General features: G+C 36.0%; 1 protein-coding gene across 1 annotated transcript; it reads left to right on the top strand.

Annotated features, from left to right (window-relative positions):
- Positions 1 to 43,446: 43,446 nt before the first annotated feature.
- LOC100810165 (ABC transporter G family member 21) lies at positions 43,447 to 49,766 on the top strand. The gene is made up of 5 exons (XM_006573220.4): positions 43,447 to 44,230; positions 44,673 to 45,477; positions 47,483 to 47,653; positions 47,773 to 47,951; positions 48,630 to 49,766. Exons 1-5 carry the CDS (start codon positions 44,000 to 44,002, stop codon positions 49,278 to 49,280), a joined length of 2,037 nt encoding a protein of 678 aa, XP_006573283.1. The 5' UTR covers positions 43,447 to 43,999; the 3' UTR covers positions 49,281 to 49,766.
- Positions 49,767 to 72,089: the final 22,323 nt, after the last annotated feature.

The raw sequence follows: 72,089 nt of genomic DNA on the forward strand, positions 1-72,089 counted from the left end.
GGTAATCGATTACCAAATTAGTGTAATCGATTACACAAAGCTTTTATGTGAAAGGATATGACTCTTCACATTTGAATTTGAATTTCAACGTTCAAAGGCACTGGTAATCGATTACCAAAACATTGTAATCGATTACAGATTTTTGAAATTAATTGAAACGTTGCAAATTCAATTTGAAAACTTTTTCAAAACAATTTTACTATTGGTAATCGATTACAACAATCTGGTAATCAATTACCAGAGAGTAAAAACTCTTTGGTAAACATGTTTTGAGAAAAATCATGTGCTACTCAATTTTTGAGAAAAACTTTTCAGACTTAGCTTGATTAAGCCTTCTCTTGATTCTTGAGTCTTGAATCTTGATCTTAATTCTTGAGATCTTGAACCTTGAATCTTGATTCTTGACTCTAAACTTTCTTCTTGAGTCTTGAATTCTTCTTGATTCTTATCTTGATCTCTTGAATTGTTCTTTATTCACTTGAGTTGTTCTTTGATTGATCTTTGATTCACTTGAGTTGTTCTTTGATTGATCTTTGAGCTTTTTGTCATCATCTTTTGTTATCATCAAAACATCTTTGAATCACTCTTGATTCACCATGAAGCTTTGCTTCTACAGCTACAATCAGCTAAGGAATCTTGGAAGCCTCTTGAAAGTGCAAAGACTAAGTTAGAAGCAGTTGAGATTGGGAGCAGGCTTTGAAGGTCAAGATGACCATGATCGAGGACTCTACCAAACCTCTCCAAGAAGAGGTCGAATGCCTTAATAAGGAGTCTACTCTCTTTAAGCCAAATGCGAAGAAGGTTGAGGAGAAATTAAAGAGTGATCTCAACAAGATTGAGGCCGAGATCCTTAAGACTCATGAAGTTGAGTAACTTTGTTTCTTTGGCATGTGTTTAGCCAAATAACTTAGTTATCTTTAGTCTATACTTAGTCAAGTAACTTAGCTTCTTTGGTCTTTCTTTAGCCAAATAGTTAAGTTATCTATGGTCTATACTTAGCCGACTATGGTAGTCGGTCAATAGTAAGCCAAATGTGATTTGGTCTTGTCTATGCCCCAAATTGGATCTTTAGTCGGAGAAATCTATCGATCTACTCAGATCTATTAAACAAATAGTATAATGATAAAGAAACTTTTGTTTAATGTAAAATTCGAGTGTGCCTCATTAAAACCTCTCTAACAAAAAATCTCATGGGAAAAAAAATTCAAGAGTATGAAAAAGAGTACATCACCACTTATAGGATCAACTGTAATAGAATTTGAGGTGAGAGGCGTTTCAAGTTCTTGGAATCGCTTTGTCGGATAAGTGCTCTAGTTGATAGGATTTGTTTCTAAGTCTTTCCATAACTCTGAAAGGGCATTCCTGGTCTGCAGCAAGTTTGTCTTCCTTAGCATCTTTTCGGGCTTCCCCACACTTTCTCCACACCAAGTCACTTGCTTGGATGTTTCTTGGTTTCACCCGACTGTTGTATCTTTTCTAAAATTCTCTTTGGTATGTCTCAGCTCATAAGTGTACCTCTTTAATAGTTTCTTCAGCCAAGTCGAGTGCTTGATTGAGGATTGATAAACATCAAATTTATCAAATTTTCATATTCATTTTGTGACATTTATTTGACATTTTAGTTATCTTTAGGCCTACTTTGAATCAAATTAGCTCTAAACTCAGTTTTACTTTGTCTTAGGTAGAATTTTATGTTCTAGTTGTTTTTAATGAACTTTTTTTATAGTGTTTTTTTTAGAAAAATAGGTTATATTCCCAGAAGCTCGCTCAAGTGTCAACAAATAGATAACAAAACTCAAAATTCGAATTGGCTCGCTTAAGCGAACAATCTCTCACTTAAGCACCAGAACTCCAAAGGCCAAAAATCAGCAGAAAGTTTTGGAAGGAGAAATTGTGAAAATTGAAAGTAAAAGTTAGGAAAATCAAGAGAGATATTTTTCAAGGATAAACCAGCTAAAGAAGAAGATAATTACTTGAATTAATTAGAGCTATTATTTGTTTGTAATTTCTTGCGATCATCTCCTTAACTAAACCTAGCTACAATTCTATAAATAGAAGGCTAGACATTCATTGTAATGTCATAAAAGTCTTGAACAGTTCTTAGAATTATATTATAGACTTCCACCTACTAGACCCCCCCCCCCCCCCCCCCCACTATTTCATTAAAAACTTTAGGTTTTATTGTATTATTTTTAGAGGTGCAATCCTTCTCCTAGGAGAGGAATGATGGACCTTGTTTCACTTTTATTCTATCAATTCAATATTTCATCTTGAGTTCTTTATTTGTTTCCATACTTAACGTTTTTATTTGATTGACCATCTTATAAATGAATTCAGAAATTGACTTACGCTTTGGCGAGCCTTGTTGAAACCCGACCATGAATCAAGTACTTAGTTGGGATTATCTTTAGGGATAGAATAATCTTAATTAAGCCTCGCTAATTCTCGACCATTAATGTTGATTGTTTGTGTATATATGTCCAAGGGATTAGGTATCAGACAAATAGTTTAGAATTTGCAACCATGTAGGAGATGAAGTAGAATACATTAGTGAATTAAGGATGAGTAGTGAATTGTGAAGTTATTGTGGATCGAGCGAATTCCAAGTCAAAACCTAGAGATTCATTTATCAAGATCAACGTCACCATCCAAGTCTAGTATTTCTATCTTTACTTAATTATTTTGTTGTCATTTAATTTTTGTTGCAATTTATTTTATATTATTTATTTTGTGACAATAACAAATAAAAAATACAAAAATCTAGTTCTTAGTTAAATAATTACATAAAATCTCTCTTTTATTTCTTTGGGAGATGACCTGGACGATAATTTAGTTACTACATCATGATTGAGTTACACTGAACCTATAAGTTGAATCTAACGTGAAATAAAACCTAACAAGTTTTTGGAGCCATTGTTGCGGAATAAATGAATTTTTATTTTTATTTGATTAAGAACTTGTAAATAGTTATAAATAATTATAGATAGATTTTATTAGGTGTAGATAGATTAGTAGATTATAATTAGAATTAATAGAGTATGTTATATATCTATTAGATTTAATTAGGTGTACATATCTTTTAAATTATATTTAGGTCGTTAGTTATAGATTAGATTTTATTAGATTGTAAATATCTCTTATCTAGTTAGTAAAAATTTTGAAATTGAAAATTTTAATTCAATTTTATCTTATAAATATATTATCTAATTGATTGTAATTTTCTGATTTTTTTGTATTTACTAAAATATCTTTTCTGATTATCTTGTAAATATTTTTAACATTTAATTTTTCCTCCCTAATTACTCATAATTTTTTAATAACATGCAAATATCTTTAATTTTAATATATTTCTTTTCCTTTTATTTTCAAATTCTCTTGTATATATATTAGATTCATATCTTTTATTTTTCTGTTTTTGATATGTATTTACCAACTAATATAATTTAGAATATTGGAGTAGCTATCTTTAATTTTGATTATTAGATTTTATAAAATTTCAAAAATAATATATATATATATATATATATATATATATATATATATATATATATATATCTTTCTGTTTTTATCTATAAGTATATATATTTTAGATTATCTAATTAGAGTAGTTTCATTTTCATATTTTATATATCTTCTATTTTTTGTTGTCTTTTTTCCTTAATTAAAATGCCAATTATTCCTTAAATAAATCTCTATAGAATTATCATTTTAATTTTCAGATTATATCTCTTATATAATTTTTTTTGAAAATTTTAATTAAAAATATATCTTTATTTTCTGAATTTTATTTTTTAGTACTTAGGATATTTATCTTTTATTTTCAGATTTTAATATTTTCCTTTTTTAGTTAATTTTTTTAAAATTTAATAATATTTTTATATCTTTTATTTTCTATTTAAACTAATTAAACTGGTCACTCTAGTCACACATATTCCAAATTCTTATTTTATGCTTACATGTTAGGTACAAGAAGCGAAACAACTGTTCTAATTGCTTTTGATCCCGAAATCAAAAACTTTTTTCAAAAACTAAAGACAGAAGCTTCGCGTCCTAAGAAACAACTGTTTGAAGAAGCATCCTCTTCAAGCTCATCAACCAAAGCAAGCAAAATAGACAATGAAGGAACGACAAAAGTAGAGCAAATCATGGCGGAATTAGCAATCAACCAAGGAACCAACCTGAGCTAACCCATTAGATCACCAAACTCCAGGGACAACTAAATCAATTTCCCATCATTGGTCCACAACAACCTCAACCACAACCAATTCATGGGAGCAATCACCAAGGACCCCATGCTCATCTCAAGATTTCTACAATTTTGCGTATTGGTAAGGTTGCCAGGTATTAATGATGAACATATTAAACTTACTCTTTCCCTTCTCTTTGGGGGCAAGTGCAGATGATTGGCCCAACTCGCACCCACATCATTCACTAACCACATGGGAGGAAGTCATAGACAAATTCCTCAATCACTTCTTCCTCGAGTCTAGAGTTGAAGCTATCAAGGAGCGCATCGTTAACTTCAAAGAAGCTCCAACCAAATCGTTATTTGACGCATGGGAGTGATACAAAGCCCTTCTAAGGAATTTCCCTTGTTATGGATACAACCAATTCATTCAAATTTCAAAGTTCATGAAAGGAATCAACAATGATTGTAGGAGGATGATGAATGCATCGGTCGGAGGAAACTACCTCAATAAAACCACCATTCAAGTGAAGACCATAATTGAAGATTTGACCCGCAACAACTCCAAGGGGCCATCTCAAAGAAACCCCAACAAGCATTCATATGTGAAGAATGCGAAGGAGGCCATCAAACATCAAAATGCATCGAGGTACCAATGAAGGAGGTTAACTACATGGGAGGATAACAACGGTTGTACAATAACTTCCAACAAAGAGGTTTCCAAAGCATACATGGAAACTACAACCAAGTAGGAGACAACAAACCACAACAAAGAACAAATTTATGGGACTGCACTGCAAAGTTGAACGAAGCCTTGACAAAACTCACCCAAGTGGTCATCACCAACCACAAAAACACCGAAGTCGTGAACAAAAGCCTCGAGACTCAAATAGGGAAATTGGCCATAAAATTGCAAACCTCTTCAATTGGCTTTTCCACAACCACTGAGGAGAACCCAAAGGGCCATTGTAAAGCTATTATCTCCACCATAGAGTTTGACATGAGAGGTGAAGAAGAAGAAGAGGTAGAAGATAGCACCATGCTAGAGGAAAAGATGAAAGCACAAGCCAACCTTTCAACCCAAGGTATGGAATCCTCACTTAATCCTCCATTGTTTGATTTTAGCAAGCTAAGTATCCATAAGCAAGGAGATGATGATAAGATGGTCAATTCGAGAAATACATGGACGTGCTAAGAAGGAAGAAGGAGGAACCACCTATTGAAAAACTCACATGGGACGTGCTACATCAAGTAAGACCCACAAGACATTCAGAGGACAAGGGATGTTTTACCATCCTCATCACATTGAGAAATCTCTCTATCGATGATTCACTAGTTGACTTAGGCACGAGTTGCAACCTGATGCTTCATTCTTTCTTAGAGAAGATTGGTCGCCTTAACCTAAAGCCCACCAATATGACTTTGTAATTTGCTGATGGTTCTAAAAAGAAAGCACTATGGAAAGCGATAAACGTGACGATAAAGGTAAATCATTTAACTTTATAACTAATTTTTTTGTCATGGATATAGAAGAGGGCCAGCAAGTTTCAATCATTCTAGGAAGATCCTTCATGAGAACCGCTCATGTAACCGCCGATGTTCGTAAAGGAGTCTACACACTTAGAGAGGGCAAGAAATAAATGTTCTACTACATTCAAGGAATTGATGATTTTCCAAACGAATCGGCTCACCCACAACACCATCATTAAACACCTTGACAACCCACATGCCATACGTCAAGCTATTCATATTGAAGAAGCACATACTAGGAGGTAACCAAACATTCTAACTTTAACTTTTTCCTTTTGCATTTTAAATTCTTAGGATAGTTTAAATTAAAATTTAATGCTTTTTAATTCTTATTATAGGTTTTAATTTTAAGTTTGGAGTGAAAAATAATAAAATAAAAAGTTTTCTTAAAAAATTAAATTAGAAAATTGAAAAGAAAAACAAAAAAAAAATAGCATGGGAGGTAGAATTCTGTGCCTCCTAGCACTTAAGCGCCCAAAATGGCGCTCAAGCATTGGCTATCTCACTTAAACAAGGCATAGCTCGCTTAAGCGAACCCTTGATAGAAAGGAACCTTAGTTCCAGGGGCTATCTCGCTTAAGCGAGCTATCTAGAGCTTAAGCAAGACAGACAGGGTCCAAACTCAAAAATCTTTAAATTAAAGCCCTCACACTCTCTCATTCTCACCCTAATTCGACCTTAAGCCCCAAATATTTAGTAGCCACACTCTTTACCACCTATGTCTCTATTATCTCTCAATTTCTAAACCCCCATTCTCATACTCCAAACTTCACATCTCATTACTTTTTTTTTCACTACACATTCATCATTATCAAGTAAGTTCTTCCTTTCATTCTTGTTTATTTACTGTATATCCTATTCTTCTTCTTGATTCTTTGAATTTTTTGTTGTTGTTTGAGAACCACCATTGAAGAAGGTTCATGAGCCAATCAAGGTTTTGCAAAACCCCAATTTTGATTGAAAACTTGTTTTAGAAAGGGGATAATGCGTGATTGGTCTCATAAACCCTTCATTTAAAGGTCTCATTGCTTAAGCTACCATATAAGAGAAGTTTCATTGGCATTCATTCCTTTTAAGATTGGAAAAAATTGTTCTAGAAAGTGATCCCCGCTCAAGTGAGGGAGGGCTTGTTTAAGTGACCCCAAGGTAGTGGCTCTATTTCAAATTCAATTGCCTTGCTTAAGCAAGAGATGCCCAATAATTGTCATATTGTGCCTTTTTAATTTCATTCTAATGATTTTCTGTCCTTTTTGGCTTCTTATTTTGATTATTATTTTTGGTGTGAATTCTATGCAAACACCTATCATGAGGTTGGGGATGGTGAAGAATTTCCAAGGTTTAGCACAATGCGAGGTATCTATGTCCCTTATGACGTCGATGCCATTGATGCATATCTACAAGCTGTCGTTCAACCCGAGGAAGATAAAGATGAGGAGTACCAAACTTGGCTCCTACACCACCATCATAAGATGAAGTAGAACTCGAGCTTTGCAAGCCGGATCGAGGGTTTGAGATAAGAACCCATAATGGTGTGGAGATCCCTCACCTTATCATTCGATCACATTTGAGGAGTCTCCCGAGGGTTTGGATGACATTTTACTTCACCAACATTAGCCCAACCCTCCATGTATCCGATCTTCATTTAGACAATTCCTACACCATCTTTTCTATTCTTGACGAAGTCCTTATCAATGTTGGAAAGATTATCTCTAAAAAGATGGAAGAATTTGTGCTCTCTCAAAACCCAAGGAACCCATAGAGGAAGGGAGTTCTAGGATTTCCTTCTTTGATCATAGGCCTCTGCCGAGCCCATGAAGTCAAGGTAGATCCATCCTTCACACCACCCTATAAGTCCATTTGTTCGCCTATCAGTTGGAACTACATTGTTACCAACTATGGAGTAGATCTTCATAACATTGACCCTAATGTGGAGGAAGTGGCAAGGCAAAAAGAAGAAATGAAACAACAATAACAACAGGCACAACAAGCCCCAATGACCTATGAAGCATAGATGCACAACATGAAGGCAGCCATAGCTGCCAACAACTTCACCATTGACATGGTGATGGATTCTCTCCACGACTTCTCCCTACGGATTCTCTTTTATTGCTTTTAATTTTGTTTTTTTGTTTTGATTTTTGATTGTTTGTTTGCTTTATTTTTGTTTTTTTAATTAGAATAGTTTAGGAAGTTTGTTTTAGGTTTTAGGAAACATGTGACTTAGGAACATCACCCTTTTCTTATCACAAACCCCACATGAGTTAAACAAAAAATATATTTAAATAAAAAATTTTGTGTGTTTAAATCATTCTTTGTGTGGATGAACTCATATGCTAATTGTAAAAACCATTGAATTGCTTGAACAAAAAGTGTAATGAGTTTGGCATGAAGAATTGAAATCAAAAGATGCAACTTGTAGACCTAGCCCGGTGAATGAATGGACCTTATATTGATACACATATTGAGGGCACTCTTATTTCACTCATAGTAGACTTTGACTGAATCTCTTGTATATTGACTTCAATTGTATGCATTGAAGTGATCAAGTCCATGTTTGCCTGTTTAGCATATATTGTAATCCCTTGCACCATACTTTGAGCATATATTGATTTATTCTTTTCTAATCCCTTAACCTTGAAAATATAAGTTATACCCGCTACTACCCTTAACTTAGAGGTAGGAGAGCAAAGGTCTAGGAATTGGAAAAGTCCTTAAGTTTGGAGTGGCAAAAATTACTACTCAAGGGAACAAAGTAAGGGTACCTATGAGCTACATGTGAACAAAGAAAAGTCCTCATTCTCTCTTGAAAATTTGAAAAAGAAAAATGTGAAAAAAATAGAAAAATAAAAAAGAGAAGCAAAGTAAAGAAAAAAAATCAAAAGTTGAGGACAAGTAAAGTATGAATCTAATTGAAAAATTAGGGGTAGCAAGGAATGGAAGCAAGTGAATGAAAATCCAATGAATAGACTAAATGATTTCCTTCCTTTGAGTTACCATTGAATATCTAGGAAAACCAATACCAATTTTCCTTGTTAGCTAGACCCCATTACAAGCCAAGACAATCCTTAGTGATCTTTGCTTGCATTTGATGTGTTGATTAACTTGAGATGAAAGTCAAAGTTGAATTGTGGCGTCTTAAGTTTTGAATTGAGTAAAACACTTACCGAAAGCTAAGTCAAAAGCTTAAGAGTGAAACACTTATTGTGAGGACAAGTTTTTATGCCATTAAATTTGATTGCCATTCTTGTTGCATATTTCTAACCTTGCACTTGATTTGGTGGAGCTAAAATGTTGAATGTGGGCACCATACTTAGTTGATTGAAGCACATGAACAAAAAAATATTGAATAAAGGGACAAGAAGAGTGTGTATGTAACTTGTCATTGTGTATCCTTAGTCTTTAGTTTTAATTTGTCTTTTGTTTTTGAGTCGTAGTTCAGTTTTGTTTTTGAGTCTTAGTTTAATTTTTTTTTAGTCCTTACTTTCTTTTAAGTAGTTTTTATTGTTTTAGTAGTTTTAGTTAGTCTTGCTTGAGGACAAACAAGGTTCTAAGTTTGCAGTGTTGATAAACGTCAAAATTACCGAATTTTCATATATATTTTGTGACGTTTATTTGGTATTTTAGTTAACTTTAGGTCTTGTTTTAAATCAAATTAGCTTTAAATTTGGTATTTACTTTGTCTTAGGTAGAATTTTATGTTTTAGTTATTTTTAATGAATTTTTGATAGTTTTCTAGCAAAAACAAGTCATTCTCCTAGAAGCTCACTCATGCACCAACAAACATAGAAAAAAACTCAAAATTTGAATTGGCTCGTTGAAGCGAGAAATATCTCGCTTAAGCGTCAGAGCTCCAAAGGTCCAAAATCAGCAGCAAGTTCTAGAAGGAGAAATTGCAAAAATTGAAGATAAAAGCTAGGAAAATCAAGAGTAAGATATCTTTCAAGTATAAATTAGTTGAAGAAGAAGATAATTACTTGAATTAATTAGAGATATTATTTGTTAGTAATTTCTTGTGATTATCTCCTTAACTAGACCTGGCTATAATTTTATAAATATGAGGTTAGGCATTCATTGAAACGACATAGAAGTCCTGAGCAGTTCTTAGAATTATAGTTCAATTACTATATCATTTTCTTTCTCTACAAAGTCCACTCTTCGAAAAGAGGGATTTCTAACTTCTACTTGTATCATTGCATTTGATATATACGAGAGTAAAAAGGGAGTCTCACCTAATGCTGATTGTGGAGTGCAATGCCAAGCGCATAAGATGACCAAAATCTCTTTGGTCTAGTTTTCCTTAGCCTTTTGACTCGCTTTTTGATTTCTTTGAGTATGACCTTGTTGGTAACTTCAGTTTGTCTATTACTCTGCAGATGTTCTATTGAAGTCACTCGGTGATTAATCTTGAGATTTCTAAGGAATTCCTCAACTCCCTTGTCAATGAACTATTTTCCATTGTTGGATATCAAAGTTTGGGGGATTTTGAATCTGAACACAATGTTACTAAAATAGTTGACACGGGCTCAACCTTGATCCATTTTGTGAAATGGTCTATGCCTACTAGGAGAAACTTTACTTGTCCTTTCACCAAAGAAAAGGTCCAAGAATATCTACTCCCCAAGTTTACAAAGGGCCATGGAGCCATTACATTGTGTAACCCCTCAGCTGGTAGGTGAGATATGTTATCGAATTTCTGGCACTCTTCATACTTTTTCATATATTTCATGCAATCTTTTCTTATTTTCAGCCAATAGTATCTGACTATGAGTACTCAAGTAGCCATTAATCGTGATCATGATTGCATTCCACATATTCCTCTATGCATCTTGTTTAACACATACTCAACCTGATCTCGAGTTAGACACTTTAGTAGAGGGGTTATGAAGCCTCTTCTATATAAGTTTTCGTCTTCTATATAAGATCAACAATAGTTACACTCATCACCATCTTGTTAAGGCTTGACTCTGAGATGGTTTCTTGGATAATTGTCCTATGCTGCCTATTATTCCTTGTGCTAGCCAGCCTCGATAGCAAGTTGTCTCTCTCATTATTTTCTTTTACAACATGTCTAAGCTCAAATTTAGTGAATGTCTTTTTAAGTTGGTTGGCTAAGTGAAAGTACCTTGTCATTTGGGAGTCCTTAGTCTAAAAGTTTCCATTCAACTGTCCATTGACGAGTTTGGAGTCACTCCAACACTTCACATGTTTGGCTCCCACTTCCTTTGCTAACCTCTAGTCAGCTAAGAGGGTCTCATACTCAGCTTGGTTATTTGTTGCTTCGACTAGAATTATTGTAACATCCCAATTTTTCGTAAATAAATTTAAAAAGCTTTTTAGTAATAAATAAATAAATAAATAAATATAGAGCAAATAATAGGCTGAGTACCCTAGGTATAAATAGTTATGTTAAGTCAGCTGCCTCCTTTTGGCCTCCTTTTCGTTTTTCCCCTTCTCCTCTCAAAACCCTTTCTTTTTTCCGCAGCCCACCAAACCAGTCTCAGAAAAACGATGATCTCAAATCCGTTCACCGTTGGATCGTCGTGAAATTTGAGTATCATGTTCGCAACACAATTCCGAGCATTCTCACCGTTGGGAATTTCGATATCATGTCTGAACTGAGAGAAAAACCCTTCGCATTGTAGCCTTTTTCTTTCCCGCAGAAACCCAGAGCTGTCTTGGTAAAACTATGATCCCGATTTCGTTAACCGTTGGATTATTGTGAAATTTGGATATTTTGTTCGAAATTCAATTCCGCACGCTTCCACCGTTGGGATTTGCGAGATAATATTCGTGGAGGGAGAAAAAGGAATCGTATGAAGACAGTACAAGTGGAGGTTTCAATCTCTTCTCCGTCTCTCTGACGTTTAGGAATTCTATCGGAGCAGTCGGATGAATAATTGAAAGAATTTCCGGGAACCGCTAGAGATGTTGCTATCGCTGGCTGAAGACACGTGAGCCCGCTTAGAGGTAAGGGATGAGTTATTCACAGTTGGGGACTAGTGAGAACATGTGTAGGGATCTTTAGAGGATTAAATTGGGATTTTATTTTGGGATGTTTGTTAAATTGCAATTTTTCCTTTATGATTATAAATAAAATATTGATGTCCTGATGAAAATTGCTTGATAAATTGTGCTCTTGATATTTGTATATTTGGACCTATGATTTGGATATAATTGTGTAATATTATTTGAGGGGTTTTAGTCCTCATGTTGTGATAGTCTTTTATATAAATTGTTATATTGAGGATATGAAATGATAATTCAAATTGTGAGTATGTGATGAATTGTAGAATAACATGTTGCTTTGAGATTATAATATTGTTATTGAGATTGAGTATAAGTGTAAAGTTGAACATGTGTTAATTTGTGAGATACATGTGAACATGTGATGGTGGATTGTGACACTATGAGATGTGAAATTGTGAATGAGTTCTAGCTGTGGATAAGTGTGTAGTTAACACTTGATGTGAAATTACTTGTGTTGTAAGCTATGAATTGTACAATACCCGACCAGCGTTATCTTGAGAAAAGCGTTGATGCGCAGTGTTAAAGAGAAAATGTAGGTTTCCTATTTAGGAACCAGTGTTAAATCGTAGCGCAATTGTGTTGAACGTGTTTAAAACACGAGTGTAAGGTCGTGGGTATTGTATAATTCATGAGCAGTGTCTGCATGTAAAAAAAAATTATTTTAGGGGTTGGACCTGAATCAGGAGGAAGAGGCCCTGACGGACTCTTCGGAGTGTAGGCCTTGGGGGTCACCGGGTTTGAGTGCTCCTTTAAGCCTATGCTGATCTCATATGGTTGGAGCATTCTCGCAAAACATCGTGACCCTGACTGGTCTCCCTATGATCTTACTTAGTGAGAGTGACCTGACAAACCCATTGTGTGGTGTGTCTTGTTATGTACTCCTAAGCGCCTCAGGGTGGTTTTTCACTGACATGGTACCACATTGCATATAGAATTGAGTCTTAGCATAACTATTGCATATGCTTGCTAATTGATGTGTTATTATATCTTGATCGAAGTGTGGGATTCTTGTGTAATGTGATTGATAATTGAAAAGTGAATTTTGAATGACGAAGTGGTGAAGTTACGTGAGCTATGTTTAAGCAAGTGGTATCTCATTTATATAATATGTATATTTAATTGTCTTGTTTCTCTATTAGCTAGGAATGTAATAACTCACTCCCTGTGTGTTGTTGTGTTTGGATCCTGTGATGATCTTGAACTTGTGTTCGGGGGAGCAGATGAATAGGTGGATGACTATGAAGAACCTCATGCTAGAGGACACGGGAACACCACGCTCTGATAGGATGTGACATTAGGATATAGGTTCTATATTAATTGTATGAGACTTATATGACTTTCTTTGAGTCGAGATGACTTTATTATTTATTTGGACAAGTTTGAATATGATGTAGAAGAAAGTGAATGTGAGCCTTTTACCCATTTGAAAAGCTTGTATTTAAAAATGTTTTAAAAATAATTTTAATTAATATTTGAATTTTTATTCCTTTATTAATATATATGTGAGGGGTAGAGGGTGTCACAATTATTCCATCTGGGCTTTCTAAAATGACTCCAGCCCTAATTCCTTTTGTGTTTGGTGATCCATCTACGTACAACTTCCACCATAATGACTATGCTTTTGTAGTGGTTGTCAACTCAACAACAAAGTATGATAGGCATTGAGTTTTCATTGGCCCCCTTGGTTTGTACTTGATTCCAAATTCCGACAGCTCGATCAGCCAAGCTATTATTTAGCCTACAAATTATAGTTTCTTACTTTTCGGATAGAGTGATCAGTTTGAACCACTATTTGGTGACTCGTGAAATATGGCCTTAGTCTTCAAGCAAAAGTGACAAAGCTAAGGCTAACTTCTCAATCATCGGATACCAAGTCTCTGCATCCTTGAGGACTCTGCTGACATAGTAAACAAGATTTTGACAATTTCCTTCCTCTACCATGATAACTCAGCTTATGGCATGTTTTGATACTGCTAAGTACAAAATCAGGTCTTTCCCTGGTTATGACCTAGTGAGGATAAGGGGTGAAGCGAGGAACTCTTTGAGCTTCTGAAAGTTAGCCTCACAATCCTCATTCCACTTTGTTCCCCCTTGCTTCTCCAATAGTTTGAAGATAGGCTTCGTCGTGTTAGCTCCTCTTGGCAAAAATCTGGAGAACACTGCTGATCGGTCAGCAAGTCTTTGTAATTTTTTTAGAGTGTTTGGACTTCTCATCTCAATTATGATCACACACTTCTCTGGGTTGGCCTTAATTCCTCTATGGTTAAGCATGAATCCAAGGAATTTTCCTCCTTAAACATCGAATGTGCATTTCTTAGGATTTAGTCTCATATTGTGCTTTCTTATCTCTGGAAAGATCTCTGCCAAGTCTTTTGCTTGAGAGGTGGTGTTCGTGCTTTTGAGCACCATGTCATCAACATAGACTTCTAGATTTCTCCCTAGTTGGTGGATGAATATGTTATCCATCAATCTTTGATATGTGATTTCGACATTCTTTAGCTCGAGCCCTACTCCTGGAATGTTAGTGAGAGAGGTTCATGCTATTAGTTGTACTTTAAGCTTTGCCACCTTCTCCCCCTTGGTAATCTTGAGACTTGTAGCATAGCATTTCTCTGTCATCGCTTGGTCGGATCTAACAATGATAATTGTAACGACCCGCCTCGTCGCTATGATATCACCACTCTAAAATCGCGAGAATTTCAATTTTTAAATGAAAACTCCGTTAATTTGCTTATGAAAAATTAAAGTAATTTTTTTTTCTCGATATACATTCACCAAACAATGCAACATCACTTAAGTAAATGAATATATATATATATATATATATATATATATATATATATATATATATATATATATATATATAGGTATAGTAACTCAGTACACATCATTCACATAATGGAAAGTAAATTTGTTCATACATATAATTAAATTTGTGATTTACATCCTTAATTCAACAAAAAGAATTATGGAACCAACTATGGAGGAGTTGATTAACAAAACACAACTCTCTCCCAAAATAATCCCAACTTCATCACGTCGGCTTGACAGCTCCACAAAAGAATCTCACTTCTCGTAATCTACTGTTGCCATTCTGCTCTGAAATTCTGATACCAGGGGACAGATGTCGTACAGGATGTCACGACATCACGCTTCAGAACATGGAGATCGTATGTGTCCGTATGAACAGATTTAAACAAGTAAATAACACAAGAGAATTGTTAACCCAGTTCGGTGCAACCTCACCTACATCTGGGGGCTACCAAGCCAGGGAGGAAATCCACTCTCAATAGTGTTAGTTCAAGGTCTAACAGCCCCTGTTTACAACCTTCTCACCTAACCACTACCCGTGCGATCTCTACCTAAGAGCCACTCTTAGATATGAGAACCTCTGCTCACTCCCTCTCACTCACACTCCCGTGTTTACAATTAAGTCAAAGACACACCAGAGATCAACTCTGAACAAAAGAGATCAACTCTACACACTAGAGATCAACTCTAGACACAAGAGATCAACTCTACACACATAGGTCCAACACTTGATGCTAGGGTACCATCAAGGTGGCTCACAAAAGACTCAAGTCCCAAAAACTCACAAACTAACTCTTCAATCCCGGACTTGGTACAGAACTCGTGCAGCCTCCATGATTATATAGCCGTGTACGATTCTGGGCTGCAACTCCTTGATGCTGGAGGAGATCTATCTTCTTCTGAAAAATCTGCAGTTAAAGAACTAAAAGATAACTTTTGATCTTTTAGTTTGAATCTTTAATCTTTAATCTTTAATCCCTGAACGAACTCTTCTACTTTGAAATTCGAACTTTAATGATCTTTTAATTCGTTCCTAAAGATAGATCTTCTAATCTCTTGCTAACTGCACAATAATCTGTTAAGGATATAACAGATTTATATGTCCAGTATTATCGGGCCGGATGTCAGGACATCGTATCCGACATCGTGGATCCTGCAGCTTCACTTCTGCACTTGACTTCTATCTTGCATTGTACAGCAACTCCAGTATTCTCGAGCAGGATGTCAGGACATTGTATCCGACATCGTGGATCCTGCAGCTTCACTTCTGCACTTGTCTTTTATCTTGCATTGTACAGCAACTCCAGTATTCTCGGGCAGGATGTCAGGACATTGTATCCGACATCGTGGATCCTGCAACTTCAATTCTTCATTTGACATTTTATCTTGCCTTGTGCATTGTGCAGCCCGATCTTATTCCTTGACATAACGTTGGACATCATGTGCAGCAACTCCAGCTTCCCTTCATTGTCTAAGTGCTTATGTTTTAACAAAATCTTAGCCAATCTTTTAAAGCTCAGTAGAGCTAAACACTAACAATCTCCCCCTTTGGCAAATTTTGTCTAAAACATACTTAGACACTTCCTGAGCAGGTACGAGCAGTTATGCAAGTGAGATCCGCAACTTCCATTATCAGAGTAATCAAGCACAGCGGAAATTCTTCAAGTTGCAAATCTACAAGTCTTCTCCAGGATGTCAAGACTTCTCACGTGACATCAGCTTTCTGCTACTGCTCCCCCTGTCTCCATGCTTACTGCAGCATCTTCTATCAGCTACTAGTCTTTTCCAGGATGTCGAGACATCTCATGTGACATCCGCTATCTGCTCCCCCTGTCTTCATGCTCTCACTGCAGCATCTTCTAGTAGCTTACAACATTCATCCTCAGCAGCAGTCTCCCCCTCAAAATCGTGTACATACAACTCCCCCTCAAGGTCATGAATCATGCATACATCGTATCCTACTGCCATACATCTACTATTGCATACATAGTATGCTATTACTCAAAATCATGCATAATAGCAAGCATAATACTATTACTCCCCCTTTTTAGACATAAATTTGGCAAAAGTAGGATGCATGAACTTAATGTGCGAATATTACAGACCAATAACAATCAATTGTTCAAAGGGACATGCCCCTTTAGCTAATAACAGTCAAAGCAAAAAAACATAAAGGTCTGATGATCATGGGGTGGCTTCAGAATCATCATCTGATTCTGTCTCTTCTGCTGCGTCTTCCTCTTCCTCAGCAGCTTCTTCTTCTTCTTCAGCTGCTTCTCCTTCTTCCTCAGCTGCTTCTTCATCATCAATGCCACTCTCTGAGAGCCTTTTGATCAGCAGTTCCAGCTCCATTTTCTTCTCTGTGGTGGCTTTGATGGTTGCTTCCAGCACCTTGCATGTGTCCTTGAGTTCAGCAATCAGAGCATCCTTGGACACAGCACCTGAAGCAGCAGCTTTCCCTGATGTCGAGACAATGTCTGGGACATGTGTCCCCTCAAACAATTTGTAATGCAGGGATAGAGGCGATTCTCTCTTCATCACAGAGTCAGTGTTGTTTAAAATATTTGGATGTTGACTCAACATAATGCCACACAACACAGTAGGAAAGGCAATGGGTAATTTGACAGCAAATGATTCTGAATGCTTAACAGTTTGATCAAAAATATAGTTTCCAAAATTAAATTTGGACTTGGTTCCAACAGCATACAGAAATTTACCCAAACCTGTGGCAACAGTGGAAGTATGATTGGTGGGAACCCAGTTTGCAGCTCCAATCCTGTGTAGAATTGCATACTTCACACTTAGCTTCCCTGCTGAAAGCTTCCCTTTCTTTGGCCAATGCTGGACTTGTTTGGCAGTGATTTCCTTGGCAATCTGATGCTCAGAAACATCAATATCTATCACTCCATCAGTAGGTCTGCCCAGATATTTGTTGATCACAGCAGGGGAGAATCTAACACACTTTCCTCTGACAAACACTCTTTGATAATCATCACTTTTTCTGTTTGATATGTCAGAGGGAATGTTGACAATGAATTCCCTGACTAGACTCTCATAGCAATCTCCCAACTTGCTGACAGTCTTCAGCAGTCCAGCAGCCTTGATGAGGTCCATGGTCTCCTTGCAATCCAAGGCATCTCTTCCCAGTTCTCTTTCAACCGCAAGTCTGCGTTGATACACATATTTCCACTTTTCAACATTGCCAATGGAGTGGAAAGAGATGTTGTCCAATGGTGCATCAGGAACATTTCCAGGCACCTTTCTTCCAGATTTCTTGGCCCTCTTAGATGTCGAGACATCTAGTTCGACATCATCATCAGAATCGGATGAGGAAATTTCTTTCCTTTTCTTGGAGGGGATAGCAACCTTGCTTCTTCTGGATGTGGCAGGAGTGATTGGAGTACTCTTCTTCTGTGCCATAGTCTTGATTCGTCCAGACCTCTTAAGGGGGGTTTTTCCCTTTCTGCCTTGTAACCTTTCTGCAATGCCAGGTGCCAACCTGTTGGCAATGGGTTCTTCATCAGATTCGACTTCTTCCAGGTCAATGAGGTCACCTGGAGCAGTTTCTGGTGCCCGTGGTGCAGGAGTCTCCTCTGAGGCTTGATCCTCTTCTTCTGTTGATTCCTCTTCACTGGGTGAAGGGAGGGCTTCAGTATTTGGCGCGGAGGATGTTGGAACATCTTTCTTGACATCAGGCACAGAAACATTTGGGTTGGACGATGTTGGAACATCTTTCTCAGCATCAGGCACAGAAGCATCTTTCAAAATGCTACTCACAATACTGCGGATTTTCTTGTCCATCTCCGTGTCTACTTCCCTAAGACTTGTTGCAAGGCTAGGGTTTTCAGCAATCTTCACTCCCTGTTGTCTTCTGGGAACCAGTTTCTCAGGGACAGAAGCTTGACCAGGAATTATTTGGATGGGTTGGATGTTGAATTCAGGTTGTTCCTGGTGCGGAGATGATGGTACTGCGGGTGAACCAGAAGCTGCAGTTTCTTTTGGTGAGGTAGCCATGGAAAAGCAGAGCGTTTGGAATGATTTCGTAAATCTCAGAAAACTATTGGGAAATGCTGGAGAAAACACGAATGCCAAGCAGATATAAATTTGAATGAAGAATGTAGAGGGGCGTGTGAGGCAACGGTCGAATTTGCTTTGTGGTGAACGTGCTATTAATGTTAAGTGATTCGTTTGGGCACGTTCAGATTGCAGTAGCTGCTATAATTCCTCTAGCAGACAAATGCCCAGCTTGCCCCTCAGTTTTTCAAACTGATTTGCATCCAAAGCCTTTGTGAAAATATCTGCTATTTGTTCCTCAGTGTCAACATGCTTTAGTGTGATCACTTTATCATCAACAAGATCTCTGATATAGTGATGTCTAATGTCAATGTGCTTGGTTCTGCTGTGTTGAACAGGATTTTTAGAAATATTAATAGCACTCATGTTGTCACAGTACAATGTCATGACATCTTGTTCGACATTGTACTCCTTCAGCATCTGCCTCATCCAAACTAGTTGTGAACAGCTGCTTCCTGCTGCAATATACTCGGCTTCTGCAGTAGATAGGGACACACAGTTCTGCTTCTTGCTGAACCATGAAATAAGGTTGTTGCCCAGATAGAAGCATCCACCAGAAGTGCTTTTTCTGTCATCTGCACTTCCAGCCCAATCAGCATCACAATACCCAACCAGCATTGAATCTGAACAATGACAGTACATAATCCCATAGTCACTGGTGCCATTTACATATTTCAGAATTCTCTTTACTTGAGTCAAGTGACTTATCTTGGGATTGGCTTGATATCTTGCACAAACACCTACTGCATAGGTGATGTCGGGTCTGCTAGCTGTTAAATATAGTAAGCTCCCAATCATGCTTCTGTACAGACTTTGATCAACACTGGTGCCTGCTTCATCCTTTGACAGCTTCAAGTGAGTAGGTGCAGGTGTCCTTTTATGACTGGCATTCTCCATCCCAAACTTCTTGACAATGTTCTTTGCATACTTGCTTTGAGAGAGGAATATGGAGTCTTCCATCTGCTTCACTTGGCGTCCCAGAAAATAAGTCAGCTCTCCAACAAGACTCATCTCAAATTCAGATTGCATCTGTTGGACAAAATGTCGAAGCATCTCATTCGACATCCCTCCAAACACAATGTCATCAACATATATCTGTGCAATCATCAAGTTTTCAGCATCTTGTTTGACAAAGAGAGTCTTGTCAATTCCTCCCTTCCTATACCCTTGCTGAGTAAGGAACTCTGTCAGCCTTTCATACCAAGCTCTTGGAGCTTGCTTCAATCCATAGAGAGCCTTCTTGAGCCTGTATACATGATCTGGATGAGTTGGGTCTACAAATCCCTTTGGCTGCTCCACATAGACTTCTTCATTCAGGTATCCATTCAGAAATGCGCTCTTCACATCCATCTGGTACAGCTTGAATTTGAGGATGCAAGCTACACCAAGTAATAATCTGATGGACTCAAGTCTAGCAACTGGGGCAAAAGTCTCATCAAAGTCTACACCTTCAATCTGAGTGTAGCCTTGAGCAACCAGTCTGGCCTTGTTTCTGGTTATGACACCTTCTTCATTGGTTTTGTTCTTGAAGATCCACTTGGTGCCAATCACATTAGTTCCCTCGGGCCTAGGAACTAGCTCCCAGACTTCATTCCTTTTGAATTGCTCCAATTCTTCTTGCATAGCATTGATCCAGAACTCATCTGTCAGTGCCTCTTTCACATTCTTGGGCTCAATTTTGGAGACAAAACATGAGTTTGAGACGATCTCAACCTCCCTTGATCTTGTAGTGACCCCTCTGTTTGGATCTCCTATAATCAGCTCCTTGGGGTGCATCTTCTGGATTCTAATGGAGGGTCTCTTGTCAGGTTGGTTGATGTTTGAATCATCTGTAGCAGAATCAGAGTTTTCTGCATTTTCTCCACTTTTGGCTGCATCTGCTACATTGTCTCCAGATGTTCTGACATCTTCTTCGACATCCTTCTTTCTTGCTGGAGATAGATCATCAACAACCACATTGATGGATTCCATCACAGTTCGGGTTCTGGAATTGAATACTCTATATGCTCTGCTGTTTGTAGAGTATCCCAAGAATATTCCTGCATCACTCTTGGGATCCATCTTTCTCCTTTGCTCTCTATCTGCCAAAATGTAACATGGACTTCCAAAGATGTGGAAGTGCTTGACAGTTGGCTTCCTCCCTTTCCAGATTTCATACAGTGTGGTTGGAGTGCCTCTTCTAAGTGTGACTCTGTTGTGGATGTAGCATGCTGTGTTCATGGCTTCAGCCCAGAGATTATAGGGAAGTTCTTTGGCATGAAGCATGACCCTAGCAGCCTCTTGCAAAGTCCTGTTTTTCCTCTCAACTATCCCATTCTGTTGTGGTGTAATGGCTGCAGAGAACTCATGAGTGATGCCTTCAGATGTGCAGAATTCAGTGAACCTGCTGTTTTCAAATTCTCTGCCATGGTCACTCCTGATTCTCTTGATGACACAGTCTTTTTCTCTTTGAAGTCTTAGACTCAACTCTTTGAATACTTCAAAGGTTTCTGATTTCTCTCTGATAAAGTTGACCCAGGTAAATCTGGAGAAATCATCCACAACAACATAGGCATACCTCTTTCCTCCAAGGCTTTCAACTTGCATAGGCCCCATCAAATCCATGTGGAGTAGTTCCAGCACCCTGGAAGTGGTCTGATGTTGAAACTTCTGGTGGGACATCTTGACTTGCTTTCCAATCTGACATTCACCACAGATTCTGCCTTCTTCTATTTTCAGATTGGGAATGCCTCTCACAGCACCTTTGTCAATGATTTTCTTCATGCCTCTTAAGTGCAGATGTCCAAATCTTTGATGCCATATTCTGACTTCATCTTCTTTGGAGGATGGACATGTGGAGGAGTAGCTTGTTTCTTGAGGTGTCCATAGGTAACAGTTGTCCTTTGATCTGCTGCCCTTCATTAGAACTTCACTCTTCTCATTTGTTACCAAGCATTCTGTCTTTGTGAAGTTTACATTGAATCCTTCATCACACAGCTGACTGATGCTGATCAAGTTTGCAGTCAGTCCCTTCACCAGCAGTACTTTGTCCAGACTAGGAAGTCCATCATGAACTAGCCTTCCCATTCCAATGATCTTTCCTTTAGAGCCATCTCCAAATGTCACATAGCTAGTGGAGCAGGGCTCAATGTTCACCAGGAATTCTTTAACTCCTGTCATGTGTCTGGAACAGCCGCTATCTAGGTACCAATCTTCCTTAGCTGATGCTCTAAGTGAAGTATGAACAACAAGACTGACAGCCTTGTGTTTTGGAACCCACATCATCTTCTTTCTGCTGTTGCTACTTTGAGTTCCATGATGTGGATGGCCATGTAGATGATAGCAAAAGGGCTTTATGTGACCATACCTGCCACAGTAGTGACACCTCCACTTCTTTCTTTTGTTCTTTTTCTGCTGCGTTCCATGATGTCGAGACCGATGTTGTGACATCGTGGCTCCAGTGCTGGTTTTGGCAGGAACAAATTCTGTCATGGTTTTTCTGCCAGCAGATTTACGATTAAGCCCAAGTCCTCTCTGGTCTCCAACATTCTTCCCAAGCTGTAGCACCTCATCAAGCATATCTGAGCCTTTATTCAACATCTTTATTGATTTGGTCATGTTTTCCAGTTTAGAGTTCAGAAAACCGACTTCTCCTTTGAGCTCAGAGATCTCCTTTTTATGTGCCTCCTTTTCAGCCTCCAGATCTGCAATGACCTTCTTCAGTTGTGCTTCTTGCTGAAGGATCTTCTCACTTCTGATGCATAGTTCTCTATAGGATGTAGCAAGCTCATCAAAAGTGATTTCACTGTCTGTATCACTTGAATCTTCAGCAGTTTCAAATCTCCCAGTGAGTTCATTCTCATCTCTGTCAGAGTCACTTTCTTGTTCACTCTCTGTATCAGATTGACATACAGAAAGTCCTTTCCTCTGCTTCTTGAGATGAGTGGGACATTCAGCTATGATGTGTCCATAGCCTTCACACCCATGGCATTGAATTCCTTTGCTGTGACTGGGCTTTACATCTGATCTTTTCTGGTATTTACTGCCTTTCCTGATGTCGAAAGGGATGTTCTGGACATGTGGTTTCTGCCTCTTGTCCATTCTGTTCTGCACTTTGTTGAACTGCTTTCCAAGGAGCACAACTGCCTTAGTCAGACCTTCATCGGTATCCAGGTCATACTCATCTTCTTCTCCTTCATCATTGGACACGAAAGCCAAGTTCTTACTCTTCTTTTCAGCCCTATCCGAGAGTCCTAGCTCAAAGGTTTGAAGGGAACCAATGAGTTCATCTACTCTCATGTTGCAAATGTCTTGGGCCTCCTCTATTGCAGTGACTTTCATGTCAAATCTCTTGGGCAAGGATCTGAGGATCTTTCTCACCAGCTTTTCATCTGTCATTCTCTCTCCCAAGGCAGTGCAAGCATTGGCAATTTCAAGAATGTTCATGTGGAAGTCATGAATGCATTCTTCCTCCTTCATCTTCAGATTTTCGAATTTTGTGGCCAATAGTTGCAATCTGGACATCTTCACTTTGGAGGTTCCTTCATGAGTGATTTTTAGGATCTCCCAAGCATCCTTGGCCACTGTACATGTGTTGATCAGTCTGAAGATATTCTTGTCAACTCCATTGAATAGAGCATTCAAAGCTTTGGAGTTTCCAAGTGCCAATTCGTCTTCTTCTTTAGTCCAGTCTTCTTCTGGCTTCAATTCATCAGTGGGCTTTCCTTCTGTGTCCAGCATCTTGGGATGTTCCCAGCCTTTGATGACAGCTTTCCAGGTTCTGCTATCCAGTGATTTGAGGAAGGCCACCATCCTTGCTTTCCAGTATTCATAGTTGGTTCCATCTAGGATTGGTGGTCTGTTCACTGGTCCTCCTTCTTTCTCCATGTTCATCAGAATTTATCTCCCTAGATCTCACTCTGTGATTTCGAGTGTTGGCTCTGATACCAATTGAAATTCTGATACCAGGGGACAGATGTCGTACAGGATGTCACGACATCACGCTTCAGAACATGGAGATCGTATGTGTCCGTATGAACAGATTTAAACAAGTAAATAACACAAGAGAATTGTTAACCCAGTTCGGTGCAACCTCACCTACATCTGGGGGCTACCAAGCCAGGGAGGAAATCCACTCTCAATAGTGTTAGTTCAAGGTCTAACAGCCCCTGTTTACAACCTTCTCACCTAACCACTACCCGTGCGATCTCTACCTAAGAGCCACTCTTAGATATGAGAACCTCTGCTCACTCCCTCTCACTCACACTCCCGTGTTTACAATTAAGTCAAAGACACACCAGAGATCAACTCTGAACAAAAGAGATCAACTCTACACACTAGAGATCAACTCTAGACACAAGAGATCAACTCTACACACATAGGTCCAACACTTGATGCTAGGGTACCATCAAGGTGGCTCACAAAAGACTCAAGTCCCAAAAACTCACAAACTAACTCTTCAATCCCGGACTTGGTACAGAACTCGTGCAGCCTCCATGATTATATAGCCGTGTACGATTCTGGGCTGCAACTCCTTGATGCTGGAGGAGATCTATCTTCTTCTGAAAAATCTGCAGTTAAAGAACTAAAAGATAACTTTTGATCTTTTAGTTTGAATCTTTAATCTTTAATCTTTAATCCCTGAACGAACTCTTCTACTTTGAAATTCGAACTTTAATGATCTTTTAATTCGTTCCTAAAGATAGATCTTCTAATCTCTTGCTAACTGCACAATAATCTGTTAAGGATATAACAGATTTATATGTCCAGTATTATCGGGCCGGATGTCAGGACATCGTATCCGACATCGTGGATCCTGCAGCTTCACTTCTGCACTTGACTTCTATCTTGCATTGTACAGCAACTCCAGTATTCTCGAGCAGGATGTCAGGACATTGTATCCGACATCGTGGATCCTGCAGCTTCACTTCTGCACTTGTCTTTTATCTTGCATTGTACAGCAACTCCAGTATTCTCGGGCAGGATGTCAGGACATTGTATCCGACATCGTGGATCCTGCAACTTCAATTCTTCATTTGACATTTTATCTTGCCTTGTGCATTGTGCAGCCCGATCTTATTCCTTGACATAACGTTGGACATCATGTGCAGCAACTCCAGCTTCCCTTCATTGTCTAAGTGCTTATGTTTTAACAAAATCTTAGCCAATCTTTTAAAGCTCAGTAGAGCTAAACACTAACATGCTCCCACGAACAAAGGTTTGCGATCATCACAAGTATCAACCACATGGTATAAAAATTGCGAGGGGTGAGTTTATTATCATAGAAATTAATACAAAAATCAAATAACCATAATTAGTAAGAAAACATTAACAAATATCATAAGCTTACACAAACATTCATTAGTCCAACACACACTCAACAAATAGTCATCATCCGTTCATAGTTCCAATCAATCATGCTCAGTATGATGCATACACCTGATCTCAACTCTCAAATGTAATGTGGTACCATCCCCAAGGAAATAGCCTAAGTGTGTCCACACGACACTCTCACTTAGAAAACTAGGCAGTAAGTGTCGAGGTCACCCTATCGTGCATAGGCAACTCCACCCCCCCCCCCTCCCCCATGGTGATCAGCCTGAGTCTCAAGGGAGTTCCAAACCGAGTGACATGCCCCCAAGCACAAGTATTCCTCCTCATGAGAAACTACAGGTACTTATTGACAAAGTTTATACTATTTCCATGTCATATGAAGTATGAAACATGGGCACCATCAATGCATTGACCGTGAATAATTAAAGATTCTAAGCCATCCCCCTCCAGAGATGGTTAAAACTCTTTAACCACTCTATTTCCCCCACTAGGGATATCCAACAAGGTCACTGCACCCCCCACGTACATACACAACATACAATGCATGAAACATGGGCACCATCAATGCACTGACCATGGATGATTAAAGATTCCAAGCCATCCCCCTCTAGAGATGCTTAAAACTCTTTAACCACTCTATTTCCCCCACCAGGGATATCCAACAAGGTCACTGCACCCCCCATGTACATACACAACACACAACATATGAAACATAGGCACCATTAATGCACTGACCGTGGAAAATTAAAGATTCTAAGCCACCCCCTTCCAGAGATGCTTAAAACTCTTTAACCACTGTATTTCCCCCACCAGGGATATCCAACAAGGTCACTGCACCCCCAATGTACATACGCAACATAACATCATCAACATTTCATCTCAACATCAACATCATCTCATCTCAATGACATTAGCAACAACAACAACATCATCTCATATTAACATAATCACCAATAACATGTGCAGCATCAACTCATGTTAACATAGTCATAAATAACAACATAAACTCATGTTAACATAGTCATCAATAACAACATCATCTCATGTCAATATTATCATAAACATCAATGTCACCTCATATCAATTAATGTCATCAATAGGAATATCATCAGTAAGTCACACTCTGCATATACATATATATTTCATGCCTGAGATTCACACTCCTCAGGTCTTCAGACAACACAAGTCAAATAAAAACAATAATGTTATTCATCAATAATAGATATATCGCATCCCATTAGTCAAAAATATTGTTTTCTTGAAAACCAACATGCAACAGGGACAAGCATACATCTCCATAGTTAGGTTCCCTGATCCCATCTATGGTATTAAAAACTATAAACAATAATAAACTCCCCTCACCTATCGTGAGCTATACGTCAGTTTCTCTTTGTGTCGCTCAGAGACCCCTCTCGTTCACGTTCGTCAATCCAAAAGCAAGGTTCTATATACCAAATTGAAGGAAATTTAATATAGATTTCAGAAGCAAGGTTAATGACAATATTCAGAGTCAAATACCCCTGTCAAAACATAAAGGGCTAAGGTGTGTTTCAGATTCTACTAAAAGGAGACATCATTTTAAAATTCCGATCACGCCAATGTGATTGGGGTTCAGTGAAGGTCATGAAAATAACATCAATGTTATAAAAAGATAACTTTTACAATGTCTCATTCTCAAGGGGTTTTCAAAGGAAGTGTAAAAACATCCAATAATGGTTCCCGAGTCAGAAGAGATGCAAAGATAGGCTCAAACTAACAAGGAGAGGCTTAGAATCATGGTTACCTCAAAGAAACCGCGAAGGAAGGATTGGAGGCTTCGTTCTCTACCAAATCCTCGAGTTGAGTTTTGAAGATTCTGCCCGATTAAACTATTTTTCTCCATGCAGTGATCCGACGACAAGCAAAGACGACTCGTGGCGGTCATCGGTGGTCAGTGGTGGTGGAGGAGGAGCTTGGGGGTGTTGGGGGAGGGTTTAGGGGAAGAGGAGGAGGAAGAAGATGGCTCTTTTACACTGCTGGACATATTTGTAGCCTGCAACACTCGCCCAAGAGAGTTTGGCTCGCCTGGACGAGATGATCCAACTCATATTTTTCTGCTTCGATAAAAAATCATATCTCCAGACAAAACTTGAAGACGATCCAACGGTTAACGAATCTGGGATGGCAATTTTACTGAAATAGGTTTAGGTAAAATTTGAAATCTCATAATTTCAACTTAGCTCAACAAAACTCCACATAACTCATCCACATCAAGAAATTCACACATAACTAATTCAAGCCATACCTCAACTCATTCAAGTCAACCATATAGTCGAATAACACAATAAATACAATTAAACATCGACTTATAACTAGTAATATTTTAGGGTGTTACAATAATCTTGCCACTCGTACTCAAGAATTTCATTGCCATATAGGTAGTTTAAATAATAGCCCCCAATTCATTAAGTGCAGGCCACCCAATTAATATATGATAAGAAGTGAGAGAATTGACTAGGAGATACCTAATCAGGATGGCCTTGGAACCCTTTTCATCTCCGAAAGTGGTTAGTAAGTTGATGTGTCCCATTGTGTCAATTGTCTATTCCAAGAAGCCTGTGAGTTGTTCTGAGAACGGTTCGATCTGACTTTCTAGAATATCCAGTTGTTTAAAGGCTGACCAATAGAGGATATCGACTGAGCATCCCTGGTCAATCAAGACATTGCACACTAAGAAATTAGCAATCTCCAATTTAACTACCATGGGATCATTGTGCATTCACTCTCCTATTGATCAATTGTGATGGGGGGTAAGCTTTTCATGACCCTTTTTTCAGCTGAGACTGACTTACCAGTCTTAAGGCTATGAACATAGCGTTTGTGTGTTGAGTTTGAGCTTCCACCACCTGTAAATCCTCCTACTATCATGTTGATTGCCCTTGTATTGGAGTTTCAGGTGGGAAAGTCTCGTACTGGTGCTATGGTTTTGTTGTCTCTTGAGTCTAGTTGCATTCCTGGCTCCTATTACGCTTCTTTTCTTGCTCTTGTGAAAATTCCTTATCCTTAACGAATATTTGTAGTAGCCTTTTCTAGATCAATTTTCTATCTTGTCCTTGAGGGTAGTGCATTTAGACTTGTTGTGACCAGTAACTCGGTGATAACGACAATATTTAGACTTGTTTTCTCCTGGTGGAGGTTGATTCTTAGCAGACAACTAGATTAGCTCTGCACTGCATGCTTCCTCTAATACTCAGCTTTGACTCTCTGTTAGTGAAGTGTAGTGGCTGAACTTAGACCGAGGTGGCTTGTCTACTCTGGACTTTGCTCAGCTACGACTGCCTTCGATCTTAGCCTCTCGCTTCACTGGCTTCTTTGATGATTCTTCGTGCACTTTTGCTTTGAATCTAGTCATCTCCTCCATCTAAATGAACCCGGCAGCTCTTGCTCTCAACACATCCAATGTTGCTTGTAGATTTTGCATAAGTTGTCTAAGAAGAGGCTTTACTTCAATGCCATGATCATCGAGGTAAGTGCTATTTATGGATGCAGGTCTCGGATTCAAAATGAAATTGATAAGAACTTCTCCATAAATTCTCTTATGGGTTCATCCTTGTCTTTTCGAATGTTAGCGAGTGCCAGTATTGTTAAGTGATGTGGTTTACCCATCACATACTGTGCTCTGAAACACGTCCTAAGACTTATGAATGAGTCAATAGAGTTTCTCGACAAGCTAGTATACCAGTGAAGTGCTACGCCTTTCAATCTGGTTGGGAACACTCGACATATAATTGTGTCGTCATTCATAAACAGACATATCTATGTGACGAATGTGTCCATGTGCTCATTTGGGTACCATAGTCCATCATAGCGATCGATGGTCAGCGACTTCCATCCAGGCAGGAGTTGTGCCTCCATAATTTTATCAACAAAGGGATGTAGCTGAGTGACAGTGTTTATTGCTTTATGAAACAATTGTGTGATGAAGGGAGTCTTTTCTTTCCACGTAGTATTAGCCTCATTGATCCTGGCTAGACTACGTGGAAAGAAAGGTGGTTTGCAATTACCGCAACCGAATTTGCATTTTGGTCCTCTTGAAGCTTTAGGTATTGCTCTCTAGGAGTGGGGTTCTTCATCTCTTGGGCGCTTTTTTTCTTCAAGGTGTGACACCCTCTACCCCTCACATATATACTAACAAAGGAATAAAAATTTAAATATTAATTAAAAGTATCCTTTTTAAAACATTTTTAAATACAAGCCTTTCAAAGGGATAAAAGGTTCACAATCACTTTCTTCTACATCATATTCAAACTTGTCCAAATAAATAATAAAGTCATCGGCTCAAACAAGGCCGTCTGGACTTCATACAATTAATATAAAATCCTATACCCCAATGTCACATCCTATCAGAGCGTTGTGTCTCGACGTCCTTCAGCATAATATCCCTTAAAGCAGTTCACCTAGTTATCTGCTCCCCCGAACACAGAGTTCAAGATCATCACAGGATCCAAACACACACAACAAATCGAGAGTGAGTTATCACATTCCTAACTAATAGAGAAATAAGACAACTAGATATATATATCATATAAACCAAATAAAACTTACTTACATGTAATTCACATAATTCCACCACTTTGTCATCCAAAGTTCACTTTTCATCCATTAATCACACTTTTCAATCATCAATCACATTACACAAGAATCACACGCTCTGATCAAGACATAATAACACCTCAATTTCATAATCAACAATTAGCAAGCGCTTGAGACAGTTATGCTAAGACTCAAGCCTATATGCAATGTGGTACCATGTCAGTGAAAAACCACCCTGGGGCGCTTAGGAGTACATAACAAGACACACCACACAATGGGTTTGTCAGGTCACTCTCACTAAGTAAGCTTATAGGGAGACCAGTCAGGGTCACGATGTTTTGCGAGAATGTTCCAACCATATGGGATCAGCATAGGCTTAAAAGAGCACTCAAACCCGGTGACCCCCAAGGCCTACACTCCGAAGAGTCCGTCAGGGCCTCTGCCTCCTGATTTAGGTCCAACCCCTAAAATCATTTTAGCACACAGACACTGCTAGTGAATTATACAATACCCATGACCTCACACTCGTGTCTTAAACACATACAACATATTGCGCTACAATTTAACACTGGTTCCTAAATAGGAACCTACACTTTCTCTTTAACACTGGTTCCTAAATAGGAAACCTACACTTTCTCTTTAACACTGCGCGTTTACACTTTTCTCAAGATAACACTGGTCAGGTTATTGTACAATTCACAGCTTACAACATAAATAATGTCACATCAAGAGTTAATCACACACTTATTCACAACCAAAACTCATTCACAATTTCACATCTCATAATGTCACAACCCACCATCACATATTTTCACGCATCTCACAATTCAACACTTGTTCTACTTTACACTTTTACTCAATCCCAATAACAACATTATAATCTCAAGGCAACATATTATTCCACAATTCATCACATATTTTATTTATAAGCACTGCTCATGAATTATACAATACCCACGACCTCACACTCGTGTTTCAAACACGTTTAACACATTGCGCTACAATTTAACACTGGTTCCTGAATAGGAAACCTACACTTTCTCTTAAACACTGCGCATCAACGCTTTTCTCAAGATAACACTGGTCGGATTATTGTATAATTCATAACTCACAATATAATTATTGTCACATCAAGTGTCAAACACACACACTTATTCACAATCAAATATCATGCCCACAATTTAACATCTCATAATATCACATCAACCATCTCATTTTTTACATGTATCTCGCAAATTGACACATTCAACTTTGTACTACTCAATCTTCACAATAATATTATAATACCATTATAATAACTTATTACACCTTATAACTCATATACACATCACATAATAATAATATTTGCATGATACAAAACATATATATGTATATGTATATAGTAAATTAAACTACATTGTTTTTAATCAAAGGATTTCTATAACAATTTAATATTTCATCAAAAGAAATTATCACTAGGCATTAACCTTACAATTTTCTTTAATTTATTATTCTAGTATTACAATAATTATATACACGTAACATGTTGATCATCGTCGTAGAAAAATTAGAACAAGATAATAATTTGTATAAAATAATTCATTGAATAATATTATTTAAAATATAATTTTCGTTAATAAAAAGAGTTTAATTTTTCTAAGGGGTTCACACTCAATACAAGAACACATCAATCTCACAACCATTTCTCATTGGGACATCAACTGATTCATCAAACAATATAATTCACTGTAATAATTATAAGGATAAAATGAAAATTGCAAAAACACCCCAAAACTCATTCCAATTGATATCTCTAAGGATCCCTACACATGTTCTTACTAATCCCCAATGGTGAATAACTCATCCATTACCTTTGAGTGGACTCACATGTCTTCAGCCAGTGATAGCAGCATCTCTAGCGGTTCCCTGATATTCCTTCAGTTATTCCTCCGACTGCTCCGATAGAATTCCTAAATGTCAGAGAGACGGAGAAGAGATTGAAACCTCCACTTATACTGTCTTCATGCAATTCCTTTTTCTCCCTCCACGAATATTATCTCGAAAATCCCAACGGTGGAAGTGTGTGAAATTGAATTTCGAACAACATATCCAAATTTCATGATAATCCAACGGTTAAAAAAACCGGGATCAAAGTTTTACCGAGACAGTTTTGGGTTTCTGCGGGAAATTAAAAGGCTACAATGCGAAGGGTTTTCCTATAAGCTGACATGATTTTGAAATTCCCAACGGTGAGAATGCTCGGAATTGGATTTTGAACTTGGTGTTTAAATTTCACGACGATCCAACGGTACATGAGTCCGAGATCGTCATTTTTCTGAGACAGGTTAGGTGGCCTACGGGAAAAAAAGAGGGTTTTGGGATAAGAGAGAAAAAACAAGATTGTGAGGTAGAGAAGGCTGAGGAGTCAGTCTGAAAACTGACCTATCATGTTGCTATTTATAGCTAGGGGCATTTTTGACCTATTATTTACTCTATTTATTTATTTATTATTTATTATTTTATAAAAACAAACTTTATTTTATTCTCTATCAAACAAATAAATAAAATACCCTTTTTATTTTCTCTCAAATCATTATTTTAATTAATAATTATATCTCCTTATTTATTTATTTATAAAATCTCATCATTATTTTTAAAATTCTATTTATTTATAAATAACAATCCTTTTTAATCTAGTTTACGAAAATTGGGATGTCACACAAGGTATCCATCTCTCTTTGCAGGGCAATGATGATTGAGTGATCATCAACATCCTGACGTGAAGGACTTGCAACGTTTGTTGGGTTCCCTATTTCAGAGGAACCCGTGGCAAGCATCCTCAACATGGTGGATTCATGCTTGTGTGGTCCTTTTCCTTGGTTGACGGTGTTGGTATCGTTGTCGTTTGTTGCCATTGATTATGTAGTGGTTAAAGGGAAGGTTTTCCTTTTGTCCCACAGTCAGCGCCAAATGTTCTTACTGAATTTGGCAGAACCTTCTCATGGCGATAAATCCTCCATGAGCTCCTCCAAGAATAGTGGTGGGGTCTACCTGCAAATACACTCTAACACTCAAGTTAGTGACACAGAGGTATACATGTATACAAGTATTGGAATAAGTCGATGCAACCGACTGGGTTTGCTTAAAACTAGTGTCTCGTCCTGGTTTAGCGAGTCAAAATGGGTTGACCATGTTTATTTTTTACAACAAAAAAAATCATGTTGTGCTTATGGGTTGTGGTGCCTGATTGCCTTCACCTACTAGCGCAAGGGGCACCATCTCTAGTGGAGAGATAGAATGGGAAAAAAAAAAGAGAAAAGAAATATGATGATGCTGAAAACATGTATTAATTTTGCATGAAGTGGAAGAAGAAGCAAATCTTCTCATATGAAGAAGAAAGTAGTGTTAAACATGAAATGAAAAGATGAAACAGTGAATGTGAAATGAATAAAGTTATTTGAGACTAGTGTAGAAGAGAGGGTGTAGATTGTAGAAGAGTGTAAAAAAGTATCTAAAAAATATTAGGGTAAATAGTCATTTTTGTCCTTGAATGTGTAGAGCGCTGCCAAATTCATCCCCGAAAGATGAAAATTCACATTTTAGTCCCCGAAAGTGAAAAAAGTGCGACAAATCTATCCAGCTATTAACTTCTGTTCATTACTGTTAATGAAAGAGCCTACGTGACACATTCAAGGACGAATTTGTCATTTAGGGATGAAAATGACTATTTACCCAAAATATAATTTAATCTTCATCCCCCCCCCCCCCCCCCTTTTTAATCATTGCAAGCATAACATTACAATAAACACTTAAAAAATAGGAAAACAAGTATAAGTTAGAATAAACATAATAATAAGCATAATATTGATTAATAAGCATACTCTGTGTATTGCTCTGAAATTTCTAATGTGACAACACCTTACCCAAAATATGAGACTCAAACAAAAATGTATTATCATTAAGTTAATCCTTACAAAAAAAATGATACCCAACTTAATTTTGTTACTACCTAATGTTGTCACAATAGAAATTTCAGAGTAACAAATAGATTATGCTTATTAATCAATATTATGTTTATTATTATGTTTGTTCTAACTTATGCTTGCTTTCCTATTTTTTAAGTGTTTATTATAATGCTATGTTTGCAACGATTCAAAAAGAGGGGAAGATTAATGTTAAATTATATTTTGGATAAATAGTTATTTCCATCCCTGAATGTGTAGAGCGCTGACTAATTCATCCTTGAATGTGCCTCGCAGGATCTTTCATTAACGGTAGCGAACATAAGTTAACGAATGGATGAATTTGTTGCACATTTTTCATTTTCGAGGACTAAAATTTGAATTCTCATTTTTCAGAAACGAATATTGCCAAAATGACAAGGAACCATCGTTAGAGTGAACCAAACATCCATTATGTTGTGGCCAAAAGATACGACTCCATTGGTGGAAAAATAACAATCAATATTAGCTTATACATTTAGTGGTATCAATAATAAATCTACAGCTCATATAGATTTATAAAGTTATTCTATATGATATTAGCATTAACTCAAAAAAAATGATGAAAAAGTGATCTAATAATAAGGAATTTTGTAACACCCTAATGAATGCTACTTTCTATGTTCTTATATTTCTAAATTTTGAAAACTTAGTTTCTGCTTAGTTAACTCTGATAGCTGAAACTAAGATTTAAACATATCTAACATAAACAAGTCTAAAACAAAGCTCTTGGTGCTCATGTGCCTAATGAAACATAACCAAGGTACAAACAAGATAAACCAAATTCTCATACATTGGGAGATACAATACTAGACAAATCTTCTTCTATACAAGCAACTCCACGCTTTTGGCTCCTTCGATGAGACATCCACTTGCTTAACCTATAAAACATGAAACTAAAAGGGATAAGACATAATGTCTCAATGAGTGCTCTAAGGATTCTAGGTTGACTCTCCATTATAGAGATCAATCTCTTAACTCTCATGGCTTCTCCTTTTCTTTTCTCAAACACTTTATCTCACAACTATTATCTCATCAATCATTATTATATCTATCCCATTGGACCATACCTTAAACTTCACTTAGGCACCTAGAGTTAATCACCTTGACTAACTCTAAGGCTACTGGTGTCCTATGGTACATCAATACCATTCTCTCTTTTTTTTTTTTATAACTCACTAGAACCTCACTTCATTATTACATTGAATGGAAAATATGTACAACCTCTTCTTTTTCTAACTACCCTATTAGGGTTCACATCACCTTTTTATCAAGCATATTTCCTTTCTACAAGTCAATTGCATAATAACCCTAAATTAAACCCATTTATACACATAATAAACATATTCTAAACAAGGTAAACATATGAAAACCAAACTTTTATAAATTTAGAAAATATTGTCTATAATAACTAGAAATTTATATTAAACTCCATTTATATAAGGGCATCCCAAAAATGTTCGTCGATAGAAATCAACATCCCAGTTCAACAACCAACTAATCACAATAAGACAACAATCATCGACTATCAAAGATTATTTTTATAAATTACTCATCAAGGTTCATTATCATATTGATGTATACCAAATAAATATTAGTAGTCAAAAACTCCATAGTTCAACAATCTTAACTATTACTTACAACATATAGTAAACAACATCATAATATAAATCCTCTTACTATTACCATAACATCTAGCATACACTACACAACCAACTAGGCCATAAGTGACATACATCAATAGCCAACAAGGCCACCTTAACTTAGAACACTAACTCTACTCCATGGAGTTTCAACACAATATGAGCAATCCCCCATGAGGCCTATCCCCTAACATGGTTCACATTGTAAATATTTAAAGTGGAATAGAAGAAAGGGAACTTATCTGAATTACGAGTACAACCTCAAGGTACATTGTATATCATGATAAAGAAGATGGTTGAATGTACACATGAACAAAAGTACTGAAGCCTAAGCCTACATAGATCAAATACATATAAAAAGAAAGGTCCTAGACTCAAGGCAATCATCTCTAACACTCAACCTAGTGAGGAAACTACACAAAAAATAAGTCAGAAAGTGTATGCGTATAATAGAGGTACCAAAGGAAGTGATCCATGCCTCTGGTCAAGTAGGGTATCCATCGCCCCCAAGTATACTCAGCCTTGAGATGGAGCGTCGACTCTTCACCCACCATATGATGCTAAACAAAAATGTAAGGGTGAGTCACCTGCTTCGTCAACCAAACATAAAAAGACTTTAACAAGACACACACACAACCTATCAACCACAACAATGTGGTTATCTATCGGATCTCATTCACATCCTAAAATGTTTCTTTTACTATCTCAACATATATTTCTCACAGGGATTTTACGTTCTTCATCACCGTGGGGTTCCACTGCACTTGGTACTGAACAACATCAAATTGGGAAACGAGTCTGAGACTAATCTTCGGCTTCAACAACATGTCACATAGACAAATAAGGACACGATCCTCCCACACTATACGGTGTGAAAACCGCCAATCAATTTCCATCTTGTGAACTCTGAAACTCATCCCAACATGACCCACCACACAACTCTCTTTATCTTTTACTTTTTGCAAACCATCTCATACTCACATCCATTTGTAGGTATCTTAAGCCCACTATTCTCATTATAATAGACTTCTAGTCACACTGGTACTCGTGCTTGAGTCCCTATGAACTATCACACAAAAAATGCATGTCTTTCAAGATGTACCATACCTACTAAAATAGGATTCTAGTCAACATTGGGACTTGTTCCCAAGTCCCTAAGAACTAGCACACAACAACGCATGTCTTTCAAGATGATCATTACTCACTAGAGCAGAGTTCTAGACACATTGGGACTTGTGCCCAAGTCCCTATGAACTATCATACAACAAATATAATAAACAAGATAATTACACACTAGGGTTGTAAACCAACCTATCACGCAATGGTTGCATGCACTTTTAGTGCTCAGGGTCACACCTCCTAGTCTCCAATTAAAACAATGCATACAACAATAATAATTGCCCAAAATTCACACTTTCTAGGTCTTACAAACAACTCAAAATAGAGCACATACATATATGCCAACAATTTATTTTAGAAATTCTACACTTAATCAAAATAGGATCACAAAACAAGCACAATGTACCAAAATCCTAATTCCTATAAAACATGACAGATTCATGGCTCAGTTAAATTTTGCATACAATTTTATACATAAGAAATATTTACATAGAATTAAATATATTTTTCTTAGATTTCTAAAATGGTATCTCAATTGATTAGAAAAAGTCTACAAAAATTCATAGAAATTCCACCAGGCAACAAGACAAAGTTGTTTCCAATTTTGACATAGTTCAAAGACGTACAATTTTATCCTTCTTTCCAAAACCAATTTGCATGGTATTTTTTCCAGATTGAAGCCAACCAAATATATTTTCGACCAAGTAAAAATTGTACCAAAATTTGTTTCCTACAATTCTAGTGAAATTTTCTTTAGAGACCATTCTCAAGACTTCCAAAACATTTGTCTAGCAACCAACTTTATTTAACTTTGCCTTTTAAAATTTGAAGGTAACTTTTTTAATTTTTCCCATATACATGGATAAAAATCTTATTCTCTCTAGTTTTAATATTAGTAACCACATTTTCAAGATGATCGTCACCGAAATACAAAATCAATAAAAACCACAAATTGCCAGACTCAAAATGCACAACAAGGAAACCATTTTGCATGTCACGGATGAACCTCAAAATGGACTCATCTCACAAAGGCTCCAACAGAGAAGTTGTTTCATTTTGTGTCTAGTTTAAAAAAGACAAAAATCACACAAAACCAACAATTAGATGTTCTAAAATCGTTGAGATAGTAGCAACAATTAGATGTTCTTTTGGTGTGGGTGAGAGTGTGAGCGAGAGAATTGGAGAACAAGTCACCAAAATGGAATGAATCAGTGATTGCGTGTATGGTTTAGTGTTGTGGCCATGTGGTGTTTCCTTGGGGAGTAAGGATAGCTTTGTGATTGGTTTAGTTAGCTGGTGGAGAAAGGTGAGTGGTTTCCAAGTATCACTTTAACTTGGTCTCCAAGTTAAGCGGTAATCTAGGTGTTAAATTAAGAGATCTTAGGGATTTAGGTGTCATTCTAACGAGGGTTTAGTTTACACAATGTAATTTTACATTGTGTATATTTACCGTGGTGCAATTAATTTTTACAAAACTTAGCCACAAAAATTAAAATATATACTTGTTGATAAATTATAATTTTATTTGTAAAAATTTATTTACATGTAAATTTTTTCGAGTACTAAATTATTGGAGAACTTAGAACTCAAGTAATTTAAATCAATTGTCAAACAAAACAATTTAATCACACATAAAAACCATATATTTAAAATAATATTGCACCCTACTTAACTGTAAAATAATCACTCATAGACAATTACTTAAAATAAATAAATATCTATGTGTAATGAGTTGTAATTTAAAGTGTGTTACACCTTATGGAGGAAGTGTGATTTTATTGAATATAAACAAGTGTGAGTATCGGCCTACCTCTATAGGTTTGCAAGACCATACATTTATAGAGATTTACCCACTCGCCTATTCTATAGGCTCATTCTCGTAAGCAACTACGAAAACCTCTAGCACTAGGTTAAGAGCTCACCTAACACCCTCAACTTATGTGCCTACTCATATCTTCGTGCACCAATTGTGCACTCACCATATACCAATGAAAACAGTACATCATTGTGCACCCACCGTGTACTAGTGGCAACAAGAGTACATTTATGTGCACCAACTCTACAGCCACCATGTACCAACGACAACAACAATACATTTATATGCACCCACCATATACTAGTGGCAACAACAGTACATTTATATGCACCAACTGTGCAACCACCATGTACCGACGACAACAATAATACATTTCTATGGACACACCGAGTACCAATGACAAAGACAACAACAATAACAACAACTACAACAACACAGTCCCTATACACCAAAAAGGGTTAATTGAACCTCTTGGGAAATAGTTTCCATCACTTTGAAATGTGATTTAGAGTTAAAACATAGGATTGATGTTTAGGAAGATACCCTACTAGGTGAAACCCCCAGGTTGGTATAGTGAGGCCGTGCTTCCAGCATGACACTCACCCTTCCAAGTATACAATTTTCAATAATAAGAAAAATATTTGCAAAGGCTATAACTAACTCCTTTCGACTTATAGGGATGTTTCTCAAACAAGATATCAATTATCATCAACATTCATTAAGATCTCAAAACATCATACTCTTCTCAATGTTACATTCAACAAATAACAATTTATGTAAATATATCCTCATATGTAAATACCTCAATCCAACTTAATCATTCATCAATCCTTAGAAAATATGAATTACATGTTCTCAACATAAAATCAACTTTAGCGTAGTTATAAAGCAAAGATAATATCTTTTGGATCCCATTTGGAAACCTTTTAAACCAAGGCAAGGAGAAGTAAAACTGACATTCTTGCTCAGCTAGCACTGCTTGCCCAACGAGTACAATTTATTGAGTGCTTGCTTAGCTAGAATTCTCGCCCAGTGAGTAAAGTTTCTTCGGTACTTACTCGCTCAGCTAGCATTGCTCACCCAATGAGCACTACAATTTTGTAGATCACAATTTTGCAAGATTTGCTTAAAGAGAGCCATTAATGGCTTCCCAAGTATTGCCAAGAAAATATATATTATTAATAAGGTCTTAGGGTATGGGGGGGGGGGGTGTTTGAGGGAACTTGGTCCACCTTGGGCCTCGGCTTCCCATTTCGGTCCTATTATCTTTTTCCTATTAAATATTAATAAAAATATATATTATTAATAAGGCCTTAGGGTATTCTGTAACCATTAAATATAAATGTTACTCCATAAAAGGATTTTTGCATTATTTGTTACTAATGTTCATAAATTAGGGATGTTACAAATTTCATGTGATTCATCTTAATAATTTTGTTAAAATATTTTAATTTTTTTAAAATTTTAAAAAATAAAACCGATAATCATTTTAACAAACTGATAATTATATTTTTTTAAAATAATTAAAATAAAAAAGAAATTAATTTTTGTCAAATATTATGCCCCAAAGCTACTAATTTAAAAAATAAAATGAATATTGTAATTGATATTAGATAAATTTCCATTTATATAGTTCTTTTGATATAAAATGGAATAAAAAAATAAAGCTACATATTCTGATAAGGGAAATGATACTTAGTACGAATACTACACTACGAATTTGTGCACGAAAGAATCTAGATTATTTTCATCAATTTTTTATGCTTAAAATTGATAATTTAATTATAATTAAAAGTTCAATTGGGTTAATCAATTATTAAAAACTTTAATATAATTTTATAATTATTTAAAATCACTACAATTGTATCATTTTTGTTAAGTTTGTTAGTTTGAATGGTGAAAGTTGTCTAAATTGACATTTTTAAATCGATTAGATTCTGATGTAAAAATATCTATTTACATCAGTAATAAATCTTAACAAAGACGTCATTTCTATATCGGTTGAATTGACAACAATATACAATTATCTTTTTACATAGGTTGTTTTGACCATTGACATAAAAAATTCTTATTTACATTGGTCATAGATCTTAATAAGGATGTCATTTTTACATCAATTTTATTGATAATATCTTACTTTACATGAGTCGTATTCGAACTGATGTCAAAATTTCTATTTTTATCAATCAATCAACAAAATTGATAGAAATGATATAATTGTAACATTTTTTAACAATTAAAGTAGCTAATTAAACTTTTTAATAATTAAAGTATCCCATTAAACTTTTAATTTTAATCAACAAATAATTGTATAATTAAGCTATTTTTACTGTTATTTTTTTCCCTAGATTTCATGCTTAGCCAATAAATAGTATTTAATTTCATTCTTTTATCTCTCAAATTTAGATAAACAATTGGTGTACTTTTGAAGTTGCATTTGCACCTCATAAATATGTTTTAACGTAAAATTAGTGAGTGACATAGAAGCTATACAAAATTCACCATCAATGCATAAAACCAAGTTAAAACGGATTATCAAATACAAATATTATCCTTTTGAAACAATTATCATTTTTTTAATTTTAGAACAAGATTTTAAGTTATTTTTTAACTGATCAAGATATGAAAAATAAAATATTAGATTCACTTATATGATAATTATGAAATTATTAAAACAATAAAAGATCATAATTAAATACAATAAAAAACAAAAAAAAATCCAAAGATTAATTAAAAAACTGAAAAATCAAAGATTGTACCAAAACTAATAATATACCCTTATTAATTTCTTATTTTGGGCAGAAGCGGTAAATGTACTTACTAAAAAAAACACAGCTGTCTCAGTCTCGTAGTTCTAATTCCAAGAAAAAGGTATACTAAAGAATACACCCTTGATGATAGTGACTCCATGGTGCAACCAATGCTTTTTATGGGAAAGACGACACCATTTTGAGCCACTAGCTGTGTGGATCAATAGGTACATGACATTTATAAAGTTCTTCGGGGAACCTTGCTTTCCTGTCGAGCAGACACCCCTAAAGGAGAGAAAACACCGTAAAAAGGGGCTCAAGTTAGGCAAATGAAAATATGAAATGGTGTTTATTATGGTACGTTTCTTGGCATTTTGCTATATTAAATATTAACAAAATTATGTTTTAAATAATAATTCTGTTAAATGATAAAGTAAAGTTAATTTTTGGATATATATATTGAAAATACATATATTTTGAGTAAGACATAAAATAAACATTAAAAAACAGAAAAAAAAATTTATACTAAACAACTCAAAGGATTAAGAAAATAATATAAGAAAATAATATAAGATCGTTCATATATGTTAAAATAATTTATTTACCAAAAAAATATGTTCTTAATTTTTATCATATGCAAAAAAATTTTGTGCCAGCAACACTCTTGCCTCGCGAATAAGATTAGTCTCTAATCCAATGACTTGAGAAATATCAATTTTTTTATTGTTATATCATTTTCACATAATTAAATATGATAATTTATCTAATTATCTAATATAATTTTTGAACATGTACTTGGTTTTTTTAATTCAATAAATAAATTATTATTATAATTAACAAGTATAACATATATTACATAATATCTATTAAATATAAATGGTAAAATGTTTTTTATACATTTTTTGGACTAGTATGCATACCTTTTTCCAATAATTAAATATGATAATTTATCTAATTATCTAATATAATTTTTGAACATTTACTTGGTCTTTTTAATTCAATAAATAAGTTATTATTAAAATTAACAAGTATGGTATATATTACATAATATCTATAAACATAAATGGAAAAATATTTAGTTATTAATATAATTATATAAAATTATGATTGTTTACATTTAAAATAACTTAAGAAAATAGTTTTAACCAATAAAAATTTTTTTTAGTGAAAATTTTATAAAATTATTTTTTAAGGAATTTTATAAAATTCTTATTACACTTAATGTTGGGTAAAGACATTTGAAATATTATATAAAGAAAATAAAAACAATTGATTGAATGAAAAATTATAAAATATTAATTTCATTAAAAAAAAATAAAAAGTGAGAAGATATATGTGTTGTGAACTGACAAAAAAAGTATTTATTTAACAAAAGAAGATACATAAAAAGATTATTTTGCTCTTAAATAATAAGAGAAGTTGAGAACTCAAATTTATCAAATAAAAAAAAAATTGAATGCTATACTTACACGAAGGACAATAAGTGGAAAAAAATAAATTCCAAAAGTCTAACCTAGCAGCATCTGATAACTCATGGATGCATAAAAAGATTACTAACTTTTACTATTAACCAACACTTTTCCATGATTTAACTATTACAATAATGGTTTTCATGAAATAATTTATTTATTCTCGCATCATTGAAGTACTAGCTAGTTGATATGATGAAATCCGACTTGGGTCCCTTATGCTTTGATTTTACTTTCACTGTCAAATTTAAAATATCTCCAATCACTTCTTTTAATTCACAGCAAAAAAGACAGGAATCTAACTAAACACTTCCCTACACGTTGCTAATGCTAAATGCCAAATGCGACAGTCATGTGTATTTTAATTTTTATAAAGAAAATGATGTCTCGCACTAAGTAACTGATATGATTATATATATTTTGCCTTCACTGACCCATACACGTAGATAGGGTCAAATAATATCATATATCAAACTTGGTAAAAAAAAAACTATTTTTAAAAATTCTTTATTGTAAGTAGATTTTATCAATCCAACTATTAAATTTTAAGTTCTTACAAAATAAATAAAATTTATAAAATTTTACACAATTAAATAGTTATTGATATTTTTGTTGGTTTACTTTATTTTAATGCATGTCATATTATTTAAAACAGAGTCTAGTTTTCAAATATTATAAGTGTAATTTTTTTACTATTAATTTATTAGAAATTATCTAAGCTATGAATTCTTCAATGATTATTACAAAATTTAATAATTTTATCACAGATGATAATATATAATTAAATAATAATGTTTTTTTACACTACTGATAACACATTAATTAAAATATAAAAAATATAAGTAAATAATTATTATTTAATTATATATCTATAAATTTCTAAATGATATAAAATTATATTACTGTGTTAGTATCTCATGATTTAATAATAAAATTAATATATATTTATTTATGATTAAAAGTATTAAAAATAATATTTGATTTCCTGCACTATTTATGCACTATTTATGTTGCGAGACAATCATTCAATTATATTAAAATTCATATAGAAAAATAATATGTATATTTGGCCAAACTAACATAATTATAAGTTAGTTCAAATAACATACAAATTATTAGAATTTTTTTTATCGAAGTGACTAAAATGTCTTATTAAACACACTTAGTTACTCATTGGTGAAGAAAAATCCTGATTATAATAGTTATCAGGAAAAAAAAACATACAAAGTTTAATTAAATTTAGAAAAGTATATTAACTTTACAGCATTAAAAAAATTACTTTGTATATTTTACTATAGATACTAAAACAGATTGAAACCTATAAGTACAAATTAAAATAAGTAATTTTTAGATGTAAAGACTAAAACGTAAAGATTATTAAGACCAATCGAGTAATTAAATATTTATTTTTCCAATAACGAGAGTAACAATCTTCAGAGAAAAAGAAAAAATAAAATAAAAAAAGAGTAACACACAAGCACATTAGTAAGTAGTGGTTGCTCTCTCTTTCGGTCTTTCCTATTACTATATATTGTTATTCGTTAGCTCCTTTGTGTGTTTCTCGTGCCTTCCTCACTTTATAAATCACTCTCACCCCTTCCCTCTCATGTGATTTCCTTCTTCCACTCCTCCACCTCTCTTCATCTCCTTCTTCACACACACCAAAATAACCATATTCTTAAAATTTCAAACCACAGCAACAAACCTCCGATGATGCCTCCTCAGCAAGAAACCTCTATTACATCAAACATTCCGGCCATCACCAACCGGCCCGAAAACAGCTCCGCCCACGCCGAACCACCGGGCTCCGCCACCAACGACATTAAACCCACTTTCACGATCAATGACATTCACAACCATACTTCTCAGAACCACCAAGTAGCTCCTTCAGCACCCAGATTTTCTATTCTTCAGCAATCCTTGCGCCCCGTTACCCTCAAAGTACTCATCATCAATTTCTCATCACACACAAACATATTTATTTTTTTCTTCACCTTTAATTTCTTCTTTTTTCGTGTACTTTTTTTTTTCCATTGTTTCAATATTTAAAATAAACTAAATCGAAAGGCATAGGAACGACACTTCTATTTGAACAATAAAGTAAATAATATATACTCTATTAATGTAAAGATTTTTTTTTTACCGTTAATTACAAATTCAAATGTATATAATAACTTTTATACTAAATATTTATCTTAAAAATCATATCTATCATAATTTTTAATTTGCAGTGTAAAGTTTTTTTATACTACCAGTAGATATTAAACTCTTAGAATAACTCAATCAATAGGTAATTAATTAATCATGTGTACATGTATTTTAGTTAGTCAGATAATTAACGCTATTTTAGTTTCTCTAACGTTGTAATATTTTTGCATGCTAGTTTGAGGATGTTTCCTACAGCATAACCTTTGGAAGGGACAATAATGGTTGTGTATCTCCTCAAAAGCCAAAGCACACAAGGACAGTGCTGAATGGTGTGACCGGTATGGTGGGGCCAGGGGAGGTCATGGCAATGTTGGGTCCCTCAGGGAGCGGCAAGACCACCTTACTCACCGCCCTCGCCGGCCGTCTTGACGGAAAACTCTCCGGCGCCATCACGTACAACGGCCACCCTTTCTCCAGCTCCATGAAGAGGAACATAGGGTTTGTGTCCCAAGATGACGTGTTATATCCTCACCTCACTGTGCTTGAGAGTCTAACCTATGCTGCCATGTTGAAACTTCCCAAGAGTTTGACTAGAGAAGAGAAAATGGAACAAGTTGAAATGATCATTGTGGACCTAGGGCTGTCCCGGTGCCGGAACAGCCCTGTTGGTGGTGGAGCCGCCTTGTTTCGGGGGATTTCGGGTGGGGAGCGAAAGCGGGTCAGCATCGGGCAAGAGATGTTGGTGAACCCGAGTTTATTGTTGCTGGATGAGCCAACATCTGGGTTGGACTCCACCACGGCTCAACGCATCATGGCGATGCTCCAAAGCCTCGCCGGAGCTTACCGGACCGTGGTGACTACCATTCACCAGCCCTCAAGCCGGTTGTATTGGATGTTTGATAAGGTGGTGGTGTTGTCGGATGGGTACCCGATTTTTACCGGGCAAACGGATCAAGTCATGGATTATCTTGAGTCCATTGGGTTTGTACCCGTTTTCAATTTCGTGAACCCCGCTGATTTTCTGCTTGACCTTGCTAATGGTAAGTGATTTGACCAAATTTTAATAATTTCAAATGCTTGATTTTGTGAAAGTGACATGGGAGGAAGTTTGGGATTTTGTTTTGTGGCTTTGTGCATGTTAATTTTCAATGGCACAATTGACCCATTTGGTAACGGACACCATACATGATATTCAAAAGAGAGTGGTTTACACTTGGTCGTTATTAGGTAAGGGTTCATTTTCATAATTAAAATAACGCGGGTGCTAAAGGGTTGGAGTTTCTTACCCATGAACCTTGTTTTCAAGGTGGCAATTGCTAATGGGTCATTAGAAGCAGTGAATTGATAAGACTATACCATAATCCCCCTTTGGTCGTATTCACAACATGAGTATCTTTTGCAAAAGCGTGGATAGACACACGGGAAAACTTTATGTAGCTAATGTTAAAGGTGGTAAATATGGTCCAATTCCCATGAACTCAAAGTTTGAAATTTTCGTTTTGCATCAATCATTTTTTTTTTCTACACTAAACATATTTTTTATAATTTTAACATTATCTTTGGGGATAGTCTATACAGATTATTAATTCATATAAACTCATATAAATTAATTAAACATGTAACTTTCGTATTATTAACACGATACTTTAACCAATTAAATTAATAGACTAATTATATTAAAAAATAAATAACACTATTATATATAACAATAAAATTTTTAATGTATATTTAATACATATATAAGTTTATGTGTATTAATTCTTACAAAATTAATTATGTAAATTTATGTGTATTAAATATATATTAAAAAATTTAATGTTATATATAACATTAATTAATTTTTAATATAATTGTTCTTTAATTTAGTTGATTAAAGTATTGTGTTAATGGCCTAAAGATTACATATTTGAAACCTACATTTTTCTTCTCAAGACTGGATGTATCGAAAAAATAAAAAAATATCAGGAAGAAAATCCCTAAAGTTTTATAAGAGATGGGTATGTGTTTGGAATTGATTTCGGCTTTTACTTCCGATTAGCCCGGAAATCTTGCCCCCAAGTTCAGATAGATGGGCTAGTTTTCCAATCATAAGAAAACATCACAAACGGCTCATATATAGAAGAGGTTTTTCTTTATTGTTCAAAAAGAATAAAGAAAAAAAAGAAGAAGAGATTTCTTTTTGAGATATACTATTCCTATAATAGTTTTTTATGATACTCTTCACAATATTATTTTTCTTTATCTTTCTATCATATCAAATCATTTTATTTCACGTTTTTCTTTCTTTTTCCCCTTTCAATCATAATTTCTTGTTATTCTGTTTTCAATAATTTTATTTATTTATTTTTAGTGTAAGTGTTTGTTATTTATCTTTATGTTTTAGGAAAATGATACATGCATATAAATTTATCTTATAGATCTCATAGAGTGAGACTCATGTTGAATTATTTAAAATTAGAGATTATTCAACTGAGATATTGTTTAATTACTCTCATTTCTTTGAATTTACCATGTTTCCTTATATATACCTGTTCCAACTACTGTTGTTTTTCTTTCTAAAGTAATGCTCCTTTGGCAGAGAAATTTTTTGTCGTTAATATTGTGCATGCATTAAAAACAACCTTTTTTTATCAACAAATATTAATTGTTAGTTTCTATTAGCAGGAAGAATTGAACTCTCATACTTTTTCTTCCTCCTTTCTTTCTTAACCATCTAACCAACCTTATCACCTTTAGTTTTATTCTGATGGTCTTTATGCACTCTGCCAGTGTGAGATTAGCTATGCTATGAAAATTTAACAGTTCAATTAATTAACATTGAATTGAGACGAACAATTAATCTCAATATCCTAGAATTTAAACAAAATATTTGAATCTCAAAAATTATGATGTTGGAACTTGGAAGTATCTTCAATCATGATTATTCTTAGATTTCAGTTTTGTCATGAACACAGGAAAAAGAAAAAAGTTGGCATGACAGGGATTGAACTTCTAAAGAGACAGGCAAATGAACCTTCTAATTCTTTACATTTTGTGGGTTTGTAGGCATAGTTGCTGATGCCAAACAAGAAGAGCAGATAGATCACCATGAGGATCAAGCTTCAATCAAACAGTTCCTAGTTTCATCATATAAGAAGAACTTATACCCTCTTCTCAAACAAGAGATTCAACAGAATCATAGAGAACTAGCATTTTTAACTTCAGGAGCACCTAGAAGTAAGTGAAATTTTCTTGTTCTCTTGGCATTGCTTTATTTTTTCTTATAGCAGTAATGAGGAGGGTAATATAGCACCATGGCTAAATGAGTAAATGATATTTAAATGCATGTTTGGTAGGTTCTGAGAACCAATGGACCACTAGCTGGTGGGAGCAATTCATGGTTCTTCTTAAGAGGGGTTTAATGGAAAGGAGGCATGAATCTTATTCGAGATTAAGGATTTTCCAAGTCTTGTCTGTCTCAATTCTCTCAGGACTTCTGTGGTGGCATTCTGATCCCTCACATATACACGATCAGGTATCATGAGTCTATGTTTTGTTTTGGTTTTTTGGTACTTTTTGTGAGAATTCAAAAATAAATGGATATTAAATAGGACAGTGGATCAAAATCAGCATTTACTAAATAATTTGCTTGGTTTATATATTCAATTACACTCAATAGTTCATTTGGTTTAATTATTAAATTAGAACTTATTCTTGTCTGCACTTTACTGTTTTGAATTTATTCATAAAATTGAGACGAGCAATTTTAAATTAGTTCACTTGGTTTATATATTCAGTCACACTCAATAGTTCACTTGGTGTAATTTTAGTCTCTAGACGAGCAATTTAATAGATTTTGGTCCCTGACATTAGTTGTCTTCCAACTCTGATGACTTTAGCCGCTGTAACACTGCTACAAAATTCTTCTAGTAATATAGAAATTTTCTAATGATTGGTACACTGCCAGAAATTTTGTAGCAATCTTAAGAGCAACACCGTTGGCCAAGTCAGTAATAGTCAATAACAGTGTTAACGACAAAGACCAAAACACATTAAATTTGCAAGTTTAGGGACTAAAACTTACAATGTTTACGTATAAGGTCAAAATCGTAAAGTGCGAGGAAATACAGGACCAAATTAATGATTAAGCCAAGAAGTTACTTTCCCTTGTAGTATACTAGTACTCATAACAATGTCTATATCCTTGTAACAGGTAGGCCTGCTATTCTTCTTCTCCATCTTCTGGGGGTTCTTCCCTCTCTTCAATGCCGTCTTCGCTTTTCCATTGGAACGACCAATGCTGATGAAAGAAAGATCATCAGGCATGTACCATCTCTCCTCCTACTATGTAGCCAGGATGGTAGGGGACTTACCAATGGAATTTGTGCTTCCCACCATCTTTGTAACCATCTCTTATTGGATGGGTGGACTCAAGCCATCGTTGGTTACATTTGTGTTAACCCTCTTGATCATGCTTTTTAATGTGCTGGTCTCTCAAGGAATAGGCCTTGCACTTGGTGCCATTCTAATGGATGTGAAACAAGCCACAACCTTAGCTTCAGTGACTATGTTGGTGTTTCTTTTGGCTGGAGGTTACTACATTCGGCATATTCCATTCTTTATAGCTTGGTTGAAGTACATTTCTTTCAGTCACTATTGTTATAAGCTTCTTGTAGGAGTGCAGTACTCAGTAAATGAGGTCTATCAGTGTAGACAGGGATTGCATTATAGGATAAGAGATTTTCCTGCCATTAAGTGTCTAGGGCTTGATAGTTTGTGGGGAGATGTGGCTGTTTTGGCTGTAATGTTGATTGGATACAGAGTTGTGGCTTATTTAGCTTTGAGGATGGGGCTGCATCATTGACTAGAGACTGCATAGTAGATCAAGGATTCAGGGCCATAATATTGATTTACATCTTTGTTGTTTGGAACATTGGTCTCAATAGTAGTGTAATTCGATTCTAGCCACAAGGGGTATATCTTAAATCCTTGTGATTAATTGATATTAAATAAAAAAATTTCGTACCCCATTGCCCAGAGGCTCTTCGCTATGCGAAGGTATGGGAGAGGGATGTTGTACGCAGCCTTACCCTTGCATATGCAAAGAGGCTGTTTCCGAATTCGAACTCATGACCAACAAGTCACCAAGGCACAACTTTACCGCTGCACCAGGGCTCGCCCTCATTAATTGATATTAAATGATGCAATTAAAATTTGTGTAGTTGTGGTCCATATTTTTCATGTAACTTTCATTGTAATTTCGAATGCATCATATTTGAATCCCTGTGATTAATTGTTGTGAAATGAATGAAGCAGTTAAGATTTATGTAGCTACATGTCCATAGTTTTCATGTAAGTTTTACAGTAATTTCAAATACAACACATAGTCCTGATGATCAATTGATTGAAATGGAGCAATTCAAATTTGCATAACTACATAGTCCACATTTTTCATGCAACTTTTATTGTAGTTATGAATGAAACATATGCAAATGAAAGAAATAAAAGTGAAAAATGCAACGCCCTGTGTTGTATTTTCTACTGTTCTGGGCATCTGAAGCTTTAAAATCCAATAGTTCATTCAAACAGAAAACAAGGAGTTAGAGATAGGAGTGTTGCTAGGTGCACCCAACATTATTGCTGGTGCACCCAGCAAAGCTATTAAATGCCAAAATTGCCCCTACTTGTTTTTCTTCTTACGGATCACCTTGATCCGTAAGAAGAAAAACAATAATTTATTAATTAGTTTGTTATATATAGAAATCTATTTTTTTAGTTGAGATTCTTGTAATTGAAAATGATTATGCAATACATGAATTCAAACAGTACATTAACTTCAACATAGTCGAACGAAATTAAATTTCCATCAAATACTACAACTAACTAACTCATGCTAATTTTGCGACAAGGACAACTCATCTTCCATTTGCGGTACAGGTTTACTGAAAACAGTTAAAATTTCTATTGGCCCAATCTTTTTCCAGTAGTTAGACTCAATGAGCACCTTCATCATGTCCTCGTTGGTTTTGAGTTCAATTATTTCAAATTTTATAACTTTTTCTGAATACTCATGGTGACTTGGTTTTCGAAAAAACAATCGCCTTACCATTTGTGTTTCATCAACACCATAAGGGGAATCCCCCGAGGCGTAACTTGTTTGATCAAATCCTTTAGTTCATCCATGGTACATCCGGTGGGAATGTCAAAGTTTTTGGGATTTTTTCCTGTGAACGAGTAACCATCAAACTCATTTTGGCGTGACATGTTCCACCTCCCATTGTAATATAGCAGGGCATCATGAGTAAGGGTCATAGTAGTTTCAAGTAAGTTTAAAATACCATCTGGGGTTCTAGCAATGCTACATAATAACTCAATCGGACCAACAAACGAAAATTCATTATTACACATTAACATTGTGTTAACATCAGCATCAACTTTCAGTTGCATACACTGAAACCGAAATTGATTACCTGCATACGTGAAAGGTTGCCGGTAGTAAATTTCATCCAAAAATTGCTTGTCGGTTAGCTTAAGGGTATTGTGTATTCTGGTTTTAAACGTTTGAAAATCACACCTGTTAGGTACTCGAATGGGAACTGGAGTGGAAGCTTGGAAGGAAACACCACTGTCGTTGTGAACAATGGATCCATTTGGAAAAATAAAACCTAATGTGGAGTTCACAACTGTCTGACTGCTTGTCTCTCCCAAGAATGCCATAGTTTTTTGTAAGACTTGGGTTGATACTGAAACTTGTGCTTTCTTACAAGGTTAGGTTGTGCCATATATATAGATGAGTTTTAATATCAATGCTGCATTTTTTAAAGATTGAAAATACGCATGCACATGCTTTCTGTATGTGTTGTCAACTACACGAATGACATGACATGCTTTAGCTTGCATCAGATCTGCATGTGTAGTCATGCTGTGCAGGGTCCTTTCATGCGCTTTATGTTAATGCAGACAACAATTTATCATACACGGTTTTCCACAATGTGTAGTCAAGTCAGACAACGATATATCATACATGCTTTTTTAGAATTAAGTAATAATTTTGTTGTGGACGTAACAAATAAATTACATGTTCAAAACAATCAGGCATTTATAAATTACATGTTCAATCATCATTTATGTCAACATAGTCTCTCTTGAACATCATGAAGCTCTTGTAATGCTGCATTATGCTAATATATGGATTTGGCCACGACTTCGCCTGCGGATGACAATTGCTAGACCATAACAATGATACAGGCGGTAAGGGACAACGTTCTTTTAAATAAACCTGTTGTGTATGCGAAAAAAATGTTAACTCAATCCTACAAAACTCATTGCATAATCATAAAAAAAAGAAAACACTTTATATCTACAATGTACCTCAACAAAATGATTGTCGTACACATGACCGATACAAATTATACGATGCAATGAAGAATTTGTCAGCGGTTGACTTCTAAGGGGAAAAAATGTCATGCTTTGTTGTTTAGACAAGGATACAACGATTACGTTATACCTTGATGCAATGACATGTCCCATGTCCGTTATATCCATCCACTTATCCGTTGTCACCTGAATAAAATAAATATACACGTCAAACTTAATTTCAAACTAAAGTCTTAAAAATCAAATTCATAAATTACATACCTTGGTTAACCCATCAACAAGTAGTGACATCCTTAATTCCTCAAATCTCTCCGTGCCACCAAAGAGCTTGATATAGTCTTCTGAGAAATTGGCAAGTTCTTTAAGCAGATGGTTGCGGACCACCGACCAAGAGTCTTGACCTATACCTAATAAACCGGCAACCGACCGATATCCACAGTTACCATCACCTTTGACATCAACAATCTTATCAATGAAGTCATGCATAAATGGATGAAACTGGTCCAACATGGGCATCATCGTTCTTCGATTCGGTTGCTCAGAGGATGATGTAGTACGTCTCACCGACGAATTGCTATTTTGTTGTGATTCAAAGGCATCTACATACTCCCAGTAAGATGGATCGCGCTTTGTTGACCTTGGGTTCCTACTCGTAGTTTTCTTCGGTGCCCCCTTTGTGTTAACCTTTGCTGAAGGAGGACATATCGAATTCTGATCAGGGTGTGCAATTTCCCAAAGTTTACTTCTTAGAGTAAATTTGCCACAAACATCAAGTTCTTCAAATTTTTGGTATATTGTTTCCATTACGTCCTTGATGCCCACCTCGGGCTCAGATAACTCTTGGTCTGAAAAACTGAGTCTCCTCCAGAACATATGGATCGAATCAAGTGGGATGCAACCACCAACATATTTGGATAGCTCCCAAGCACAAGGAAGACCAAGCGTGGTTCTCACCACGCAACCACAACTTGAGGGATTCTTGCCAGCATAGTGAACATGCTCTAATTCAGCAACAATCTGATTTAAAGCATACCTTGAAACCATTTCAAGCAGCCTCCTGTATAAGGTTTTTTGGAACACATGTCCAACGACATGTGTACTTGTTTCAAATGATGCTTTAATCTGTGTGTGCTGCAACATAATCATGTTGTTCACGGCATCCCACGCACTGCATAAGTCTCCAATGCTATTTTGTAACAGTCTTTTTAAAAACGAGTGAGTAGATTCAACCCTACATTTCAAATACACAAATAAAAATAAACATATACAATAATACAATTCCATAAATTTTTCAACGTTAATAGAAATAGTTGAACAGTTTCATACCTGTTTGTTGTTGTGTTTCCTAAGTGCATCACCTTATTAGTCCAGGCGGAAACAAATTTTTCCTTGTGTGGTATTATCCATGTTTCCTTGACATAGTCAACAAATATTGGCCAAGGTACGCAAGCTACTTCGAACTTCTTCAGGCATTCATCAAACTACTGTTCTGAAGGACAATCAGTCAGAGATCCCCAACAATCCATGACATAATCCCAAGCATTTTTTTGCGCAATTAGTGATTTACATTTAGCCTTCACATTCCTGTTTATGTGAAAGATGCACAAAAAATTTGTGCATTCAGGGAATACATCTTTCACTGCATTCATCAATGCTTGGTCTCTGTCAGTGACAATAACTCCAGGGAGGGCATCACGCTTTAGAAAAAGGCCTCGGAAGCGTTGTAAAGCCCATACCAAATTATTAACGCATTCATCCTCCACATATGCAAAACCGGCAGAGAATGTCATCCCAGTCGGTGTCACCCCAACAAAATCGAGCAATGGGAGTCTATACCGGTTTGTTTTGTAGGTGTTGTCTATCAAAAACACCAAATTGCATGCGTTGACTAACTTCACTGAATCAGGGTGACACCAAAAGATATCACAAACCACGTCTTCATCCTTTATTCTGTGCCAATAAATATATTGATCATGTTCAAGAAGCTTCATCAGATGTTGCATTTCAAGATCGCTTCCTCTTATGGAAGAACAGAATGCACTTCTTGCATTGTATATCTATTTAATAGTCGTACAACTATTGACATTGTGTTCCTTCAGAGTTAGCAGAATATTTTTTGGCTTCACCATGGACTTCGTCATATCAGCAATAAGTGTTTTTTCAGCTTTAGTCAATCGCCCCGCATATGGATGTCCAACTAATGACTTGGCCAATTCATGATTATGCACTCCACAAATCAACTTCACCATCCAGCCTTCTCCTTCAACCACTGGCTTGCAACGAAGCTTGAAGGGACACCCACATTTCCTAGTCCCAGTGTCTCTTCTGATAAATTCTTTTTTCCTACACTTATACTCGCCACTCCTTTCACAACCAATTAACACAAACGTACTCCTTCCTCTACTACCTGTGTTTGTGTCTGACCTTAAAATCATCGCCACAAATCCGTTTTCATGAGCCACGGATCGAGCCCACCGCAAAACATCCTCTCGGCACTCAAACACCTACAAAATCCACATAATTTAAGTTTTCTACCAGTATTCATTTTATTAAATATGTGACAAACATTAACATTATAACCTGAGAAGTCTTGAACGCATCCGAACAATCAACATGTGGTTCATTCGCACCACATGATTATGCATTTTCATAATCCATATCCGCTCGTTTAGACATTATTTCATACATTCACTCATCTTCATCCATCTAACCAAATCAAACAAAAAATGGTCATACAAAAAAATTAGTAATTTAAAAGAAAAAAGGAAAATAAATGAAAAAACAAATGCAAAAACATCAAATACCAAAAATAATACACTTACGGATCAACTTGATCCGGAAATTATGGATCAACTTGATCCGGAAGTCATCCAAACGTCCGCGATGAACAAACACCATCTGCGTACCTCGTTTGTCGCCACTGACCACCAACCACCGCAAAGCTTGACGCCGGAAACTTCACCTTCACCGCTGCTACCCCCATGAACCAGAGGCAATGCCGCACGAAAAAGAGAAAACGAGAAGCAAAGCTTTTTGAAAATGGAGGTAAGAAGATTTTCCGGAAAAAAATGGCATTTTTAAGGAAGAAAGGTGGTAGGGGCAATTTTGGCATTTAATAGTTTTGCTGGGTGCACCAGCAAAAATGCTGGGTGCACCTAGCAACACTCTAGAGATAGGAAAACAAAGAAAGCAAAAAAGTTAGCTCTATAGAAGGTTCCCCCTCAACATCATCCATCCTAATCTCAACCACCAAATCATGACCTTACATAAAAATGTTGTAGAGTAGAAGTTTTATCTTATCAAATATTTGTTTTACATATTAAATTCTTCTATTTCTCCTTCTACATATACAACAACAATTACTTATGCACATTGAACTAAAGGGTGTTATACATTTTGTATTTGTCAAGGAAAAAATAAATCTTTTATGTCTCTGACCCTACTACTGTGACACCCTCTACCCAACACACATATAAATGAGAAAAACATATAAAATGTGAAATCTAATTAAATCAATTTTATTCAATAAAATCGTAAGTAAATCCACGTGAATAAAAGGTTCATATTTGCTTTACCGTTGTCAAATAAAATATATCAGAAATATTTTCGGCTCTAATTAAGGTCGTTCTAATTTACAAAAGAACTTAAGTGAAGTAGCATAATAATAAAGTAAAATAAAATTTTCGGAACATCATGCAATTAAAACAGAAACTTATGCTCCAATGTGACATTCTATCAGAGCATTGTGTCTCGACGTCCTCCAACACGAGGTTCTTTAAAGCAATCCACCTAGTCATCTGCTCCCATGAATACAGGGTTCGAGATCATCACAGGATCTAAACACAAATAACACATAGGGAGTGAGTCATCACATTCCTCAACGAATAGAGATAAACAAAAACATACAGGTATGATATAAATATAACAATAATATAATTATAACAACAATATAGGTATAACAAGGCTCAACTTTGACACAGTTCGCATCATTTCAACACTCAACACGTAAAATCACTTGTTCTAGAATTTAATCACAAAACACATTTCACGCCTTCACGATTAATCACATATTCAAGGCAAGACATCTCAAATACAATACTGCATCTCACACTTACATAATTCATTACACACTATCACATAAAGTCACAATGATCATTACAAAGACGTTATGCAATAGATAAACTAAAACTCAATCTTATATACAATATGGTACCATATCAGTGAAAAACAACACTAGGACGCCTAGGAATACATAACAAGACACGTCAAATAATGGGTATGTTAGGTCACTCTTACTAAGTGAAATCATAAGGTGACGAATCAGGGTCACTCTATTTTGTAAGAATTCTCCTACCATATGGGATCAACATACGCTTAAAGGAGCACTCAAATCGAGTGTATTTACTCCCAAGGCATAGACTCCAAAGAATTCGTTAGGGCCTCACCTTCTTGATTCAAGTCCAACCCCTAAAGCAACTTTTGCACACAAACACTACTCATAAATGATACAATAAACATGACCTCACACTTGTTTTCAAACACGTTTAACACATTGTGCTACAATTTAACACCTTAGGTTCCTAACTTGGAACCCTACACTTTCCTTTCAACCCCTTGCGCATAAGAACTTTTCTCAAGGTAAACACTAGTCAAGTTATTGCATAATTCTCAATTCACAACACAAGTATTATCACATCAAGTATTAACCAAACAATTATCCACAACCATATTCTATGTCCATGATTTAACATCTCACAACATCACATTCCATCATTACATGTTCATGTGTATCTGGTGACACCCTCTACCCCGACATATATATTTATATGATATCATACATGAAAATGAAAAATTAATTGAAGAGATTTTATTCAATAAACATAAAGGAGTTCACATGGGTATAAGGTTCACATTCACGTTAATCATCAAATTAAAAACTTATCAAATAAGGGTATGAAAGCATCTTCGGCCTAAAACAAAATCATCATATATATTTTTTTTACAAAAGAAAACAAGTTAAGTAGCAAAATAACATAAAGTAACATGTTCAAAATATTATGCAAATAATATACAAACCCATGCCTTAATGCCACATCCTATTAGAGCGTTATGTCCCATCGTCCTCTAGTACGAGGTTCTTTAAAGTCATCCACCTAACCATCTGCTCCCACGAACACAAGGTTCGAGATCATCACAGGATCCAAACACAAACAGCACACAGGGAGTGAGTTATCACATTCCTAAACAAGTAGAGATAAATGAAAGCACACACACACACACACACACACACACACACACACACACACACACACACACACACACACAAATATATATATATATATATATATATATATATATATATATATATATATATATATATATATATATATATATATAAGTATAACAAACTCAACTTAGCACAATTCACATCATTTTACCACTATTTGCATAACATCACATGTCCCAAGGATTGAATCACAAAATCACATTCCACACCTTCATATTAATCACGTGTTTAGAACAACATATCTCAAGTACAACACAACATCCCACATTCACACAATTCATTACCCACCATCACATAACAAGTCACAATGATCATTACATAGACGTTATGCACAGATACACTAAGACTCAATCCTATATGAAATGCGGTACCATGTCAGTGAAAAACCTCGTCGAGCGCCTAGGAGTGCATGACAAGACAGACCACACACTGGTAAGTCAAGTCACTCTCACTAGGTAAAATCATTGGGAAACCAGTCAAGGTCATGTTGTTTTGCGAGAATGCTCCAACCATGTGGGATCAATACATGCTTAAAGGAGCACTCAAACCGAGTGTATTTACCTCCAAGGCCTAGACTTTGAAGAGTCCATCAGGGCCTCTCCCTCCTGATTCAGGTCCAACCCAAAAAACATTTTAACACGCAGACTCTATCTATGAACTATACAAAACACATGACTCCTCAAATGTTCTCAAAATAATTTTAACTCGTCACGCCCCAAAATGGTTAAACTTGTTGGGTTCCCATGGTGGATCTCATCACAAAACTCGTCGCCCATTAACTCGTCGCCCTTAAAGGGTCTTACAATCGTGTGATTGTACGGCTCATAGCTCATAACTCAATGCACACATATCTCAATGCATGTGTGATCTCATAATTTAGCACATACTCAACTTGTCACTTACACACAGTTCATCACACTTTCATAATACTAAAACATCACATTATCATGCCTCATGCATCATATACATATCACAGTAATAACATTAATATGACTAATTATCTCATTAGAACAAGCCTTTAAAATCATATATGTGCCACTTGAGTTTGAATTATGCAATACACATAACTACTCAATTGTTTTCAAAATCATTTTAACTTGTTGTTCCTCAAAGTGATTCAACTCGTCAAGTTCCCACAGTGGATCCCATCACAATACTCGTCACGCAAAACTCGTTCCCCTTAAAGGGTCTTACAGTTGTGTGATTGTACAGTTCTTAGCTCACAACTCAATGCCATCACTTTACACTTGACAATAACATGTATAATCACATTGAGGAACGTATTAGTCTCACACCTTCTCACTTCTCATACATCATTTACACACACACACACACACACACACACACACACACACACACACACACACACACACATATATCACAATAACAGTCTTCCAACATTTAAGGCATATAATCATATCAAAATCATAGGTTCAAAAACACGAAAACACCAAGAGCACTCAATTTTATCATCCAATTCACATTAAGGCATCAATTGGCCCGTTAAACATACCAATCTCATAATTATAATCATAAAGACAAAATTACAATACAGTGAACATCCCAAAATAAACCCCAATTTGATCCTCTAAGGATCCCTACACATGTTCATTCTAACCCCAATTGCGATAAACTCATCTCTTACTTCTAAGCGGGCTCACGTGCGTAGTTCAACAGCAATAACAGTGTCTCTAGCGGTTCCCTAAGATTCCTCAACCTTTTCTCTATTTTCTCTGCTAGGGTTTCTAGGCATTAGAGAGAAGAATAAGAGATTGGAGCTTCAATTTCACTGTCTTCTTGTGAGGGTCCTTTCTCTCTCTACAAATATTATTTCACAAATCCCAATGATGGGGATATGCGAAAATGAGTTCCGAACATGGTGTCCAAATTTCAGGACTAGCCGATGGTTAACGAGTCCGAGATCGTAGTTTTACTGGAACAAGTTTTGGAGAGGAAGAAGGGAGAATGAATTTGAGAGGAAGAGAGGGTGTACAAACATAACATATCTTAAATGTAAAACATGGACCTAATATGTCTCTATTTATAGCTAGGGTACTCTGAGTCTATTATTTACTCTATTTTTTATTTTATTATTTTATAAAAATGAACTCTATTTTACTTCCTATCAAATGAAACATCCTTTTTATTTTCTATAAACATATTTTTATTTTATTTACCTTAAAACCATTATTTTAATAAATAAAATTATTTCTCCTTATTTATTTAATTACAAAAACCTCATTATTTTCCTAAAACTCTATTTATTTTTAATTAAAATTCTTTTTAATTTATTTTACGAAAAACAAGGTGTTACATATCTCACAAATTAACACATGCTCAACTTGTCACTTATACTCAATCTCAATCACAATTTCATAATTCCAAAATGTCATGTCATTACGCCTAATGAATTATATACACATGACATAGTAGTAATATTTGCATGACACAAAACATATATATATATATATATATATATATATATATATATATATATATATATATATATATATATATATATATATATATAACACAATAACTCTCTCCCCTCATTTAGGGCATATAATCTTTCACTTTACTCCTCCTATTTATAGCACCCACATGTACATGTATAGTAAACAAGTATATCCTTACATTTCCTCCTAAGTTACAACAACCTTTGTAGAGTAAAATTATAAGTGCAGGGGATGTACTAATCCTATTAAGTTCATACTTACCTTCACTACTAGAAATTATACATTTAACATTGCTAGATTAACATCGGTTTTGGACAAAACCAATGTTAACACAAATGCGGTGGTATACTTGTAAATAAGACGAGTTTATTAACATCGATTTTGTTAAAACCGATGTTAACATAGCCTCGTTAACATTAGTTTTTTGAAAAACTGATGTTAACATAGTCTCGTTTACATCGGTTTTGACAAAATCAATGTTACCTAGGTCATGTTAACATCAGTTTTTACAAAAAATCGATGTTAACTAGGATAAGTTAACATCATTTTTTTTAGAAAACCGATGTTTTGTTTTTACTAAAATTAAACTAGAAACTCTTTTCATTGCTCACACTCAGTCTTGCAAACCTACCCTCATTACTGCCATTGCTCCTGACCCCCCAAGCTGAGTCTCGCAAAGCCACCCTCTTCATTGCCATTGTCCTTGACCCACAACGCAGAGTCTCACAAAGCCACCCTGGTTGTGCTCTGGTTGCAAAGCCACCCTTTTCACTGCCATCGTCGCGCTCTGGTAAGTTTTCTTGCTTTCGTTGCAGCCATTGGCACCAAAGCACTCTTTGCTCCTCTTCTCGTGTCTGCTATGTCTTGGTAAGTTTTACTTTTGCTTGCCATTATTTTAACTTCCCTTAGTGTTTTGTTTGTACTTACTATTATGTTTTTCTTGTATTGGGGTATCTAATCCCCTTATCTTTTTAGTGGGATGCTTGAGTTCGATATTGTATTTGGTTGAATACATTAATGTCTTATCACCCAGACTTAGAAACTTACACTTTCACAATGTTAGTAATTTTCTATAACTCTAGAAGCTAATAGGGTTTAGTTAAGAGAAGCATAAACAGAAAGAGAAGGATGTGGGTTCATTTACTATATAGTGTACTTGTAAGGGGGTGGTTATGGTGATGTTCTCTAGCATTAACATCGTAGTCATGTTCTATTTTGGCTCAGTTTTAGACAAATCATGCTCCTCTGCCATAAGCTTTCTAATTTGAATTCTGAGCAATTGAATTTGCTTCGATAATGCCTCATCCTGTTCATCCTTGTGCCTTTGTACATCTTCAAGTTGTTTGGACTTAATCTCTAGTTCTTGTGTCATCATTTGTATTGGCTTTTTGTTTTGAATGTATTTGGTTCAAGAGCTGTTGCAATTTTGATTCATTCTGATTTGTAATAAGCCTGAGCTCTTGATTGCATTTCTGGAGCATACTTACCTTCAGTTTTGTGATCTTCTCTTTAGCCTTCTCAAGCTTTTTGCTATAACGAGCCTTACCTCTTCCAAGAATATTGCACTTGGCCATCAATTCTTTGTAACTCCTATCAGAATATGTGCAATTATAGTTTACATTCTAGGAAAAGCATAATAGTTTTAGTCAACCAGGCACAATTTTAAGGGCTAAACATGAATTTTGTGCCTACAGTACACAGAATAGTGTCTCCAGCTTAAGCTCAAAAATTAAAATACTTGTTTGTTTCAAACTTTAGAAAGTCCAACACTAAACAACTTTTTCAACATAGCTTATTTGCAAAAAAAAAAAAGATTTGGGGGATAAACCTATTCCGCATGACCATACATCTTTTCAATGTATCTATTGTGTCTTTACTATTGGCCCCATTACCCAAAGTGGCAAGCTTCAAAACCTCCTCTTCATCAATGTCCAGATCAGATACTCTACGGTGCAGGCTATAAACCAACTTAGCAAGAAGTAAAAAAAAATAAAATTTGGTTACTCAATCAAAATGAAGCTCCACTCACAATTTTAATGTTGCAAGTTCTTTAGCCAAAGCCATATTCCTTTCTTTTAATGCTCCAACCTTAAGAGATTCCTAGCGACAATCTCTGCTATCTTAATGAATTTGTCAAGTTTGCAGGCTACAAGAACAACACCCCAAATACTAGCATATACTTTTTGATGGAAGCTTGCTTGTGGAGCTTCTATGGAGGTTGGATCTTTGAGCTTCAATGAGGTCCTTCAATGGTGATTTTACACCATGGAGATGCAGCGGAAGGCAAAGGAGAAGAGGAGAGGGGAGGCACCATCCACTAGGGAATAAGCCAAGGAAGAAGGAGCTTCACCACAAAGAATTGCCTTGGATAAGAAGCTTGAAGAGGATGCTTTAATGGGGGAAAAGAAAGAGAGAAGGGGGGAGCACGAAATTGAAGGAATAAAAGAGGGAGAGAAGTGGAACTTTGAAGTGTATCTCATAAGACTCTCATTCATCAAAGTTACAACAAGTGTTACACATGCTTCTATTTATAGACTAGGTAGCTTCCTTGAGAAGCTTTCTTGAGAAAACTTCCTTGAGAAGCTTCTTTGAGAAAACTTCCTTGTGAAGCTAGAGCTTAGCTACACACACCCCTCTCATAACTAAGCTCACCTCCTTGAGAAGCTTCCTTAAGAAGATTCCTAAAGAAGCTAGAGCTTAGCTAAACATACCTCTCTAATAGCTAAGCTCACCTCCTTAAGATGAGAAGCTAGAGCTTAGCTACACACCCCCTATAATAACTAAGCTCACCCCCATGGAAAAATACATGAAAATACAAAAAAAAATCCCTACTACAAAGACTACTCAAAATACCTCGAAATACAAGGCTAAAACCCTATACTACTAGAATGGCCAAAATACAAGGCCCAAACGAAGGAAAAACCTATTCTAATATTTACAAAGATAAGCGGGCTCATACTTAGCCCATGGGCTCAAAATCTACCCTAAGGCTCATGAGAACCCTAGGGCCTTCCCTTGGATCTCTGGCCCAATCTACTTGGAGTCTTCTATCCAATGCCCTTGCGGGGTAGGATTGCATCATTCCCTCCACCTTGGAAAGGATTTGACCTCAAATCTTGAGGTTCTTCATACTATGGGCTCCTTCCCTCAACACCTGTAAAAAGAACAAAAACATATGTATTAGTGGTGTTTGGGATGTTGAAGTAAGGTAAGGTCTGAAAACCCCTTTCATGGACATCTTCCCATGAAGGAACATGGTTCCTCACCAACTCAATGAATGGTGCTATAAGTATAGAAAAATATGGGACAAACCTTTTATAAAAGTTTGTTAAGTCATGGAAGCCCCAAATTTTTCTTATACTTGGTGGAGTGGGCCACTCAGGAATGACCTTTATTCTCTTAGGATTCATGGGAACCCCTTGATCACTATATGAAAAATTAAGAAAAGTAATGCAATAAAACATACCTTTTTCTATATTTTCATGTTGATTATTCCTACCAAAAAGTATGACAAACCTAAGGTTTCCCATATGAGTACCTAAGTTTGTATTAAAACCAAAAATAAAAACAAACCTACCTAATGAGTCCCTACGTACATGAATCATGAAGATGTTGGGTGCATGACTGATTTTACAAAAGAGGGTTGCAACACTCAACACATTCATCATATCACTTATTTTAGGGATTTGGTGCCAAATAATACCTATTTTGGGCACCAACAAAGCACAAGGATTTAAGCTCTTACGAACCAAACCCTCATCCATCAACTCCTTTTCTTGAGGAATAACCTCAAGCCCAAGAGGTGTGGCAATGCTAGCAAGTGTCTTTTTACAAAAGAGAAAATGTGGAGGTTGTCTAAGAGGGAAAGTTTCTTTAATGTTTGTCTTTATTGTAAAATGAGTTTCCTTCTTAGCTAACCTCTTGGAGGAAACACTTACCTCCTTACATTTCTCTTTAACCACTAATGGTTGTCCTTCTTCTTGGGGGTAGATTTCTTCACTAGATTCTTCCCCTTTTGCTTCTTCACTTTCACTAAAGGAAGGTGAAGTAGTAGCCTTATCTTGGCTACTATAAATGTCTTGGCCCCTCATAATCATGGTTTTTGTGGTGGGGCATTGAGAAGTAATGTGTCCTCTTCCAAGACATTTAAAGCACTTTATAGAGCTAGTTTTCTCTTGCATACTAGCCTTAGGGGCTTGCTTTTCTATTGTCTTCCCCTTATCATCTTTGGGCTTAGAAGGTGTCACCCCTAAGATGCCTTGACCTTGGTCTTTCTTTGGATAAGAGTGAGATCCATAAGATTTTGAAGTAGACTTCTTTTTAAGTTGTTGCTCTACCCTTATTTCCCAATCTAAGTTAGCCTCTACATTGTCCTTCCCATGGAAGTATGAAAGGATAATGTTAGCCTCTTGAGGCTTTCTTTCCCTTTCTCTTCTATGGGAGTGAGGTCTAAGATGTGACCTATGTCTTCCTTCGTAATAGTCACGAAGTTCTTCACTTAGGCTCTTGCAAGAGTTATGACTACTATAGGAGGCATGTTTTTCTCTTTTCATTTCTTTCATTATTTTTCTTCTTTCCTCCTCTCTTATTTTCTTTCTTTCATCTTGACTTATTTCTTCCACTCTTTATTTCCCTTTTTCTTTTCTCTCTTGTTTTTCTTTCCATAACTTAAGGGAACTCAACTCATCTAAGATTCTAGATAAAGGGTCTTTATGACTAGTACCCTCGCCATTAACACTAGATGAATGGTGACTCATGTTGGTTCCTAAGTTGTGGTACTTTCTTGTTGGAGGTTTGAAAACTAAAGGTAAAAGAAACTATGGTTGAAACTTGCCAAAATAAACACTAAAAGAGGTGTGAAAGATAAGGTAAAAAGCTAATTGGTAAAAGGCAAGCTATCTAGGCGGCTTGATAATGGAATATAAAGGAAATAAGCTATGAAAGTAAGCAAGAAATGTAAAGTAGGCGAATCCTAAGAGTGTTTGGATGACCACATTCAAGGTTCCCAACAAAACACTCACTATCCTAAGGAAAAATTGCCTAAAATTATTACACACAAATGAAAGTTTGGTAACCTATTGGAGACTCCCAACACACTTCCAGTGAAAGACCTTTTTGTTACAAAACTTGAAAGCAATGAAGGTAAGTAAATTGCAAATTACAAAATTACAAAACGGTCCTCAATTTTGGTGGTTGTTCTCTCTTTGGTGATTCACTCAATTTGGATTGCTTCTTAGTCCAATAGCTCTTAAGGTGGTTGGCCCCTTTCTTCTTAACTCAAATTTTTCAAGGGATGACACCAATCCTCCTTCCAATTCCCTATATGGCAACCCACAAACAAGGAAACAAAGAGACAAGCAATAACCAAAGACAAAAAAAAAATGAAATGAAAGCTAAACCAATGGAGTTTTAACAAGACAATTTTTTCAAGGATTACTCAACAATTAAAGCAATGAAAAGGACATAGAAGCAAGCTAGGACTCAAAGAGAAACTTAGAATGGCTCTAGAGTAGAGTATAAAAAACTGAAAAAAAAGACTCAACAAACCTGTAGCTTTGGAACTTGTTTTCACACTAATTTTCAATAGAAATTTAGGAACTAAGATTGGCATAAAATAGGCACCAATTATAGAATAAATTTTGAGCCAAAACAACAAGCACACTTCCCTTTCACCTTTTTTTTCTGGATACTGTTTTTTTCTGCCAACTTGTGTGATTTTTATTATTTTTTCCTTTTACCCAAATCCCTTGGTTCTTTTTGTATAACTTTTCTCCAGATGTCTAGAAAATTCAGTAAAAATTTCAGCTCAAAATTCGAAGTAACCAATTCTCAGTAATTTTTGCAAGTTTGTATGTCCAAGCTGCCAGCACCAGCGATTTTTTTTAAGCATGGTATATTGATTGCCTTGGGCTTACTTTCAACCTTCCTATGTATGTTGAACTCACTAGGATTGTTTACCACCGTTTTATGAGTTCAATATTCACTTAGGATCAACATTTCAGCCAGCAATTCAATCACCAAAACTTAAATTCACAATAGACACAATCATAAGGAAACCTAAAAGTTCAAGAAAAGGTTCACAATCAAAGACTCTCTAAGAATTTTGCATGAACATGTTAAGGACTAATTAACATGAAAGATTTAACTCAAATCAAATAATAGGCTAAAAGAATTTCATACACTCATGAAAAAATGAGTTAGACAAAGAAACAAGAAAAATAAAATTCAGCACAACATAAGAAATCTTATGTGACAAGTTTCATGACTAAAGATGACTTCTATGACAAAACTACAATAGGTGAACAAGTCACTCTAGATTTTTGAGGTTTTCTTCTACTTTAATATTTTTGTAAGAATTTTATGGTTTAGGTTTCAGCCACAAAAAATAACAAGACAAAAACTCAAAGGAACCTAAACTCAACATAATTCATGGTTCAAGAACAAGAACAAGAACAAGAAATTTGAACCATAGAAAATCAAATCTAGCTTCTATAGCAAGTTTAATCGGTGGAAACTCTAAAGAATCATGTTAACAAAATTTAGCACAAGAAATGTGAGGAGATACATGGAGAAAAATGAAGAAACAACAATGGAAGAGAAGGTAAAGAAAAAAATTTAATGGAGGTTTAAGGGGCACCTACTTGAAGCTCTTGTGCTTTGATTACCACTTGATGGAAGCTTGCTTGTGGAGCTTCTATGGAGGCTCGATCTTTGAGCTTTGATGAGGTCCTTCAATGGTGATTTTACACCATGGAGATGCAGCGGAAGGCAAAGGAGAAGAGGAGAGGGGAGGCACCATCCACTAGGGAATAAGCCAAGGAAGAAGGAGCTTCACCACCAAGAATTGCCTAGGATAAGAAGCTTGAAGAGGATGCTTTAATGGAGGAAAAGAGAGAGAGAAGGGGGGAGCACGAAATTGAAGGAATAAAAGAGGGAGAGAAATGGAACTTTGAAGTGTATCTCATAAGACTCTCATTCATCAAAGTTACAACAAGTGTTACACATGCTTCTATTTATAGACTAGGTAGCTTCCTTGAGAAGCTTTCTTGAGAAAACTTCCTTGAGAAGCTTCTTTGAGAAAACTTCCTTGAGAAGCTAGAGCTTAGCTACACACACCCCTCTCATAACTAAGCTCACCTCCTTGAGAAGCTTCCTTAAGAAGATTCCTAAAGAAGCTAGAGCTTAGCTACACATACCTCTCTAATAGCTAAGCTCACCTCCTTAAGATGAGAAGCTAGAGCTTAGCTACACACCCCCTATAATAACTAAGCTCACCCCATGGCAAAATACATGAAAATACAAAAAAAATCCCTACTACAAAGACTACTCAAAATACCTCGAAATACAAGGCTAAAACCCTATACTACTAGAATGGCCAAAATACAAGGCCCAAACGAAGGAAAAACCTATTCTAATATTTACAAAGATAAGCGGGCTCATACTTAGCCCATGGGCTCAAAATCTACCCTAAGGCTCATGAGAACCCTAGGGCCTTCCCTTGGATCTCTGGCCCAATCTACTTAGAGTCTTCTATCCAATGCCCTTGCGGGGTAGGATTGCATCACTTTTTGGTTAAAAAACTGTAGGGCATCCATGTAGTTGTCATTTTCACAACAGCCTGATATCATAGTCAACACCCCAAATTCTAGTGCTTTCTGTGTCGTCTCATTTCTTTTAAATTTATAAACTTTCTATGCATTTGACATTTCATTTTCACCATGAAGTTCTATCAAGCTCTATTTACTTTTATGTCTTGCTCCTAAAGAGCATCTAAAAACAAGTGACCTTTTGGGCATTAATTGTCAATGTTCTGAAATTTGAAAATGTTGTGAGTCATGTATGTAGTCCTCAGTGGCAAGCATGATATCCTCTTTTGGTGTTTTACACTGTGCTACTATATATTATGTTAGATCATGGTCAGTAGTAGTCATTGCTGGTGACAATTTTCTCTTTTTCTAGTTCTAACTAACTATGGTAGATACATAAGGAATATAAGAATGAACCTTTGAGTCAGAAGGAAAATTGGTAGAAATGGATGGTTTTGTTAAAGAGCTAACTGTTGGCTTGGTATCTGTATCATTTTTTACTTGAGCAACTTTAATTTGTGATATAGTATTCGAAAGGGGATCAACTCCTGTCCCCAAAGTTGTTGTGGCAGATTTTACCACATGATCTGAAATTAGATTACCCTTCAAGACTGGTTTTTCATCTAATAATTTAGATTTTGCATGCAAATCAGAAAATCCCAACAAAGCTTGTTGAGATGGCTGTTGAGGTGGTACTAAACTACTGGACAACTTCTTTGTAGTATTTCTCTGCAGAGTCACATCTCTTCTCCCTAAATTGATTAAATTTTTTGTCCCTGCCATTATCAAAATGGTTGATGTTCTCTGTTTCTTTTGTTTTGTCACTATTGCTTCTTTCTCCACCACCTGGATCATGGTTCTTGATATGTATATTTGTTAAGTGGAAGTGGCCTAATCTGGAATGCCAAGTGGCAAAAGAAAGATCACTATTAGAAAGAGTATTCGCATGAGACACATTAGGACCGATTCTATTTACACTAGTTGAAACAGAATTTGGAGAAGAAGCACTTGGCACAGGTTCACAGCCTACCATCCCTTTAAGAAGCACCTATTTAGAGACCTAAGATTTGACTAAACAGAATTCAGACAGTTGTGTCTCATAGTAATTAGGGTTCGGACTTTGACTTTTGTACTATTTTGATTGGGGTTAGCAGAGGTATGAGACTGATTCTGATTAGGATACTGGTTGGTATAATCCATAGGCTAAGTAGGAACATAGCCATCATTGTGCCTATGATGACAATAAGAAGCCTCATGAACTATAGCAACTTCTGTCTGCCTTAACATATAAGTTATAACATGTATAATTTTCTGTATTTGGATTAAATTCTTGACAAAACAATTACTCAAGTAATACATAACTAACCATGAAAGCTGAGAAGTGGGAAACAACAGCTACATGGTAAGCCCCATTGAATGCTAAGAAGCTTTAGGATATCTAATTTATATTTTAGGATATGTAAGTTATTTGTTTGTTTTTCCCTTTTATTTCCTTAGTACAATCCTTTTGCATTATCTCATATTGTTTTTTTTTGTTCCTTCATTCTGTATCAGATTTGACTGTGACTGGAAAAAGATTGAAGCATTTGTTGGATCAAAGACAGTCATCCAGGTAATTTCAAATGCAAGTTGTGACTGGATATTTACATTAGTTGTTGTTTCTGGGTTGTTAGCCATAAATGTTCTGGATTGAATTAGGCATGTTATAGTTTTTGAAGTTTGTTTGATTATGTTACATTGAGAATTTTGGCACTTTCCAAATAAAGAATTGTTTATTGGACATGGAATGCCAAAAAAGAAGAAGATTTTAGGACATGAAGTGCTTCCATTTGTCAATTCACCTATTTTGGTGTCTCTAGGTGGCTATTTTTGTCCCTCTCCTTCTCAACTATAATTTCCACCTCAGAATAGCTCTTTTTGGAGCTTTATTATTATGTTCATCACTTAGGTTACAATTTCCCTTCTCTGCCATAGGTTTAAAGGCAAATTCAAGTTCAATCCTCCACATCCATATAACTTTTTTTTTTGTTAATATTTGAAAAATAAAATAAAAAACTGAATTAACTGAAAGGTACACTACACTTTGGGAGTTAAATGGCCCTAATGCACACGTGTTTGATGTGTCATGACTCATTTGCACTTTGTTTGTCTTCATCATTCAATACACTTCAAACATAAACATATGGTGCTAATTAACAATTGCCTTTATGGGACTGCTTGGTATTAAATCCCACACAAGTGGGAATCTTTGACCTTTAAGCAAACTTTGCTCCAAGCAATTCTGAAAACTCTTCCTTCCTTTTCCCAATTCTTCCCTTCAAAACTTAAAGAAACTTCAATTACTCTCCTTCTATTGTTGCCCCCTTATGAGAATTGTGTTTTTGTTGAGCACAAAAAAAGCTCCCAAAAAACAGGCCATAGAGAATGGAAATTACACATGCAGACCTTGAACCAAGCAGAAGTCAAACAAATTTGAGTAGCAAAACTGGTGCATTTCTTATGGTTCTCACAATCCTAATAGGCCTCTTCTGCTTCATCCTATGTCTCATAGCAGAAGCCACGCGTTCCAAGGTACACAAGTTTGATATGTTTGCAAATTAGTGAAATTAGTACAAGTATACCATTTAGCAGTATAGCTGAACTATTCCTGAATAAAATGACAATCAACTTCTATGTGTTTTGTTCTTTCCTGAAATACTAGGTTCAAGGCAATGTCAGTGGCAGCTAGATTGTCACTCCAGAGTCACAAAGTTAGGCAGAACCTAATCTCATTGAGTAAAGATGCACCTATAATAACTCTGCACTAGAATTTATAGGACAGACACCCCCAGTCTGCATGAGAATAACCTACTCATTTGTGCCCATTGTCTTTAATAAAGAATCCCATGACCTTGGAACACAAACTTGAATAGCAGCTAGAACCAACAACAGCTTGAATATCTATCAATCAGTGTGTAGCATGTTGTCATACCCTAATTTCGTCTGGGGACCATTGTTTGATGGCATACAACCTTTGCTTGACCACTTCGAGGTACTTGGCACCCATTGTTGCACAATCCGTGAAGTTCCGTAACATGCCGAAAGTCAAAAGGAAGCATTGTTGCACAATTCGTGAGGTTCCGTAACATTTCGAAAGCCAAAAAAGGGATGATTACGTAATCCGTAAGATTCCATGACATTACGGAAAGAAAACAAGTATCGTTATGAAATTCGTAAAGTTCCGTAACATTACAGAAAAAGAATCAGCAAAAAAAGGCAGGGGGTGTATTTAGTAAACAGGGGGTGCAAATAGCAACTAGGCCCACTTGGGCCTTCCAGGAAGTTCCACTAGAAAGCGGTGCCTTCTGGAGGAAGCAACCTAGCTCGCCTGGGCGAGCTGGGTGGCAAGCTTCTCCCTCTTTTCCCTATAAATAGGGGGAGGAAGGAAGAACAAAAATGGTCAACCCTTCTGGTATCTGAGAATCACTTAAAATTAGTGAGAAAAATTGTTTCCGTGAAGAAAATCCAAGCCGAGGCGCTTCCGTAATGCTTCCGAGACGTTTCCGTGGGTGATTTCGCGAAGATTTTCCACCGTTTTTCATCGTTATTCGTTCGTTCTTCGTCGTTCTTCGGTCTTTAACCAGTAAGTTCCTGAAATCTAACTTTTCAATTCATTCTATGTACCCTTAGTGGTCCACACTTGTTTCACGTGCTTTTATTTTCATTTCGCTTACTTTCCGTACCCCCTTTTGATGTGCTTTAGTCATTTATTTAAGTCATTTTCTCGCCTAATCAAAAAATAAAATAAATTTCCACCGATCATTTGAATTGTAACATCTTTTAATTTCTGTTAAAATGAAATTCGACCGTTCGGTCATGCCGTAACCACATTTAAAACCAAAAAAGAGGCAAAATAATAATATAATAATAATAAAAATATCTTTTAGTAAAAATAAACAAAAAAATCAATCGGACGTTTTTTTTGGGATTTTTCTTTCTTAATTGAATTGACTAATAACTAAAGTGAAACTAAGGCTAAAATCAACTCACGAAATCAAGCTTTGTCCGCAAAAAATCACTGAAAACCGTATTAAGGTCCAACGCCTTAAACGATCCTCTTTGCTTTTATCGGTTAACATGGACCGTTCTAAAGGGAAATCCCTATCACAACGCCTTCGTTTTTGTGCTTTCTTGCACTCAAAACCAAAGGCTTGGATTCCTAGGTCTAAGTCCTTAATTTGGGCACTCATTCCAACCTCTACATGCTGTCCATATACACATAAAACAGCCCCACAATCCAAGTTCACAAAACCATGCCCAAATGTCATTGAGGCATTTCACCGAGCACTTGGTGGGCGCACGTTTAGGCATGAATAACAAAGGAATAGGGGCAGTGTGGCATGCCCAATCTTTTCAGAATACAACTTAGGCCTAAGGCCACTGCCTACAACCCTCCAACTCAACAAAAACAAGCAACAATTCAAGGATAAACACCTCACGTTTTTGAGCAAATACATGCAACTTAGAGCACCAAAATACATCAATGGAAAGCTAGAGAGACCAAGAATGAGGTACTTACCTGTTGGAGATGAATAATAGCGCAAAATGGAATAAAAAATGCAGAAAAATGGTGACCTAAGGCTGGAAAACCAAGGAATCCCGTGAGCCTTCGTTTTTTGAATGAGGGGGGAGAGTTTTGGGTGAAGAAAACTTCCCCCTCCCCCCCTTTTAACCATTTTCGTGCAGGGGGTGCTCGCCCAGGCGAGCGAACCTGCATTTTTTCTTTTTTAGAGAAGACATAAGTATGACTCTCTATGGGTCGGCGTTCGCTTACTCGAACCAAAGACACAACAGTAATAACTACTGGGAATTTAAAGGATACTAGGCTGCCTCCCAGTGGCGCTTTCCGTTTGTCCAGAGCTGGGCAAGGGACGACGATCTATCGGTCGTGACCCTAGCCTCTACTTGTGTTCGTCCCTAAGTACCTG

The sequence above is a fragment of the Glycine max genome, chromosome 1, assembly GCF_000004515.6.
Source record: "Glycine max cultivar Williams 82 chromosome 1, Glycine_max_v4.0, whole genome shotgun sequence".
Lineage (NCBI taxonomy): Eukaryota > Viridiplantae > Streptophyta > Magnoliopsida > Fabales > Fabaceae > Glycine > Glycine max.

Coding starts and splice junctions, on each gene's coding strand:
- LOC100810165 (XM_006573220.4), top strand. CDS start 44,000: ATGATGCCTCCTCAGCAAGAAACCTCTATTACATCAAACATTCCGGCC. Junction 44,231..44,672: donor TGCGCCCCGTTACCCTCAAA/GTACTCATCATC, acceptor TTTGCATGCTAG/TTTGAGGATGTTTCCTACAG. Junction 47,952..48,629: donor CCTCACATATACACGATCAG/GTATCATGAGTC, acceptor TCCTTGTAACAG/GTAGGCCTGCTATTCTTCTT.